At 36.7% G+C, this 72,089-nt stretch overlaps 1 protein-coding gene across 2 annotated transcripts; it reads left to right on the forward strand.

Annotated features, from left to right (window-relative positions):
- The first annotated feature begins 8,245 nt into the window (after positions 1 to 8,245).
- On the forward strand, positions 8,246 to 31,822 carry LRIF1 (ligand dependent nuclear receptor interacting factor 1). Of its 2 annotated transcripts, XM_082431456.1 has the most exons (4): positions 8,246 to 16,001; positions 26,793 to 28,302; positions 29,526 to 29,798; positions 30,613 to 31,822. In XM_082431456.1, the coding sequence occupies exons 1-4, from the start codon at positions 15,934 to 15,936 to the stop codon at positions 31,048 to 31,050; spliced, it is 2,289 nt and encodes a 762-aa protein (XP_082287582.1). In that variant the 5' UTR covers positions 8,246 to 15,933; the 3' UTR covers positions 31,051 to 31,822. The 2 variants fall into 2 exon arrangements, with proteins under 2 accessions (XP_082287582.1, XP_082287583.1); XM_082431457.1 differs by lacking the exon at positions 26,793 to 28,302 and having other exon boundaries at positions 10,381 to 16,001.
- The last annotated feature ends 40,267 nt before the right edge of the window (positions 31,823 to 72,089 follow it).

A 72,089-nucleotide genomic window follows, 5' to 3' on the forward strand; every position in this document is an offset into this window, starting at 1 on the left:
GGTTCGAGCCCTGGTCTGGGAAGATCCCACATGCCGCAGAACAGCTGGGCCCGTGAGCCACAATTACTGAGCCTGCGCGTCTGGAGCCTGTGCTCTGCAACAAGAGAAGCCGCAATAGTGAGAGACCCGTGCACCACGATGAAGAGTGGCCCCCGCTTGCCACAACTAGAGAAAGCCCTCGCACAGAAACGAAGACCCAACACAGCCATAAATAAATAAATTAATTTAAAAAAAAAGTTAAACATGCTCTTACCACATGTTTCAGCAATCATGCTTCTGGGTGTTTTACCAAATGAGTTGAAATTTTATGTCAACAAAAAAACCCTGCACGTAAATGTTTATAGCAAGTTTATTCATAATTGCTAGAACTTGTAAGCAAGCAGCATGTCCTTCAATAGGTGAATGGAAAAAAATTGTGGTATATCCGTGTAATGGAATAATGTTCATTGATAAAAAAGAAATGAGATATTAAGCCATGAAAAGACATGGAGGAACCTTAAGTACATATTACCAAGTAAAAGAAGCCAATCTGAAAGGGTTACATATTGTATGATTCCAACTATATGATATTCTGGGGAAGGCAAAACTATGGAGATAGTAAAAAGTTCAGTGGTTGCCAGGGGTTTTGGTGGATGAGGACGGGGAGGTAAAGAAGGAGGAATGAATGAGTAGAACACAGGAGATTTTGAGCAGGGTAAAATAATTATTCTGTGTGATTCTGTGATGATGGATACATGTCAATATACATTTGTCAAAATCCATGTAATATACAACACAAAGAGTAAAGCCTAATGTAAACTATGGAATTCCCTAGTGGTCCAGCAGTTAGGAATCTGTGCTCCCACTGCAGGGGGCACAGGTTCGATTCCTGGTAGGGGAACTTAGATCCTGCAAGCCATGTGGCACTGCCAAAAAAATATAAAATAAAACAAAATCTTGTGTAACGTAAACTATGGACTTTAGTTAATAATAATGTATCATTGGTACATATATTATAACAAATGTACCACAGTAATGTAAGATGTTACTAAAAGGGGAAATTGTGGGGAGAGTAAAGGGGTATATGGCAACCCTCTGTTCTTTTCAATCAGTTTTTCCTATAAACCTAAAATTGTTCAAAAAATAAAGTCTATTAATTTAAAACAATTTAATGGGATGCCTCTAAAGTTTTACTTAAAAGGAAATTTATAGCAGTAAATGTCTATATTAGAAAAGAAAAAAAAAGTCTGAAATCAATGACTTCAGTTTGCTCCTTGTATTGGTCAGTGTTCTCCAGAGAACTAAGAGAACTTGTATGTATATATACACACAAAAGTGAATTATTTTAAGTAATTGACTCACACAATATGGAGACTGGCAAGTCCAAAATCTGCAGGGTAGACCAACAAACAAGAGATCCAGGAGAGAGCCAATGTTGTAATTCAAGTCCAAAGGCCATTAGGCTGGAGCATTCCTTCTTGCTCTGAGGAGTCTTCAGTTGATTGGATGAGGCCCAGCCACATTGTGAAGGACAATCTGTTTTATTCAAAGTTCACCAATTTTTCATCTTCCAGTTTTATCGAGATATAATTGACATACAACACTGTATAAATTCAAGGTATACAGCATAATGATTTGACTTGCATACATCATGAAATGATTATCACAATTCATTTAGTGAACATCCATCATCTCATACAGATACAAAATTAAAGAAATAGAAAAAAATTTTTCTTTGTATAAGAACTCAGGATTTACTCTCTTAACAACTTTTGTATGTAACATACAGCAGTGTTCATTATATTTATCATGTGTAAGTTACATCCCTAATACTTATTTATCTTGTAACTGAAAGTTTGTACCTTTTGAACACCTTCATCCAATTCCCCCTCCCCCGAAACCCCACCTCTGGTAACCACAATTCTGATCTCTTTATCTATGAGTTTGTTTACTTTTGCGGTATAATTGACCTACAACACTATGTTAGATCCTGTTACACAACATAGTGATTTGCTATTTCTATGCATTTCAAATTTATCACCACAATAAACCTGGTAACAATATGTCACCATACAAAGATATTACAGTTATTGACTATATTCCCCATACTGTTCATTTCACACCCTGTGACTTATTTTGTAATGAAAGTTTGTACCTCTTAATCTCTTTCACCTATTTCTTTCTGCCCCCACTCTGCTCCCTCTGGAAACCACCTGTTTGTTCTCTGTATCTATATCTCTGTTTCTGTTTTGTTATGTTTGTTCATTTGCTTTGTTTTTTAGATTCCACATATAAGTGAAATCATAAAGTATTTGTATTTCTTAGTTTGATTTATTTCACTTAGCATAATACAATGTAGGGTCATTCATATTGTTGCAAATGGCAAGATTTCATTATTTTGTATGGTTGAGTAATATTCCACTGTGTGTCTGTGTGTGTGTACCACATTTTTATCCATTCATATGTTGATGGACACTTAGGTTGCTTCCATATCTTGGCTGTTGTAAATAATACTGCAAAGAACATATGGGTGCATGTATCTTTTCAAATTAGTGAGCTTTTTTCATCTTTTTTTTTACTGCACCACTCAGCTTGCAGGATCTTAGTTCCCCAACCAGGGACTGAAGCTGGGCCATGGGAGTGAAAGTGCCGAGTGCTAACCACTGGAACGCCAGGGAATTACCCAAGATAGTGTTTTCACATTCTTTGGATAAATACCCAGGAGTGGAATTGCTGTGTCATATGGTACTTCTATTTTTAGTTTTCTGAGGAATTTCCATACTGTTTTCCAAAGTGGCTGTACCATTTTATATTCCATCCAACAGTATATGAGGGTTACATTTTCTCCACAACCTCTCCAACCTTTGTTATTTGAAGTTTTTTTGAAAATAGCCATTCTAGTGACTGTGAGGTGAAATCTCATTGTGGTTTTGATTTGTGTTTCCCTGATGATTAGTGATGTTGAGCATCTTTTCATGTGCCTGTGGGCCATCTGTATGTCTTCTTTGGAAAAATGCCTATTCAGGTCCTCTGCCCATTTTATAATTGGTTTGTCTGTTTTTTGATATTAAGCTGCATGAGTTCTTCCTATATATTTCTTTAATATTAAGCCCTTATCAGATATATGGTTTGCAAATATCTTCTCTTGTTCAGTAGGTAACCTTTTCATTTTGTTGACTGTTTCCTTCGTTGTGCATAAGCTTTTTAGTTTGATGTAGTCCCATTTGTTTATTTTTGGTTTTGTTTTCCCTGTTTCCCTGAGGAGACATATCAAAAAAAGTTACTAAGACTGATGTCAAAGAGATTACTGCTTATGTTTTCTTCTATTAGTTTAATGGTTTCCAGTCTTACTTTTAGGTCTTTAATCCATTTTGAGTTTATCTTTGTATATTCTGTGAGAAAATTTCTTTATTTTTTTCAATCAGTCATCAATTTTATACACATCAGTGTATACATGTCAATCCTAATCGCCCAATTCAGCACACCACCATCCCCACCCCACCGCGGTTTTCCCCCCGTGGTGTCCATACGTTTGTTCTCTACATCTGTGTCTCAACTTCTGCACTGCAAACCGGTTCATCTGTACCATTTTTCTAGGTTCCACATATATGTGTTAATATACGATATTTGTTTTTCTCTTTCTGACTTACTTCACTCTGTATGACAGTCTCTAGATCCATCCACGTCTCAACAAATGACTCAATTTCGTTGCTTTTTATGGCTGAGTAATATTCCATTGTATATATGTACCACAACTTCTTTATCCATTCATCTGCCGATGGGCATTTAGGTTGCTTCCATGACCTGGCTATTGTAAATAGTGCTGCAATGAATATTGGGGTGCATGTGTCTTTTTGAATTACAGTTTTCTCTGGGTATATGCCCAGTAGTGGGATTGCTGGGTCATATGGTAATTCTAGTTTTAGTTTTTTAAGGAAACTCCACATTGTTCTCCATAGTGGCTGTATCAATTTACATTCCCACCAACAGTGCAAGAGGGTTCCCTTTTCTCCACACCCTCTCCAGCATTTATTCTTTGTAGATTTTCTGATGATGCCCATTCTAACTGGTGTGAGGTGATACCTCATTGTAGTTTTGATTTGCATTTCTCTAATAATTAGCGATGTTGAGCATCTTTTCATGTGCTTCTTGGCAATCTGTATGTCTTCTTTGGAGAAATGTTTATTTAGGTCTTCTGCCCGTTTTTGGATTGGGTTGTTTGTTTCTTTAATATTGAGCTGAATGAGCTGTTTATATATTTTGGAGATTAATCCTTTGTCCATTGGTTCGTTTGCAAATATTTTCTCCCATTCTGAGGGTTGTCTTTTCATCTTGTTTATGGTTTCCTTTGCTGTGCAAAAGCTTTGAAGTTTCATTAGGTCCCATTTGTTTATTTCTGTTTTTATTTCCATTACTCTAGGAGGTGGATCAAAAAAGATCTTACTGTGATTTATGTCAAAGAGTGTTCCTCCTATGTTTCCCTCTAAGAGTTTTATAGTGTCCAGGCTTACATTTAGGTCTCGAATCCATTTTGAGTTTATTTTTGTGTATGGTGTTAGGGAGTATTCTAATTTCATTCTTTTACATGTACCTGTCCAGTTTTCCCAGCACCACTTATTGAAGAGACTGTCTTTTTCCATTGTATATCTTTGCCTCTTTTGTCATAGACTAGTTGATCATAGGTGCGTGGGTTTATCTCTGGGCTTTTTATCTCGTTCCGTTGATCTATGTTTCTGTTTTTGTGCCAGTACCATACTGTCTTGATTACTGTAGCTTTGTAGTATAGTCTGTAGTCAGGGAGTCTGATTCCTCCAGCTCCGTTTTATTCCCTCAAGACTGCTTTGGCTATTCGGGGTCTTTTGTGTCTCCATACAAATTTTAAGATGATTTGTTCTAGTTCTGTAAAAAATGCCCTTGGTAATTTGATAGGGATTGCATTGAATCTGTAGATTGCTTTGGGTAGTATAGTCATTTTCACAATATTGATTCTTCCAGTCCAAGAACATGGTATATCTCTCCATCTGTTGGTATCAACTTTAATTTCTTTCATCAGTGTCTTATAGTTTTCTGCATACAGGTCTTTTGTCTCCCTAGGTAGGTTTATTCCTAGGTATTTTATTCTTTTTGCTGCAATGGTAAATGGGAGTGTTTCCATAATTTCTCTTTGAGATTTTTCATCATGAGTGTATAGGAATGCAAGAGATTTCTGGGCACTAATTTTGTATCCTGCAACTTACCAAATTCATGGATTAGCTCTAGTAGTTTTCTGGTGGCATTTTTAGGATTCTCTATGTATAGTATCATGTTATATGCAAACAGTGACAGTTTTACTTCTTCTTTTCCAATTTGTATTCCTTTTATTTCTTTTTCTACTCTGATTGCTGTGGCTAGGACTTCCAAAACTATGTTGAATAATAGTGGTGAGAGTGGACATCCTTGTCTCATTCCTGATCTTAGAGGAAATGCTTTCAGTTTTTCACCATTGAGAATAATGTTTGCTGTGGGTTTGTCATATATGGCTTTTATTATGTTGAGGTAGGTTCCCTCTATGCCCACTTTCTGGAGAGTTTTTATCATAAATGGGTGTTGAATTTTGTCAAAAGCTTTTTCTGCATCTATTGAGATGATCATATGGTTTTTATTCTTCAATTTGTTAATATGGTGTGTCACATTGATTGATTTGCGTATATTGAAGAATCCTTGCATCCCTTGGATAAATCCCACCTGATCATGGTGTATGATCCTTTTAATGTGTTGTTGGATTCTGTTTGCTAGTATTTTTTTGAGGATTTTTACATCTATATACATCAGTGATATTGGTCTGTAATTTTCTCTTTTTGTTGTATCTTTGTCTGGTTTTGGTATCAGGGTGATGGTGGCCTCATAGAATGAGTTTGGGAATGTTCCTTCCTCTGCAATTTTTTGGAAGAGTTTGAGAAGGATGGGTGTTAGCTCTTCTGTAAATGTTTGATAGAATTCACCTGTGAAGCCATCTGGTCCTGGACTTTGGTTTGTTGGAAGATTTTTAATCGCAGTTTAAATTTCATTACTTGTGATTGGTCTGTTGATATTTTCTGTTTCTTCCTGGTTCAGTCTTGGAAGGTTATACCTTTCTAAGAATTTGTCCATTTCTTCCAGATTGTCCATTTTATTGGCATAGAGTTGCTTGTAGTAGTCTCTTAGGATGCTTTGTATTTCTGCAGTGTCTGATGTAACTTCTCCTTTTTCATTTCTAATTTTATTGATTTGAGTCCTCTCCCTCTTTTTCTTGATGAGTCTGGCTAATGGCTTATCAATTTTGTTTATCTTTTCAAAGAACCAGCTTTTAGTTTTATTGATCTTTGTTATTGTTTTCTTTGTTTCTATTTCATTTATTTCTGCTCTGATCTTTATGATTTCTTTCCTTCTGCTAACTTTGGGTTTTGTTTGTTCTTCTTTCTCTAGTTCCTTTAGGTGTAAGGTTAGATTGTTTACTTGAGATTTTTCCTGTTTCTTTAGGTAGGCTTGTATAGCTATAAACTTCCGTCTTAGAACTGCATTTGCTGCATCCCATAGGTTTTGGATTGTCGTGTTTTCATTGTCATTTGTCTCTAGGTATTTTTTGATTTCCTCTTTGATTTCTTCAGTGATCTCTTAGTTATTTAGTAACGTATTGTTTAGCCTCCATGTGTTTGTGTTTTTTACGTTTTTTTCCCTGTAATTCATGTCTAATCTCATAGCGTTGTAGTCAGAAAAGATGCTTTAAATTATTTCAATTTTCTTAAATTTACTGAGGCTTGATTTGTGCCCAAGATGTGATCTATCCTGGAGAATGTTCCATGCACACTTGAGAAGAAAGTGTAATCTGTTGTTTTTGGATGGAATGTCCTTTAAATATCATTTAAATCTATCTGGTCTAGTGTGTCATTTAAAGCTTCTGTTTCTTTATTTATTTTCATTTTGGATGATCTTTCCATTGGTGTAAGTGAGGTGTTAAAGTCCCCCACTATTATTGTGTTACTGTCAATTTCCTCTTTTATACCTGTTAGCAGTTGCCTTATGTACTGAGGTGCTCCTATGTTCGATGCATATATATTTATAATTGTTACATCTTCTTCTTTGATTGATCCCTTAATCATTATGTAGTGTCCTTCCTTGTCTCTTGTAACGTTCTTTATTTTGAAGTCTATTTTATTTGATATGAGTATAGCTACTCCAGCTTTCTTTTGATTTCAATTTGCATGGAATATCTTTTTCCATCTCCTCACTTTCAGTCCATATGTGTCCCTAGGTCTGTAGTGGGTCTCTTGTAGACAACATATATATGGGTTTTGTTTTTGTATCCATTCAGCAAGCCTGTGTATTTTGGTTGGAGCATTTAATCCATTCACGTTTAAGGTAATTATCCATATGTATGTTCCTATGACCATTTTCTTAATTGTTATGGATTTGTTTTTGTAGGTCCTTTTCTTCTCTTGTGTTTCCCACTTGGAGAAGTTCCTTTAGCATTTGTTGTAGAGCTGGTTTGGTGGTGCTGAATTCTCTTAGCTTTTGCCTGTCTGTAAAGCTTTTGATTTCTCCGTCGAATCTGAATGAGATCCTTGCGAGGTAAAGTAATCTTGGTTGTAGGTTCTTCCCTTTCATCAGTTTAAGTATATCATGCCACTCCCTTCTGGCTTGTAGAGTTTCTGCTGAGAAATCAGCTGTTAACGTTATGGGAGTTCCCTTGTATGTTATTTGTCATTTTTCACTTGCTGCTTTCAATAATTTTTCTGTGTCTTTAATTTTTGCCCATTTGATTAATATGTGTCTTGGCATGTTTCTCCTTGGGTTTATCCTGTATGGGACTCTCTGTGTTTCCTGGACTTGGGTGGCTATTTCTTTTCCCATGTTAGGGAAGTTTTTGACTATAATCTCCAGAAATATTTTCTCAGGTCCTTTCTCTCTCTCTTCTCCTTCTGGGACCCCTATAATGCGAATGTTGTTGCATTTAATGTTGTCCCAGAGGGCTCTTAGGCTGTCTCCATTTCTTTTCATTCATTTTTCTTTAGTCTGTTCAGCAGCAGTGAATTCCACCATTCTGTCTTCCAGGTCACTTATCCATTCTTCTGCCTCAGTTATTCTGCTATTGATTCCTTCTAGTGTAGTTTTCATTTCAGTTATTGTATTGTTCATCTCTGTTTGTTTGTTCTTTAATTCTTCTAGGTCTTTGTTAAACATTTCTTGCATCTTCTCGATCTTTGCCTCCATTTTTTTTTTGAGTACCTGGATCATCTTCACTATCATTATTCTGAATTCTTTTTCTGGAAGGTTGCCTATCTCCATTTCATTTAGTTGTTTGTCTGTGGTTTTATCTTGTTCCTTCATCTGGTATATAGCCCTCTGCCTTTTCATCTTGTCTATCTTTCTGTGAATGTGGTTTTTAATCCACAGGCTGCAAGATTGTCATTTTTCTTGCTTCTGCTGTCTGCCCTCTGGTGGTTGAGGCTACCTAAGAGGCTTGATGGGAGGCCCTGGTGGTGGGTAGAGCTGACTGTTGCTGTGGTGGTCAGAGCTCAATACAACTTTAATCCACTTGACTGTTGATGGGTGGGGCTGGGTTCCCTCCCTGTTGGTTGTTTTGCCTGAGGCAACCCAACACTGGAGCCTACCTGGGCTCTTTGTTGGGGCTAATGACAGACTCTGGGAGGGCTCACGCCAAGGAGTACTTCCCAGAACTTCTGCTGCCAGTGTCCTTGTCCCCATGGTGAAACAGAACCACCTCCCGCCTCTTCAGGAGACCTTCCAACACTAGCAGGTAGGTCTGGTTCAGTCTCCCCCGGGGTCACTGCTCCTTCCCCTGGGTCCCAATGCGCATACTATTTTGTGTGCACCCTCCAAGAGTGGGGTCTCTGTTTCCCCCAGTCCTGTTGAAGTCCTGCAATCAATTCCCACTAGGCTTCAATGTCTGATTCTCTATGAATTCCTCCTCCCATTGCCGGACCCCCAGGTTGGGAAGCCTGACATGGGGCTCAGAACCTTCACTCCAGTGGGTGGACTTCTGTGGTATAAGTGTTCATCAGTCTGTGAGTCACCCACCCACCAGTTATGGGATTTGATTTTACTCTGATTGCGCCGCTCCTACCGTCTCATTGTGGCTTCTCCTTTGTCTTTGGATGTGGGGTATCTTTTTTGGTGAGTTCTGGTGTCTTCCTGTCGATGATTGTCTAGCAGCTAGTTGTGATTCTGGTGTTCTTGCAAGAGGGACTGAGAGCACGTCCTTCTACTCTGACATCTTGGTTCCTCCCCAAAATTTCTTTTTTTAAAAAAATTTATTTATTTATTTATTTATTTATTTATTTATTTATTTATTTATCTGGCTGCACTGGGTCTTAGTTGCAGCATGTGGGATCTTTTTAGTTGTGGCATGTGGGATATAGTTCCCCAACCACAGATCAAACCCGGTACCCCTGCATTGGGAGTGTGGGGTCTTAACCACTGGATGACCAGGCAAGTCCCAGAAAATTTTTGTTTCTAATTTCTTTTTTTTTTTTTTTACATGTAGCAGCCCAGTTTTCCTGGCACCATTTCTTGAAAAGATTGTCTTTTCCCCACTGTATATTCTTGCCTCCTTTTTCTATTAATTGACCATGTGTGTGTTATTTGTGGCTCCGTATTCTGTTCCATTGATATATGTGTCTGCTTTTGTGCCAATACATACTCTTTTGATTCCTGTAGCTTTGTAGTATAGTCTGAAGTCAGGAAGTTTGATACCTCCAGCTCTGTTCTTCTTTCTCAATATTGTTTTAGCTATTCAGGGTCTTTTGTGTTTCCATACAGATTTTAGAATTTTGGGTCTAGATCTGTGAAAAATGCCATTGGCATTTTAATTGGTATCACATTAAATTTATATATTGCCTTGGGTAGTATGGTCATTTTAACATTATGTATTCTCCTAAATCAGGAATATGGCATATCTTTCCATCTGTTTGTGTCATCTTTAGTTTCTTTTATCAGTGTCTTATAGTTTTCTGAGTACAGGTCTTCTACTGCCTTAGGTAGGTTTATTCCTAGCCAGCACTAGCCTCAGGACCTGGCTTCACCCAACAGTTGTTGGGCACCAGCCCCAGAGTCTCCTGGACCCTGACTCCACTCACCATTGAGTGAGGACTAGCCCAGGGGCCCGCCGGGATTCCACAGCCAACCACCTGTTGACCTGGCCCCACCAACCAGTGGTCAGCAGCCTCTACACAAGACAAGTAACCAAGCCTACCAGACCACTCATAGAAATCATCCTGCAGCAACAGAAGGAAACATGCAGCCCACATGAGGGGCACCCCTATAGTATAGAGCACTGGTGACAAGAGGGGAGTGTGCTGCTGGAACACATAGGACTCTCCTACAAAAGGCCACTTCTCTAAAATTGGGAAACTTAACCAACCTTCCAGATAAATAGAAATAAAAACAGCAAGTTAGGCAAAATGAGGCTACAAAGGAACATGTTCAAAATGAAGGAAAAAGATAAAACCCAAAAAAAGAACTAAATGAAGTTGAGGTAGGCAATATACCTGAGAAAGAGTTCAGGGTAATATCCAGAATCAAGCACACAGAATAAAAGATAGGAAATATTGAATAGAGCATAAGAGACATATGAGATACTGATAAATGGTCTAATATATGTGTAATTGGATACAGTAAGGTGTGTGGGAGAGAGAGGGGAGGGGGGATTGAGAAGCAATATTTTAAGAAATACTGGTGAGCAATTTTTGAAAATTAAATTATCAAAATACAGATTAAAGAAGGCCTATAAATCCTAAAGAAGATAAATACAAAGAAAACCATACCTAGGAACTAACATCTTACATCTAGTTTTGCTTGATCGATTATTTTCATTACGGATCATATTTTATTACATCTTTGTATGCCTGATAATCTTGAATTGGATTCTAACATTGTCACTATTACCTTATTGAGTGTTGGATATTTTTGTATTGCTAAACATTTTCTTGAGTATTGCTCTGGGATACATTTATTTTACTTGGAAACAGTTTGATACTTTCAGGTCTTGTTTGTATGGTGCATTAGGTGGATCTGGAGTGTAGAGATACTATATACAGCACCCATGAAATATGAATTTTTCCAGTCCAGATGTGAGAACGGGTACTGATTCCAGCCCTGTGTGTGTGTTAGATAGTTTCCCTCTATTCTTTTTGTATGGTTCTTTCCCCAGTTTTGGATTGTTTCCTTACCGTTATGTGCTTATTAGTACTCTGCTGAATACTCAAGAGGGACTGTACAGATGTCTGGGATTCTCCTTCTATGCAATTATTTCCTCTAATAGTCTATCTTATCAACTCTAGCTGCCTTGTATCCTGGACCATCAGCTTCATCTTCACAACTCAGCTAGGCTGACATGTTCTTCCTCAGTTTCCCCTCCCTGAGCTGTTGTATGGAAACTCTCTCAAAGCATTAATCTGAGGCATTTGTAAGATTTACCTCATTTGTTTCCCATCTTTCAGGGATTGCTGTCTGACGGGAATTTTTGCATCCCCCTAAATTTTTATGTTGAAACCCTACCCACCCCCCATGTGATGATATTTGGAGATGGGCTTTTGGGAAGTAATTAGGAGAAGGCATGAGAGTGGAGTCCTCTTGAATGACTAGTGCCCTTTTAAGAGTCAAGAGAGAGCTTGTTTCCTTTCTCTGTTCTCTTTCATGTGAGGATACAATGAGAAGCTGATAGTCTGCAACCCAGAAGAGGGCCCTCAGCAGAATCTGACCACACTGGCACCCTGATCTTAGACTTCCAGCCTCCAGAACTGTGAGAAATTTCTGTTGTTTATAAGCCACCCATTTTATGGTACTTTGTTATGGCAGCCCAAGCTGACTAAGACATTGTTCATTATTTGATTGTCTTGAAAAGTGTTGTTTCATGCATTCTTGTCTTGTTGTTGTTATTGTCATTGCTTCAGGTAGGAGGGTAAACCCAGTCCCTGTTACTCTGTCTTGTCCAGAAGTGGCTTTAAAAAGTTTTTGACTATTTTTGTAGTCAGTTCTGATATAACATGACATATACATTCCTAAAAATCACCACACTATGCAAAATTATGCAATAAAAACCCATTTTACTCAAGGGAAAATGAGATTATGAGCACAACACCAAAAATTTCTGACATATTAAACAAAAGACAAGAACTAAATAAAAATGGAAGTACAGTTTTTAACATGTTAAATGACTAATAAATACTATAGTAAACATGGCAGTTTACCTTGTGAAAAACCTGAAATTTACTTGTGGAAGGGCATGCCCTTCCTGCCAGCCTGCCCACCTCCCACTCCCACCATGCTGTATTTGTGAGGAAGAGAACAAAAGAGATTTTTAAAAAGTGAAAGAAATTGGAGATTAAAAAGAAAAATGACAAGTCTGGACTGTTCCTTAACTTTCTTCTGAGTGGACAGACATTGATAATCCCAGGGCAATGTGGGAGAGAGACAACAGAAATAACTTAAACCTGTCTTTTTCCGACCTATTCTTTCCCTGTTTTCTGTGCTTGGACTGCAGCTACTTTCTTCCCTACACATTCATTTTAAGACAGCCTTCAGCTCCCTCAGGAGTTTTCAAAATTTCCTTAGTTCTTAGAATATATGTTTCCCTTTTATAATTTAGAGAAAGGAACCAGCAGCTCATAGTATTTCATCATCGTAGCAGGATTCAGCAAATGTTGTATTATAATTGTTATGTATAATACTTGCAAAGAAAAATCTCTGCTGTATTTGTAGTTATTTCTCCTTTTCATTCTGTATTTTGCTTACTTGCATCTTTCCTCTTTTTTTGCTTGATTAATCTCACTAAAGGTCTATTTCTATTATTGATTTTATCAAAGAATCAGCTTATGGCTTTGTTAATTTACTGCATTATTTTTGTTGTTATATACTTCACTTACTTATTCTTGTTTCCTTTGGTATTCTCTCTTGCTTTTTAAAATACTTCTAAATTGGATGCTTAACTCATGTGTTTAAACATTCTTATTTTATGACAAATGTGTTTAAATCACTTAATTTCCATTATGATTTCATCTTTAACCCAAGGGTAATTTAGTAATAGGTTATTCAGTTTCTAAATGTCTTAAAGCTATTCTTAATTATCTGGATAGCTAACTTTAATCAATTTATGGTTGGAAAACATAGTATGTATAGAATTAATCCTTCAGCACTAGTAGATCTTCCTTTGTAGCCTATCACATTATTTTTATACATATTCTATATGTGCTCAAAAATAATGTGAACTATCCAATGAGTGGATTATTTACACATCTGATGTCTCAACCTGGTTTACTGTATTGTTTAAAATTTTGATATCTATGCCTATCTTTCCTCTGCTTCAACTATTAATTTCTCAGAGATGTACGTGTGTAAAATAATCCTCTACATTTGTTGACTTATTAATCTATTCATTTCTGTCAGTTGTTGCTTAAATTTGTCACTCTTTTAGCTAACAAGAACTCTATTTTAATATGCTCTAATTTCTTTTTGGTCTCTCGTCCCTTTATCTGTGCTGTTATGCTATTCTCTGTGCATCAATTTCTTCATCTGAATGTAATATTTTTTACTAGTTGTTAAGAGTAAACAAGTTAATATTTGTAAAGCACTTAGAATAGTACTTGGCATGTAGTATTACGTGTTTGGTTAGGATAAAAATGGCTAGAGGTGGTCATTGAAACCACAGGCATGGTTGAAATCACTTGAGGAGACAGGATAGTTTGAGAAAATAAGAGGATCAATCATCAAGATTTAAGGAACTCTTCTGTTTAATGGCCAAGTGAGGGATAAACCTTCAAAAGAAACTGAAAAGGAGTACATAAAAAAGTAGGAGGAAATCCAAGAAAGTATATTACCAATGGCATCAAGTGTGAAGAATTAATTAACAGCGCTGCTGAATAAAGATTTGAACAAATCTTTATACTATTTGTGATAAATAGTATCAATTGAAACAGCTAAATGAGTGGTTTAATGAGTACAGTGGACACTCTGATGTATCTCCCAGACTTCCCTTGAGAAATGAAGGTCTTATTCTGCCAGTTACTGGGAGTGCTGCCAGCAGACATGCCTCAGCTATCAGCCTCCTTGAGGAATTACTTTGGCTAAGGAGATCATCCTTGCCTAAGGTCATGCACCCTTCCTTGGCAAAGCCTGCATCCTACTGGGGAAATCTTCAAAAGTTCATCTTAAAAAAAAAAAAAGGGTCATCTTAATTTTAGAGCTCTATGTGGGATAGTCTAACGCCTTTGTTGAGACTGGGCATCACAACCCAACATCTCCCTCTGCCCAGTTTTGCTCCCTTTTCTTCCCTTCTACAGATACTGATCCCTAATAAACTTCCTGCACACCAAAGTCCATCTCAAGAGTCTGCTTCCCAGGGAACCCAATCTGTGACAATGAGTTTCATTTATTAGAAGTGCTGATGGATATGAGGAGAAGCCAAACTGCAAAGTTAAGAAATGAATGGTGAGAAAATGGAACAAGCCAAGAATAGGCAACTCTTTCAAGTAGTTTTGCTTTCACAGATAGGATGATGATCAGAACCAAGACAGTATTAAGGGTTCACCACTCTGCCCCCTCTTTAGTATGGGAATTATTTGACTGAAAGATAAATGTCAGTTACACACACAGGATTCGACATCGCTAAAATTTACCTTTAACAAAGAGTGAACAGTAGTTAAAAAGTATTACTTTCTGTATCAGAACATTAAGATCTTTCATCAGTACTAGCTGATTAAGGAGTTAGGAGAATGAGTACCCAGCATTTTTTAAAAAACAAAATAAACCGTTTAACTTGGCTACCATACATCAATCTCCTAAATTTGAGTCAGTTTACATTTTTACTGCCTCTAGCTGATAAAACTGGATCTCCTAAACCACTCCTCCCACAACTTCCTTCTAGTCCCAGCTGAAGCCAGAGACTTAACCTGTTCCTCCGATAAGAGATTTTAACAGCAGGAATCAAGAGACTTCTGCAAAGTTTTTCTCTGGAGATCCAGATAAAGATGCCAAAAAGTAAGTCTATATGGGGAATTAAACTTTCAGAGAATCAAGTAGTTAACTATATGACAATAAGTAATTTCGAGCGAGGATTAAGGGTGGGGTGGAGAGAGAGATTAGGTTAAATCTCGAAGCAAAGCTTCAAGAAAGGAAAAAAACCAAGAAACCTTCAGGAAGTAGCAATAATACAGGCGCTTGCTACAGGCAGGCGTCTAAAATTTTCTCACGCCAGGAGTGCATACGGCTTCAAAAGAGCCCTCCGATGTCTTTTAAAGCACTGGCGGGAGAGGAAACTTACACTAGCGGCGAATACAAAGGCAGAAACTTTCCGATTGACCCCGGAAACATTTTATTTTGCGTAGGTATCTGAAGAATTTTCTTTTGCGATTCGTTACTTGATCCGGAAGAAGAGACAGCAAACGTCACCTGCGATTGGATCGCAGCATAAGGGCGGGGCGTTAGCGAGCCATTCACCTTGGCGACCGGATGTGACGATGCCGGAAGCTGCTAGGCTGAGCTTTGCTCTCGCTGGCGGCTTTGGTGGGCGGGGTCGGCCGAGCCCGTCTGGCTTGGTCTTCACCACTGACCCGGCACCGATAGGGGCGGTGCTATTAAGGCCACGCCTCCCGCGCTGATTCCCGGTGACTCTGGAGCGATGTCCTAGGCGCTGAGGAGGCGGAGACTCAGGGCTGTTTTCTCAGAGGTTAGGGACGGACCCGCCCCGTCAGCCCCTTCGACTCTTCCGGTTTCTGGCGGCTGCGCCGCCTCCCTCCGAAGCCTGAGGATACGCCCTCTCGAGAGCCCGCCGTCGCTCTCCTTTCAGCTTCTAACCCCTCTGAGCTGCTACGGGGCAACTCCAGCCCTACATTCTCTCGCTCTGGTTCTCGCCACTTGGAGGACCTCGGCCCCGACACTGTCCCCTTTCCTGGATGTACTGGCCCCTCCCACTCCTCTAAAATGTCCAATAACCTACAGAGGGTCTTCCTGAAACCTACAGAGGAAAAGTCAGGCAACGCCTCGCACTGGTAAGTACCGGTTTCGAATCTCCCTCGACATGGCCGCTCCTCGCCCGTCTCTTAGCAGGATGTCGAGTCGGCCGTCGTTTCCTGACGTTCTGCAATTCAGATGCCTTTGATCCCGCTGGGTGAGCACTCCAGGGGAAGTGCGCGGCAGTTTGGCACTTAGAGCCCTTAGAGCACGTCCCTTTCGGAAATGTAAAACCTCTTCAGAGCCTGACGCAGTCAGCCTCTGCCCTGGCTCCGCAGGACTCCAGCGTCTGAAGTTTCATAGGCTGACAGAGTAGATCTCCACGGGAGAGGAAAATCAACATGGCCGGCGCGCCTGTGTGAGCAAAATCTTCTGGAAGATTCTCGCGCACTCGCAGAAAAACACGCAGCAATCCGCGCGGATTAGCAAGTGCAGCTCAGGTGGCGCTGGACCTTTAGGGAAAATAGCTGTAATTTAAGAGAGTTAGTGAGAAGGAAAGGACATACTTTTGTGTAATTGATAAGAGTATATGAATATAGAAACTGAAAAATTATTCTGGATAAGGGAATCGATTTTTTTTTAAATTTCGAATAATAGCTTTATTTGAAGATAAAGAAAAGTGAAAATAGAGAAATTATCATGTAAAATTAATCCCTTCGAACAGCATATTTGAAGCAGGTGTAATGAGAATGTCGTCTCGAATTGGATGTATATGTAGAGGAACTACATTTGTCAGGGGGAGATTCTAGTATTTCTTAGACAATTATTTGTAAATTTAGACAGTAGTTTATCACTAAGTCAGTGGTTTTTTTAAGCTCATATTAATCAAGAAGAAATAAAACTGGAACAAAATTATTAGCTAAGGTAGAATATTTTAAGGTGTACTCTCCATGGTTTGTGGGTATATAATAAGTGGCGAGAAGAAAGTTAACGAGTCCCTGCAGAAGGAAAATGTGAAGAAGAAAGCATGGAAATGGAGATGTAAAAATCATGGAAGAGCATTTATGATTGAAGAAAATCGGGCTCACTAGGTTTAATGCTAGCTTTGCTAGTTACTATTTGTGAGGCCAAGTGACCTGGTTTCCAGTCTGTAAATAAGAGCACCTAGAGGTATTTTAAGGATTAAAAGAATGAATATACTAAAATACTTAATGTAGGAAAAATAGAAAAGCATTATTTAAATGTTAGCTATTATTATTATCGTAAGGATACAACTTTACTTCTGTACAAATTTTAGCCCAGGAAGTAGGTAGTTACAAGTGGATATAAAACTTAATTGTAATAAACACTTTAAAAAAGTATGCATAATATTCTAAAGAGAAATGATCACCAAAAGTGTTGAGCTAAAACCATATGGAAGAACTGCCAAGAAAGAACCATTGTATTTCAGATCTTAACAAGAGCCAGCTTTTGTGCATGTATGTTTTTTGTTGGCTTCTTTTTGGTGGAAGTTGAGGGGGAAGGCAGAGGTAGTGCCCTGTATAGATATGCAAAAATAGAATTAGTCTTTAATGATTGTTCATTTCTTCTATCTTGTTTTAGTACCTGGATATTTGATAACATCTGATTTACCCTAATTTAACACAGTTTGTTTCAGGATTGCATTCTTTTTCAATATCAGAAATTAGATAGAGTAAGAACCTTACTTTTTGTGTATTGTGTAATTTAACTCTATTATCCAGTTTCTACTTCTTTTGGCTATCTATATTTTTAAAACATTACAAGTTGAATTCTGTTTTAGTTACATTCATCAGTTATCTGGAGTTCATTAACTTATTGGTTTATGCATTATTTTTATCATTTTTGAATGCATTTATTTCTTCAAATCCTCTAGATTTTAAATCACATACTTTGGACATTTACAAGATGCCTTTCTGAAACTATTTGACATTTACTTTGGTTATTGATTGCATATTTGATTCTATTCTTTTTTATAAGTAACAGTCTGCATGATGTCCAAATATACTTTTGCAAATAGTTGGATTAATGTCATCTATTTAGTTTATTGGAAGCTTCATTTTCTTATATTTCTTATATTTTCTTATATTTTGATGGTACAAAATCATTTTTTTCATAAGTTTAAAATGACTATATGATTTTATTATTTTCTGTAGATACTTGAATTTTTCTTGAGTTACTTCTTTCCTGCTGTAAAGTTTTTCAGTAATGTGATACAGAATGTTTATTGTTTAAAAAGTATCTCTTCATCAGTGCATAAAATGTAAAACCCAAATTTAATCTTATAGTACAAAGGAAAAATCTGGAAGATATTTGTGACAGTAAACATTAAGTTTATTTAGATTTGGACTTCATATGCAAAGAGCAAAGCAGAAGTCAGAATGGTACAGTAGAGTTACAAAGACCTTGGTAGAGTTACAGAGACCTAGGTTCATAGTCTAGGTCACCACTTATTATCTGTATCGTTCAAACATTTGGTTAAAAAACGTTCACTGAGTGCCTGCTATGTGACAGACTGTGCTAAATTGAGAGACTGACTAAAGAGTAGGATATGAGCCATGCCCATGAAAAACCTTAAGTCTAGAGGTGGATATGATGTAATACACTTTTTAATAGTGTTATGCACAGGATGATGCTGTGAGGGCATACAGAAAGGGAATTGTAGGAAAGGTTTCTGGAGTGGCTGAGTTGGGGAATGTAAGTCTCAGCTATCCAATTAAAGATGAATGCAGGCTATGCCCAGGAAGAGGGAATTGATTAAAAAAAAAAAGCAGCAGTATGACTTATTACTAGTAATAAGTAGGATAAATAGAGAGCTCTTAAGGCTTTGCTGAAAAGATTAGACTTCATCTGTTGGAGAGGCTTCAGAGGATTTTAAGAAAAGAACTGTCATGGTCAGGTGTCGTTTTAGGTAACTGATGGCAGTGTGGATTTGGGGGTGAGGGGTCTGGCATATAAGGATTCTATTTCAGTTGTCCTTTCAGATATTCTGAGAGCCTGCACTAACTAATGTAGAGCAAGGATTGGATTCAAAGAAATATAGAAAGGAAAATAGGCAGACCTTGTCAGTGAATTGGCATGAAGAAAAGTGGATCAATTATGATGCCAATTTTCTGGGTAGATATTGGTAAATTAATTGAGGTGAGGAATATACCAAGAAAGCAGTCAGCGAGATATTTGAATCTGAAACTCAGGCAGGGTCAGAGCTGAAAATAGAGTGATAGGCTGTTGTCTTCTATCTGCCTTTGACCCTTTGTTCTTAAATAGGGAGCTAAAATGGGTGTCTTCAGCAGGGGGCTTGGTTTGGTTAGACAGATAATGTTTCATTGTCAGTTTAGTGTGCATTTAGTTTTGTACAGTGTAAGTGTTATTATCTTTGCTTTTGTGATTTTTGTGTGTGTGTGTGTGTGCGTGTACGAGAGGGAGAGAGAGAGAGAGAAAGACACACATACCATATGGCTAACTGAAATCTATTTCTCATTAATCTCTCAGTTTATTCATGAATTTTTGGGACCCTGTTATATTGGGGTTATGCTAAAATAAATACAAGAAAATGGATGGGCTTGCCCAAGAAAGCATGTCTCTGAATAAGTTATTTAATATTACTAAATCTTCGTTTACTCAACTATAAAATAGGAATGGCAATACCTACCTTGTTGGACTGTTTATTAGGGTTAGAGTTAATGACAACTGTTTACAATAACATCTATTATGTATATAATATTATATGGTAAATATTATCATATATATTGTTACATTATGTACTTGTGTATGTTATGTATGTACATAATGTTGAATCAGAGAGAGTAAGATGGAAAAAAGTCTCTTAGTTGAAAATTTTGCAAAATTATCTACGAAATGTTTAGTAACCTGCAAAATTTTTATCATTCCATATCTAATCTGTAAATACTTCACTCAAAATTAGAATAGTCAAAAATGTCAGAAGTTATATAATATTATAAGTATGTTTAATATATCTTTTATTAAATTTCTCATATTTTCAAAAGATCACTTGATTCATTTACAAGTTCTTGGACACCAATTATATATTTTAGTGGAAGATGATATCTAACATATATTGGGAGCTTATTAAAATCCCAACCAGTTATAGCAAACCTTTACAAATGAAGAAAGATTCAAAGAGGTTAAGTAAATTTACCAAAGTCAATCAACTAATAATTGGAAGAGCCAGGATTAGAAGCCCATAATCTTTCTAATGTATTCCTGTGTTCTCTTTTAAAGCCTTAAACTGTATTAGTTTTCCAGTGTAGTTCCTCAGTTCAAATCCTAGTTGGTTTAAAGTAATTAACATGTTGATTACTCTTCTTTTTAAGTGACTTAACCAGAGCATGGGATGCAAAGTCTGGTTCTAGTTTTAGTTCTAACCTTAGCTAACAGAATATGATCTTTAAGAAAACAGAATCTTTATAGGGTTTTAGTATGTTAAGTGGAAGGTCTCTTCTATAGCTGAAAAAAAAATATATTGATTGAAGAAGTATGAATTTCACCCTGATTTTATCACTTCTTTCCTTAGCATTCTGCATTTCAGTTTAATTTTTACAACTCATTCCATTTGTTACTAGGAAATCACAGATTTTTTAAAAATTAGAGCTTATAGGATTCAATTCAGCTAATATTGTCTACAGTGTGCCAGTTGCTCTATTAGGTGTAGAGAATATAGATATGAATAGGATAACCTACCCTTAAGGAATTTATGGTCTCTGGTAGATTGTATGAATCTCTACTGATATACTGACATAGAAGAAACTGTATTTTCCTTCCCTTTTTTGGAGGGGAAATGGAGAAGAGAGGAAAAATCCGTGATTAGATTTGAAAAGAGTTTGTGCAATATAAATGTTTTTTATAAAGCGGAAATATAGGGGCCATATAATAAAGTATGTGAATGACGTATCAGAAGCCTGTGTGATTTGTTTAACTAATATGCCAATTAAAATGTGTTTGCCCCATGCAAATAATTAATTATAAAAGCGTGTGTTCTGCTCTGTTGAAGCTTCTAATCTGTTAGCCAGGTGTTACTGACAAATGAAGTACATAAACTAAATGAGACTAAACAATAAAGGTATTGAGACATTTCAATATGTTTGAAATATTTGAAAGAGCTGCCTTATTTTTTATATAATTTTTTGAGGGCCTACAGTGCTTGGTATTGGAAGAACAGTTACAGAATAAATGATATAGTCTCTGACCATAAGGGGTTTCAATCTCACTGAGAAAAAAAATACTTCACTCATTTTTTAAAATTAGCTAATAGATCAAAGGCCATATAGAAGGCATTATATAACTCCTAGCATTAGTGGCACCAATGAGAATGCTTTAGGGATTCCAAGTTGGAAGAAATTAATATGAGTTTGAGTGACTAGCAGATATTTCATGGAGAAGATAGATTGATCCTCAGTTTATAACTATGTTTTAAATTGTTAGAGAAGAAAAAAAAAAGCTTAAAGAATACTTAGAGTAAATAATGTACATGAGACAATCCAGAATAGTAGAGACCTTTCTGGTAAGACCAGAGATTTTATGCTGAGACGTTCTAGGCAGTACTGTTGTAGAGATTGGTTGGGGCTAGATTGTAGATGATATTCATGTCAGGCTGAATTGGCAATGATGAATTACTGAAACTTTGAGCAAGGAGGTAACAGGATGAAAACAATGATTTAGTCTGCCAGAGATACATAATAATAATGGCCACAGTCAGAAAAACTAGTTTAAAAGTCAGAGCCAAACATAGGGATGAGATAATGAGGACTAGATACAAGGTGATGCAGGTCTGATCTAGGAAGTAGAAGTGGCAAAGGTGAAGAAAGAGAATATGAGTAAGAGCTGTAGAAAAGAAAAAAAAAACTTTATAGACTTGGTGATTCATTCAGTATACATTTATTGAATGTTTATCCTTTGTAAGCATCTATACAAAGTACTGTGGGTGAATTAAAGGTGAATAAAGAGGGTGGTAAAGATAGAGATTACTAGGTGATTTAAGACCTAAGTGACCTGGAAAACAGTAGTGCTGACACATGACTGGATGGTAAGATAGAGTAGTAGTTTTCAGTACAGAGTAATTTTAACTTTAAAGTAATGGTATTAAAAGTGAAAATGTTTGGTCAGACATCACAAATATGGAATTGAGGTCAATATTAGGGGATAGAATAAAAGGATACAACATGAGAGTCATTATTGCAGAAGAGATAGTTGAAGGTAATAGTTGAAGGTTTGAACTGTTACCTTGGTGCAGTCTTTAAGGAAGAATGCCTTTTTTAAATTTTATTTTTTTATTGAAGTGTGGTTGATTTACAAAGGAAGAATGTGTTAAAGGAAAAACAGGGTCAAGAACTGTACTTTGGGGAGAAGTCATAGTTGGATACTTAAAATGCAGAAAATGAATAAGAAAGGGAACATTAAGAAAGACAAGAAATATTGTACACAATGGAAATCGTGGTAGGAAGAGGTTCAAGATGGAGGGATAATTAGCTACCAGTGTTAATTTCAGCAGAGAGCACCTAGGGAATGAGTATAAAGCCAGATTTAACTGTGAGGACATATTTTGTAATCTTTGAGAATAAGGTGTCGTAGAATAATGGGAAAGAAAATAGATTGCAGAAGACAGTGGGCTTCAAGACAACTTTTTGGCATATCAGTGACAGGAAGTTGGTAGGTGGTCCTAATTATGGTTCATTAACACCATCCACCAACTTTCTGTCACTGAACTTGGCACCCACATCCCAATCTTCTCTGTAATCCTACATGACTTTAGCATCTGTATGGATAACCTCTTTGTCACCTGGTCTTTCAGTACAAAGATCTTTTTCCTCAGTTTTTTCTCCATTCTATCACCAGCTATCCAATTCTGTAGTTCTTGTTATCAGATGAAATTGCTGCATCTACAAAATTCTTGATTTAGGCATCCTGCTTTCCAAACACCAGTTCCTATATTTTAGCTTAGTTGTTTAAGTATTCCCACTCTGACTGTTCTTTATCTGGCCCTCAGTCCATTCCCTTTATTTTCTCCCTATACATTAGCCTTTTATGTTCTCATTTCCTTCCCATCTAGTATAGATTCTGCATTTCATCATATGATAATTTTTTTCAGTACCCTAAACTCTTTTGCTCCTCTTTGATTTTTGTTATACCCTTCTGAAGCCACCCCAATCTTGGGTGAACTCAGTGATTTACTTTCTCTGCCTATACCTAGTGAAAGAAGGAGGCTCTCATGAGCACAGGTTGGTATTACTATGAATTCATGATCATTACCTATCTCCCTGGGCTATCAACACTGCCTGATGACTGATATTTTCTGAGGTCAGCTTATTTTTTTCACAAAGACTGTTTCAAATCTTTTTGATTATCCTCAAATCTCTCCCTGTTCTTGCTCTTCTTAGCAAATGATGTCATGTCCTTATTTCATAGTGCAAGTAAAAGCCACTAGATCAGAATTACCTCAACCTTCTAACGCCAAAGCTTTAAACTTACCTGCAAATGCATCTAACCTCTCTTCCAGTTCTGATGAAAAGAGATACTTCTCCAGCTCTCTTTAAGGTTCAGTCCCTTCAACTGTCTTATGGTCTCAATTTCCTACCTCCTTTTCAAACTTTACATTATTAATTACCCCTCTTTCTCCTTTATTACCAGTCTCTTCCTTTCATTGGCTCACATGAGTATTTATGCTCTAGTTCACCTAACATTAAAAAAAAAGAAAAAAGAAAAGATCTTTTCTTTGACCCCATTTAATTTCCAGCTGCTTGCCAGTTTTTCTCTTCCTCTTACAGTCAAAGTTCATAAAAGAGTTGTCTGTCCTTGCTGTCTTCATATTCTTTCTTCATATTCACTCCTACCAACTTCTTTCCCCACCAAACTGCTCTTTTAAAGCCATCAATGATCCTCATGCCATTAATTCCAGTATACATTTTTAACCTGCATCCTACTTGGCCTCTCAGAAACTTTCAATAGAATTGCCCAATTTTTTTTGAAATTCTCTCTTCCTTTGGCTTCCATTGCACCAGAATCTCTTGGTTTTCTTTCTACCACTCAAAGAAGGTGGGAAGCTGATGAAATGTTTTAAGTAAGGAAGGGCTAGCGTTAGAGTGCTGAGTAATTTGAAGAGGAGATGGTAGACTGAAGAAAAGACCAGTTATGAAGCTACCATAATAGACCAAGCCAGAGATGGACTAGAGTGAGAACAATTGATTTGGAAACGATTGAATAGATCAAGAGAAATTTAGGAGTTAATATCAACAGGATTTTGTGATAGGTTGAATACAGATGATAAGAAAGCTAGAATTACTTGTGCAGATATAGGCATCTAAGATAGTTCGGATGCCATTTACTGAAGGAAAAACACTGGAAAAGACCATGTTGAGTTTTAGGTGCATTTGAGGTTCTGAATGGAAATGTCAAGAGGGAAGTTGGACATATAAGCCTGAATCTCAAAAGAGCTAAGATATAACTATTTGAATTGTTGATAAATAAATGGTAATTTAATTGAAGTCATGCATATAAAATAAATCATCTGGGGGAAAGCTTACAGAGTAAGAAGAGAAGAATTTACTCTAAGCTTTGGTGAATTCCAACATTTTAAGGTTGATTCAAGCAGGATGAGTTGGCAAAGAAGACTGAGGAGTCACTACAGGGATAGAAGTATGTCATATCTAGGAAACCTTGGGAAGGAAATGTTTAAAGAAAAGGAGTGAGCATTTTTGTACTCTTCCAAATACATCATTTATCTCAATAAAAATTGCCTATTTACATGTCCATGTACCTAGCATTTTACGTTCTTTTAGGGATTGTGGGTTGAACTAGCTTACAGGCTAGCAAACATTTTCTGTAAAGGACCAGATAGTAAATATTTAGGCTTTATAGGCCATGTGATCTTTGCTGCAACTACTTAAGTCTGTTGTTGCAGCAGAAAGCAGCCATGTACAATACATCAAAAATGGGTGTGACTGTGTACTAATAAAACTTTATTTATGGATACAGAGTTTTGAAACAATTTTCATATATCACAAAATGTTATTTTTGTGATTTTTAAAAATTAAAATATAAAGACCATTCTTAGCTTGTGTACTATACAAAAACAGGGAGGGGGCCAGACTTGGCCCCAGGCTGTAGCTTACTGAGCTACATAACTGAGTCTGGTGCCTAAACCATAACAGACACTCAGTAAATTTTGGTTTAATAAATTAAGTTCTGATCCAGTTTTTATTTGCTTTTTGGGGGATAGGGAGAAGGTGAAGGTGGGTTTTCTTCTTCAAGCTGTCAAAGCAAGAATTCATACTTTTCTTTATGTTCATACTTCTTTAGAGATTAACTTTTAATTTATTGAAAGTAAATATAACATTTTGAAGTGCTATCAAAGGGCCAGAAAACTTTTAAATATTTATAAGGATATAATTATGTTATTTGGGGTTGCAGAAAGGTAAAACTGAATCCAGTGCTTCCTAGGATACATAGAATTTTTGGCTTTGATTTGTATTAATACCTGAGGCTTTAAAAACACCTATAGGCAGTAAAACACACCTTTACACTACTGAGAATTCTAATTATTATTATTTTTCATTCTTAAATTTTTTTCATTTAATCTTAGTCATGTAAGGCCATATTGGGTCTAAAGGACATGGACTCTGTACCCATATTGCTGGAATTTTGTATGAGAGAGAATATGTAGACCAGTGGGGAAAAAACATTAATATATGATGACAACTTGTGATATGTACCATGCAGGAAATTAACAGATGTAATATTATTACCTGTGAAGGAAGAGCAAGGGTAGTTAAGATGGCCAGAGAATGTGTCTTCTGGGAAGTATCATTTATGTTGAGAGTTGAGTATATGGGTAGGTGAAGAATAACTAAGTAGCATGTGTAGTCACCCTGAGTCCCATGAGGGTTTAGTATTTTCCAAGAACTGAAGGATGGTTTCGGGTATGTATAATTTGAGATGTCTGCATTTAAGTAATCTACAAATAATTGATTATACAAACAGATACAGATTATATTGGATTTTTAAAAAAAAATTCAGACAATCTGTACTAAGTAATAGCTGATAACTACTAATAGAATCAAAGTAGGCTAAGTTAAAAAAATTATTGACTTTCAGTGTATGCCACATTCACTGAAAACCATTCAGCTGAAATGATGTTGCTATTATAAATATGGGTTGACCGACAATTGGAACTAATATGAGTAATTGCCATACCAAGAGCTGTTTAACACCAAACATCAAACATGCTGGAACAATAAATCAAAGAAGAAACTGGTTCCTACATGAGTAACTCAGTTTAGTCTCCAGAAATGTGGCAAACTAAGGTATCATCTTAAGAGATGCCTTAAGCACAAGAATGGCTGACAGTAGAACTTGTCATTATCAGTGGGAAGAATACAGAACAGATTGGGTAGGGGGAGAAAAGAGTGAGGGAAATAGAATAAGCATACATGGAGGTAAAATAAGAATCCTGGTCAATAATAGTAAAGGAGAAGGACTAGACGAAAGAATTTAAGGAAAAGAAGGAAGGATGCTAATAGTTTAAGAGGAGCATATTCTAGTAGCTGAAATTTTATACAGGGTAAAACTTAGAAAAGTCTACTTTTAGGAATAAATGCTGATATCTTATACCCATTGCCTAATCATGTGAGGAGATCTAAATCAAAGCTGACCATATCTTTGATTATCTATTCTACTTCTTCAAAATCTTTCTTTTGCAGTATTTCACTTTGAAAAGTCAAAGTGACAAATTACATACTTACATTATTATATTTTATAAATTTTTATTTTTAAAACATAGTATTTGCAAATACTTGTTTTTAAATAAAATGTATATACCGTGTAGTATGTTGTATTTATTTACGCAATGTTCTTTTAAGTGTTTCAGGCTGCATGTACCAAGTAGTTCAGACGATTGGCTCGGATGGAAAAAATCTTCTGCAATTACTTCCAATTCCTAATTCCTCTGGAAATCTTATACCACTAGTTCAATCTACAGTCATGTCTGATGCTTTGAAAGGGAATACAGGAAATCCAGTTCAAGTTACTTTTCAGACTCAGATTTCCAGCTCTTCCACAAGTGCATCAGTTCAATTGCCCATTTTTCAGCCAGCCAGTTCTTCAAACTATTTTCTTACAAGAACAGTAGACACAACAGAAAAAGTTAGAGTTACTTCTGTGGGAACTGAAAATTTTACCTCATCAGTTTCTAAAGTTCAGAGTCATGGTGTGAAAATTGATGGACTCACCATGCAAACGTTTGCTGTTTCTCCCTCCTCAACACAAAATGATTCATCTTATATTTTAGTAAATACCCAGAGTCTTCCAATGACTGTGAAGTCTCCGGTTTTGCCTTCTGGGCATCATTTACAGATTCCAGCCCATGCTGAAGTGAAATCTGTACCAGCGTCTTCATTGCCTCCTTCAGTTCGGCAAAAGATACTTGCAACTGCAACCACAAGTACCTCAGGAACAGTTGAGGCCTCCCAAATACCAACTGTTATTTATGTATCTCCTGTAAATACAGTGAAAAATGTAGTTACCAAGAACTTTCAAAACATTTACCCAAAACGTGTTACAGAAATAGCAAAGCCAATGATACTAAATACCACACAGATTCCAATGAATGTTGCTAAAGAGACACAATTAAAAGGTGGTCAGCATTCTCAAGCTGCTCCAGTGAAATGGATTTTTCAAGAAAATCTACAGCCTTGCACTCCATCTCTTGTTCCTGTTAAATCTTCAAATAATGTGGCTTCAAAGATTTTAAAAACTTTTGTAGATAGGAAAAGTTTGGGAGATAATACTGTGAATATGCCACCATTGAGTACCATCAGTCCTGGTGGGACACAATCCAAAAGTATGCCTATTAAAGATAATGCTTTGGTTATGTTTAATGGGAAAGTCTATCTATTGGCTAAAAAGGGGACAGATGTTTTGCCATCACAAATTGACCAAGAGAATTCTGTTTCTCCTGATATTCCACCAAGAAAAGATACATCACAGATAGTAAGTTCAAGTCCAGTCACAGAAATATCCAGAGAGGTTGTAAATATTGTTTTGGCTAAAAGTAAATCTTCCCAGATGGAGACAAAATCACTTTCAAATACCCAGCTTGCTTCCATGGCCAATCTAAGTGCAGAGAAGAATAAGAAAGTGGAGAAACCATCTCTTTCTACCCCAAACCCACATAGTATGAACCAATCCATTAACTACTTAAAGCAGAGTAAGACACTATTCTCAAAGCCAGACTTTCCAGATGGATTTAGTACAGGACAAAATTCCCCCAGAAAAGGAAATATCATCCACAGCATAGAGAAAATAAGTTCCTCTGTTGATGCAACAACTGTTACTTCACAACAGTGTGTTTTCAGAGACCAAGAACCAAAGGTAATTTTCCCATGTTAGGGTGTTCTTTTTATCTATGTATATAGAAAATTTTTCTTTCTTAATTCTCAAAGTTAGTTATCTATGATACCTCTCTGTCCCTCCTCTCCCATCCTCCTCTTCATCACACACATACCGTATGCACATGAATGCTTAATTAAGTCAAAGCTTTCATCTGAAGGAAATGTTTGAGGAGTGTAATAGAGCTGAAGCAGTATTTTTCTTTAGAATCATTTGGCATGCCAAGTCTTCAAAGCAAAATTAAACAAACAAATCACAGAGCAACAAGATTTAGAAGAGTTGGAGAAGGATAATGTGAATTCAAAGCTCAGTAAAATTGTGTGTGTGTGTGTAGATATATATATATACATACATACATATATTTGTATACATAAATACATATACATGCATACATATATACTTAAGAGCTTACTTTTAGTATATGAAGAGATTAATATTATGCACAGAGCAGAGCTGGGATTTGTTTGTTTGTTTTGTGGTGGTAGGGAGATATCTGGCAACTTTTTTAGGTAGATGGTAGAAGGGGCAGGATATGGCTAATTAATACCTTTCAGTCATTTGTGGAAAAAGAATTTATCAACATCTTGATTGGGTTGTTTGGTTGTTTTTTGTTTTTTTAGTATACAAGTCTCCTGTTCCTCTTTTTAGCCCTTCTTTCTGACTCATTCAATTACTCAACATATCCACATAGTTATCCTTCTGTTCTACTTAAGATATGTGTATGTGTAATCACCAAATATTTGTACCCACCTTTTCCTTCTTAGAGGTCTACTTAATAATATTCAGTATTTCTCCCCTTCAGTACAGAATTCAGTGAACTCCAGAGATGTAAGGAGGTAAATTCTGATTAAGTAAAAGATTGATTAAAGCTATGAGTTTTCCAAAAGATGACAATTTCCAACATGTTATATTGATTATTTTTAACTTATCATTAGTCTGTATTCTCATTTCATTTGTTTGAGAATTAACTACCTGTTACTTTCCTAGTACAAGAAAGTAAAATTGTAGGAGAACATTTTGGTTTTGCTCAGTTAAGTTCAGCTTTTCAAGTGTGGGTGGTAAGGCAAGAGTAATACAATCCAATCATTTAGGACTTTAAAGCATAGCAATTTAAGTAAGATGAGGTAATCACTTAGTTGCTAGTCCGATAAAATAGCTTAAGTAATTGGCAGTATTGTTTGTGTGTTTTCTTTTCCTATTTCCAGATCCAGAATGAGATGGCATCAACATTAGAAAAAGTTACTCAAGAAAGAAATGACAAGAACAATTCCCAAGGAAGAAGCAATAAGGCCTCATATCTGAACAGTGATGCTGAACTTAGAAAGATATTTGGTCTCACTAAAGATTTGAGAGTGTGCCTTACTCGGATTCCTCACCATTTGGGCTCTGGAGGAGGTTTTGATTCCTTTAGCTGTTTGGTGAAAAGTGATACTTACAAAGAGACAGAGTTTATAGTGAAGGAGGAAGGCAGAAAACAGGTAATAGATTTTAAAGTGTCCTTTGTAGGTACTCCAAAGATATATGAATGTATTAATTTTCTTGATTTTTTTTTAGTCTTGTGCATTAATATGAATGATAGTTGTTACCAAATTTGCATATATATGTATTATACTAAAACAATGTTAAGAAGAACCGTATATGCACAGGTAAAAATGCATCCCCAGTTAATTAAAAATGTTGCTTTAGGGAATTCCCTACCAGTCCAGTGGTTAGGACTCCAAGCTCTCACTGCTGAGGGTCCCAGTTCAATTCCTGGTCAGGGAACTAAGATCCTGCAAGCCACATGGCACGGCCAAAAAAAATAAAAAAGAAAAAGAAAAGAAAAGAAATGACAGAAATGCAGGGAAAATATAAGCATGCAGATACTCACTGCAGTATTACTTTAATTTAAACATCTTAAGAAATCTACACAATAATGATGAAAATAAAATCTCTATAACTTTGCTTACTGTCATTCTACTTATGAATATTTCATTATTGTATAATATCCTGAACTTCAGATATGAAACCAGTCAACCTTTCTCAGTGATAATCTTCCCTATGTGCCTACTCTGCAGAGGAAAAATAAATAAATTCTATTTCTTATGCTCTTCACAAATGGTTGTTAGGTTTTCATAGTAGATCAATATAGCTTCTAATATTTGACTTAAGCAGGAATATGTGAATTATATTTTGTTGAGTTGAATTTAATGGCTAAATATTTGTATCTGCAAACTTTGTTAAATTCGAGAGCACACTATTCAGCAATAATATTTTGTTTTTCTTTTGGAATCTTACTCAACATTGCAACAGGGTTTTGATAAGAAAAGAAAAGCAAAAACCAATAAGAAGATGGATCACACAAAGAAGAGAAGAACTGAGAGTGTTTATAACACAACTGTAAATGGAGGAACTAATGTCACCAGTTCCCAACTCGTTAGCAGTATTTTACCAACTTCAAATGTATCACACCATAACATTCTCAGAGGCCGCAACAAAACCAGGGAAGAAAAGAGATCTGAGGTAGAGCACTGTACCCATGGGAACCAAGAGAAAGGCACAATGAGTTCAAATACAGCTTTTGAGCAAAGCCATTCCTTCAATAAAAATTATACTGAAGATATTTTCCCCATGACACCACCAGAGTTAGAAGAAACCATTAGAGATGAAAAAATAAGAAGACTTAAGCAGGTGCTGAGAGAAAAAGAAGCAGCTCTTGAAGAAATGCGTAAGAAGATGCACCAAAAATAATAAAATGTTGCTATACGTAAAGACTTCAGTGAAATAGCTGTGTTTTTTCATATACTTTAGCACTGAGTTAATTATAGATGCATTCTGAAAGTGTCTTTGAATATGAAACTTGTCTTTTCATCAGTTGATTATAAAATTTTATTTAAGGAATACAGAAAAGGTTGATTATATGACTTTTGTGAATAATCTCATGGGGTATCTGAATCTTTGTCTAGATACCTTTTTTTGGAAGGAAAAGTTTTCTATTTTTCTATTACTTTAACTTGAATTCCCCAAGTTTGAATATTTGTTATTGTTTGTACATTTAGCTAAATTGCTCAGATGTTATTCCAACAATAGGTAATTATTGTGTACTTTTTAAATTATACAATCGAACAGAGGAAATCAGCTCTAAACTTAGCTTTTCCAATGGGCTTGTATATGTATATGTCTCTTTACCCATAACATGATACATTCTACTCACCATTGTTGTAAGTTTTTTAAAAATTTCATGAAAGAAAATGTATTATAGCAGCATTATTTAAAAATTCAAACATTTCTCAAGAGTGAGGGACATTTGTTTTGTAACTTTTACAAAATAGTTTCATACAATACAAAATGGGTTTTAGAATTCAGGCTATATAGCGTATTGTTTGCTTAAAGTGATATGTTATTATTCCTAGGCAAATGCTTCCTTTTTTGGTGGGGTGGGGGAATATGTACATATGTGACTTGGATTGTGTGAAAAGTAAATCTGAACATGGCCACATTAAAAACTTTTTAAAATTGTAAAGTGTAGTTTTTCATAATAGAGGCAGACATTTTCGTATCTGGTTATCTTTGATTTGGCAAGTTGGAGAATGGTGTAAAGATGGGGATTAAGGGGGAGGAAAAGGTTATTTTTAAAAAATGATTAACAAATTCCTGGAAGTAGGGTCAAATAAAACCTGGACCTTGGCAACAAAATAGAAAACAGTAAGTCAAAAAATACTGAGAGGGAGTAGAACAAATGCAAACTGAGCATCAGCTAGATTCTCTTGCCTTTTTGGGTTTTTGTAACAGCTTTGTTAAGATAATTTGTATATCATAAAGTTCACCCTTTTTTTTTTTTTTAAAGCCTACCCTTTTTTTTTTTTTTAATTTTATAGCTACTTTTATTTTTATTTATTTATTTATTTTTGGCTGTGCTGGGTCTTTGGTTCGTGCGAGGGCTTTCTGTAGTTGTGGCAAGTGGGGTCCACTCTTCATCGCGGTGTGGGGACCGCTCTTCATCGCGATGCGCGGGCCTTTCACTATCGCGGCCCCTCCCGTTGCGGGGCACAGGCTCCAGACGCGTAGGCTCAGTAGTTGTGGCTCACGGGCCCAGCTGCTCCGTGGCATGTGGGATCTTCCCAGACCAGGGCTCAAACCCGTGTCCCCTGCATTAGCAGGCAGATTCTCAACCACTGCGCCACCAGGGAAGCCCAAGTTCTCCCTTTTGAAGTGTGCAACTCGGTGGTTATATTCACAGAGTTGTGCAGCCATCAACATGGTCTAATTTTAGAACATTTTCATTACCCCCAAAAAACCTCCTACCCATTAGCAGTCACTCCTCAGACCCTCCTTTCCCCAGCCCTTGGCAACCACCAACACTTTCTGTCTCTATAAATTTGCCTGTTTGGGATATTCATATGCATGGAATGAATCATTCAATATATGTCCCTTTGTGACTGGTTTCTTTCACTTAGCTTAATGTTTTCAAGTTTCATCTGTGTTGTGGCGTGTATTAGTACTTAATTCTTTTTTTAATTGCTGAGTAATATTCCACTGTATGGATATAACACACTTTGTTTATCATTCATTTGTTTATGGACATTTGGGTTGTGTACACCTTTGGCTACTAGGATGTTATGTTGCTGTGTTGCTCTGAATGTTTGGGTACGTGTTTTGGTGTGGACATAATGTTTTCAAGTCTCTTGGGTATATACCTAGGAGTGTAATTGCTGGTCATACCCTAACCCATTGAGGAACTGCCAAACTATTCCAGGCAGATTTTTCTCTCCCTACTCCACCAAAATGGATCTTCTTAAGGACACCAGTGACTTCCATGTTGCTAGATGCAGTGGTCAATTGTCAGTCTTAATTTATCTATCAGTGTGAATATAATTTCATGAATTATTACCTCCTTTGAAGAAATTTTAAACATTTTATAAAAGAAGCAGTACATGTTCCATTGTGGGAAAATTGAAAATACAAGCTAAAATATTAAAAATTAAAAACTCACTTTCCCATCAAGCTAAAACATTAAATTTGGGGGCTAGGCAATACATAGTTAAAGGCTATCAGTAAATAGATATTATTGAAGTCATAGGTCTGGAAAACTTCACTTAGGGAAACAGTATAAACAGAGAAGAAGATAAAATTGTGGGCTCATGTCAGAGTACATTTAAAGGTTGGAAAAAGGGCAATCTCAAATGAATTTTGAGGATTGGAAGATTATTGAATGAATTGTATTTATAAATCCTTGAATAGTGCTTGACACATAGCTATGTATCAGTGTTTGTTAAATAAAATAAATTCAACTAAAATCATCCTAATAGACATGTTGCATCCATTTTCATTTCATTTCATTTTCTTACCTTCTTCTTTTGATGTTTTCTGCTTCTTTTACTCTTAAGGCTTTGCTGCTCAGGGAATCATCAAGCACCACATTTCTTCTGATAATAAATTCCATGGTATGGAAATGTGGCTTGAATTCTTTATAGCAAAATTCTCAAAATTTGTTTATATGGATGGTCTCAAACTCCTACTTCTCATTCTGAAATTCTCTCAAATTACGGTTTTGTCTTTACCACTCCACTAAACCTGTTTTTCTCAAGGTCTTCAACAATCAACTTATTGCTAAATCTAATGGTCAGTTCTTAGTCTTTATCTTATTTGACCTGTCAGTAGCACTTGACACTTTGTATAAGTCTGTCATTGAAATTTGTTCTTCACTCTGCTACCAAGACACCATATTCTTGATTTCCTACTACCTTATTGGTTGCTCCTTAGTCTCTCTGGTTGATTCCTTCCCTTCTCCATGATCCATAATATTGGAGTTACATATAGCTCAGTCCTTGTATGTCTTTTATTTTATACCTATATTCAGTCATGATAGTCTCATCTAGTTCTCATGGATCAAATTACCATCCACAGTCAGAAAATCTCTGAACTTCAACATCGTGTATCCAACCACCTTCTTGACATTTCTATTTAGAAGCCCAATGGGCATCTCAAAATTAACACAGGCCAAACCTAGGTTCTAATTATCCACACCCACAATTTGCCTCAACCAAGATCTTCTCTATCTCAGTTAATGACAAATCCAGGCTTCCACTTGTTCAAGTGTACACACTTGGAGTAAACCTTAATTTTTCTTTTTCTCATACCCTAGTCTGTTAGGAAATTTTCTCCATTTACCTGGAATCTGATCATTATTTACCACCTCTACTGTGACAACCTTGCATTATGTCTCATTTGGATTATTGAAACCACCAACTAACTGTCTCCCTGCTTCCATCTGTGTCCTCCTACAACCTTTATTTATCACAATAGCCAAGTAATTTTGTTAAAAGTATAAGTAATGAGGGGGAAAGGACAAAAAACAGAATAGAAAGATGGGGAAAATATATGAACAATTTATGATAAAAGATATAATAATGACCTTCAAACATGAAAAATATTCAAATTCACTGGAAATTAGGTAAATGCAAATTAAGACCACTCAGATAGCATTTTTCATTGGTCAGAATGGAAAATATTTATGAATGTAGAAACATTATTTTGGCAAGGCTGTGAAGAAATAGACTTGTTTATACGTTGCTGATGGGAATACAAATTGGTACGATTTTTCTGGAGGGAAATTTGATGGTGTCTAACAAAATTACATATGTATTTACCTTTCAACCAATGGGGCCACCAATTCTTTTCCTAAGAATCTATCCTGAAGATATACCTCCAACAATATTAAAATATATATACAAAAATATATTAATTACAATATTGTTTTTAATTGCAAAGTATTGGAAACAACCTAAATACCCATTTATAGGAAAGTGGTTGAAAAAACCATGGTATGTCTACACAGTGGAATGAGGAAGAGTTTTATGAACTGATATGAAGTGATTTCTAAGACATACTATAAAATGAAAAAAAGCAAAGCACAAAAGAGTATTTATAGCATGCTACCCTTCATATAAGAAAGAAGAGCTATAAGAAAATACACAAACATCTGTTCATTTGTACAAAAAAATACAGGAAGGATAAACCAAAACCTAACAAGACTGATACCTAAAGGAAAGGGATAGAAAGAAGAGGGGAATGGCAATAGGTTAGCATGGATGAAGTAGAGTAACATTTCTCTGATGATATCTTTTTGTAGAGCTCTTAGAATCATAGTAATGTCTTGCATACTCTTCACATACCCCTAAATAAGCAAATGATTAAAACCAAGCAGGAAATGATGACAACACAAACTGGAATGCAAATACTAACAAATGAAAGTAAATGTATTGTGAAAGAATAATTTCACATAAATGTATTGTGAAAGAATAATGATCATACTTAAGGGGATGGAAAAGAAACAACTAACCTAAGTAACTTAGAAGCAGTATCTTCAGTGAGCACAAAGCTAAAGACTTAAGCACTGTAAGCTAGTTAGTAAATGTTTTTTTCACAGGGATATGAGTTAGCAATCCTGAAACTACATTTGTGTGTATACTGGAATTGCAAAGTAAGTACATATATTGTAGATAGTGCGAGCCAGTCTTCTTACAGTTGGAGAAAGACATAAGGAAAGGAAGAAGGCTAAAATAAACCCTGTGGTATTGGATTACAATAAGAGGCATCAGTATAAATTCATGGTTTTTAATATATATTCAGACAGATAAAGAAATATATATATATGGGGGGGCGGTTAGTATACATTCATATATTTCCTAACTCATTCAATGAGAAGGCCTAGAGGCAATGACACTCCAGAACAATGAGCACACCTAGCACCAGATCTTGGTTTCCAAACACGATTCTCTAACATAAGGAACCAGGGTTCCTTGGATAATTTGATTTCAGGGCAGGCTGGAGCAAAGAAAATACAAGGTGAACCTAAAACATTTTGTGATGTCAGAAGGTGAGGAAATTCTCCCCCAAAAGATGAAGGTTTATCAAAAACAGAGGAGTTAATCTGAAGGAGCATCTTATGGCCAAAACTGTAATAATGTGAATAACAACAATAGTGTTTGAGTTTAACCCCTAGGATAATATATACCCAGTGAGTCTATGCAAATATAAAAATCAAATGCATAAATGAAGGAGAAGGGACAGCTTTTCCTCGCAATTGAATTTCAATTAATAAATGTAGATGGAAAGGGGAAATAGAGAATCATCATTGTAAGTGCCCTAGTAATACCTGTTGCAGACAAGATTCACCAATGGATGCTAAAATTAGGGAGCAGGGCTTCCCTGGTGGCGTAGTGGTTGAGAATATGCCTGCCAGTGCAGGGGACACGGGTTCGAGCCCTGGTCTGGGAAGATCCCACATGCCGTGGAGCAACTAGGCCCGTGAGCCACGATTACTGAGCCTGCGCGTCTGGAGCCTGTCCTCCGCAACAAGAGGCCGCGATAGTGAGAGGCCCGCGCACCGCGATGAAGAGTGGCCCCCGCTTGCCGCAACTGGAGAAAGCCCTCGCACAGAAACGAAGACCCAACACAGCCAAAAATAAATAAATAAATAAAGGAGTTCCTTTAAAAAAACAAACAAAACAAAACAAAAAAAAAATAAAATAAAGTTAGGGAGCAAAAGTTTGAGGAGAAACAGGATTTGCAGTCTCAAACCATCTCCCCAAAGATACTTATCAACTATAAATGGAAATAAAGTAACTTTATAGGGGAGAAGCCTAGCAGACACCAACCTATCCAAATGATCAAGATAAATATCACCAGTAATAAGACATATCAATATCATGAATCCCTTGATATGATGCATAAAGATATTTTTGTAGGTGGTAGTCTTTCCAAAAATACAAAACCTGTTATAGACTGAATGTTTGTGTCCCTTCTAAAATTCATACATTGAGGCCCTAACCCCCAGTGTGGAGATGGGGCCTCTAAGGAAGTAATTATGGTTAAATGAAGTCATAAGGATGGGACTTTGATCCAATAGGATTAGTGTCCTTATGAGACTTCAGAATGATCCCCTACAACCACCCCTGCCAGCAAAATGCGCTGCGCCAGCATGCTCACACTGAAGAAGATCAAATGAGGACATAGTGAGAATGCTGCCATCTGCAAACCAGGAAGAGAGCTCACACTAGAAACTGAATTGGCTGGAACCTTGCTCTTGGACTTTGAACCTCCAAAACTGAGAGAAATAGATATCTGTAATTGAAGCCACCCAGTCTGTGGTATTTCGTTATGGCAGCCTGAGCTAATACTCTTTCCAACGATGAGAAAATAAGAGATAAACCCAATTTGAGGGGCATTCTACAAAATTACTGATTAGTATTCTTCCAAAGTGTCAGGGTCATGAAAGACAAGGGAAAGAGTGAAAAACAGTTGCCGACTGGAAGAGACTAAGAAGGAAAAACCAAAACAAAACTGCATGCAATATGGGACCCGGAGCAGGATTCTGGAACAGAAAAAGGACACAGTGAAGGAAAAAATATGAAATTTGAATAAGACCTGTAGCTTAGTTAATAATATTGCACTAGTATTAATTTCCCATTTTTGATGTAAAATGTTAACATAGGGGAAGTGGGATAAGGGATATAAGGGAACTCTTTGTACTATTTTTACAAGTTTTCTGTAAGTCTAAAATTAGATCAAAACAAAAAGTTTATAAACAAGACAAAATATTTTAAAAATGTAAATCAGAACATTCCCTCCTCTGTTCAAAATCCTCTAGTGGCTTTCTATCTCACTCAAATTAGATGCCAAATTCTGCACAATAGTGGAAAAGCCCTACACTAATTGTTCCCCTGCTTCCTCTCTAATTTCATCTCCTACTAGTCTCCCCATCCCCAGTGAACTTTAGCCAAACTAACTTTTTGTTGTCCCTTAGATATAGCAGGTACATTCCTGGCTCAGGTCTTTGCATTGGTTTATTCCCAGATACCACTGGTTGTTCTTCCTCTAGCTAACTTCATGGCCTGCTCTTTCACATTTTTTGTCTTTACTCAAATGTCATCTTAACAGTGAAACTTTCCTCACCACCCTATTTTATTTTGAACCCATCAGCCTCCTGGAGTTCTATATTCTGATATTATTTTTCCCATAGCCCTTATTATCATCATCAATATTCTGCATATTTTACTTATTTAATTTTATTATTATACATTGATATACAGCAGAGTTTAAGCTGCACCTAAGTTAAAGTTAGGGAGAGGTCTGACTATTTTATTCACTGATGTATTGCCAGTGAACATGAAGAGAGAATGAATAGTCATGTGGAGGCTGCTTCATTTCCAATGTCTTATTCCAGTTTCAAGAGCAGAAAAAAAGAGGCAAAGAAGAAGAGATGTATTAGGAAAGCAAAACCTCTCTTCATATGTTATTGGATCACTGGCCAAACTACGTTACATGACCACCTCTAACTGCAATGAAGGCTAGGAATTTTTTTTTTTTGGCTGGGAACATTACTGCGTATCTACCACATTTTGACAAAAGGTTTAGGTTAGAAGGACAATGAATGAATACTATAAACTATTCAGACAAAAAATGAATATTGCTTAAAAGATAGCCAAAAACTTTCTTAAATTTCTCATTTTGTTTCAGGAATATTAAGGGAAAAATAAAAACAGCACAAATTTTACAGTTCTGAGGGAAAAAATTGTAAATGAAGAATTTTCTACATACCTAAGTTCTGAATGAAATATGATATCAAGAAAAAGATATTCTCAAATATTCAGCAGCCCAGAAAATATATTTCTCATCTTTCCTTCTTGAATAAAACTACTTTTAACATGTGCTATTACAGCTTATTTTGTCTTTTTTTTTTTGGCCCCACAGCTTGCAGGATCTTAGTTTCCTGACCAGGGGGTCGAACCCAGGCCCCCTGCATTGGAAGCACAGGGTCCTAACCACTGGACTGCCAGGGAATTCCCTGCTCATTGTGTCTTAAGAAAAATATTTCCACCTCTGGTGGCTTTATACTATGTCAGCTGGGGTAGGCTAAACGACATTTCCCAGAATTCCCTTTTGTATATAGTATTTCTAGTTAGGGTAGACTACAAGAGAGACAGACTCCTGTAGGAGACTTGGAGGGCAAAAGCAAAGCAGCAGCCACTTTGTAGCTCACACACATTGTCTCTGATCTACTGGTGCATCTCACTGACATGAGGTGTGGCCCGATCTGGAACTACTTCATCTTCCCCTGGATTTCTCTTCAGCTTCTCTTATTTGTTGGCCAAGTAACTGTGTTTAGCTCTGTGACAAAGAGGACATGTGTAGCATCAGGGGCTTCCCTGGTGGTGCAGTGATTGAGAATCCGCCTGCCAATACAGGGGACACGGGTTCGAGCCCTCGTCTGGGAAGATCCCACATGCAGCAGAGCAACTGGGCCCGTGAGCCACAGTTACTGAGCCTGCGCGTCTGGAGCCTGTGCTCCGCAACAAGAGAGGCCGCGATAGTGAGAGGCCCGCACACCGCGATGAAGAGTGGCCCCGCTCGCCGCAACTAGAGAAAGCCCTCGCACAGAAACGAAGACCCAACACAGCCAAAAATAAATAAATTAATTAATTAAAAAAAAAAAAAAAAGAGGACATGTGTAGCATCAAGGTCAGAAACAACAAGAACTGACACAGGTTTCAATCTGTCCTGTGTCCCTCAGCTTGTCCCTGGGTGTTCCAGCTTGTTCTTCCTCTCCCTCATGCCACATTCATCTTTTCTTCCTGATTTCCTGCCCTGTGGACTTGAGGATTCAGGATCAGATAGGGAGACAGTAGCTCCTCACAAGGAGGCAAGAAGGTCAGATTCCTGGAACAAATTATTTTACACATACACAAACACACACATATTCCACATTCTAGTGGTTCTGCTTCTCTGACTGAACTCTGACCTATGCACTACCCTGAATTTATTTTTAAAATTCTCTAATAATTTCTGCTAAGAGTTTTAGAATTTTTCCTTTCAAAGACTCGTCTTTAATTCACTTCATATTGATTTTCGTGTATGTATAGTGTGAATAAGGAGTTCAATTCCATTTCTTTCCAAATGATTAACAAATTGTTTCAAGATTCTTAATTGAAAAGCTCATCTTTTCTTGACTAACATGTAATACCAACTTCATCATATAGCAAGTGTCCATATATGTATGGGTTTATTTTCTGGTCTTTCTTTTAGTATACTTATGTATATATCTTAGTATATCTATAAGCTGTACCTAAGTTTAAGTTAGGGGATATCTATGTCTTAGTGAGTACTTGTGTCTTAATTATAATAGCTTTAATATAAATCTTGGCAAGTACCCTATCTTAATCTTCTTCATCGAGAGTATTTTGGCATTTTTGATCCTTTGCATTTTTATATAAATTTTAGAAATATCTTGTCAAATTCCATAATGTAATCTGTTGGACATGTGTTCAGGTTGAATGAAATCAATAAAATGGAGATAATTAACATGTATACAATGTTAATAGATACAATCTCTAAGCATGGTACCTTTCTCCATTTATTTAAGTCTTCTGTAATGCCTTTCAATTGAGTTTTAATATATTTTCCAAGAGGTTCTTGCATAAATTTTTAGAAATTTATTTCTAGATACTTATATTTTTGATATATTAAAAATGATAATTAACAAATTTCAGTGTAAAATATGACATATAACTCTATAGGTGCTTAATAGAAATATACTATATTTATTTATCAGAGTGCTGTTTTTTTCATCCAATATTACATTTTAAAGACTCATCCTTTAGTTCATTTATTTTCATTGTCATATAGTATTTCATTGCATGAATAATCACAATTTATCCATTCTATTGTTGATAGACATTAGGAATTTTCCCAGTGTTTAACTGTTATAGACAATGCTTCTATAAAACCAATTTATACTATGTCCCTGTGCATGTAACTATGCATTTCTGTAGGATGCTTATCTAACAGTGGAATTACTGCATCACAGAAAGTGTCACACTGTTGTACAAGGGGTTGTATTAATTTATGTACTCATCAGCAGTGTATGAGTTCCCAATATTCCATATCCTATCTAACACAGGAATTAGTCAGCTCTATTATTTATTTACTTAGCCAAAATGATATGTATGCAGTGGTATCTTATTTCCCTGATTCCTAATGAGTCTGAGTAATTTATCATGTTTACCAGTCATTTGAATTTCCTCTTTTGTGAAGTGCCATGTCAAGTCTTTTGTCCATTTTCTCTATATTGTACCTTCCTTGTCCATTTGTAGGAATTCTTTATCCATTCTGAATAGAAGATTTTTGTTGATTATCTGTGATGCAGATATTTTCTCCCCCTCTGTGGTTTGTCTGTTCATTATTTGGGGATGTTTTTTGATATGTGGAAAGTAATCAAATTCATCAGTCTTTTCTTTCTGTGATTATTATCATGTTTTTGGAAAATTCCTTATCTACCCCAAGATAAAGAAGAAACTTTCCTATATTATCTTCTAAAATCTTTATGTTTTTCTAAATTTCATAGTTAGGTATTTATTTCACCTGGAATTGATTTTTTTTAAATAATTTTTAAAAGTTAGTATAATATTTATTTATGTATTATGTGTGTGCTCATTTATTTTTTTATTTTTAAACCATTTTTTATTGACGTGTAATTTGCAATGTTGTATTTGTTTCAAGAGTACAGACAAGTGATTCAGTTATATATATATATATATATTTTTTCTTCTTCAGATTCTTTTCCCTTATAGGTTATTAAAAGATATTGAATATAGTTCCCTGTACTATACAGTAGGTCCTTGTTGTTTATCTATTTTATATATAGTAGTGTGTATATGTTAATCCAAATTCCTAATTTATCTCCCCCCCACCCCCGCTATCCTCTTTGGTAACCATAAGTTTGTTTTCCATGTCGAAGTGTCTATTTCTCTTTTGTAAATATGTTCATTTGTATCATTTTTTAGATCCTACATATAAGTGATATCATATGTTGTTTATCTTTATCTGACTTATTTCACTTAATATTATAATTTCTAGGTCCATGCATGTTGCTGCAAAAGACATTATTTCATTCTTTTTTATGACTGAGTAATAGTCCATTGTATATATACACCACATATTCTTTATCCGTTAATCTGTCAATGGACATTTAGGTTGCTTCCATGTCTTGACTATTGTCAGTAGTGCTGCTATGAACACCGGGGTGCATGTAGCTTTTTGAATTAGAGTTTTCTCTGGATACGTACCCAGTAGTGGAGTTGCAGGATCATATGGGAACTCCATTTTCAATGTTTTAAGGAACCTCCATACTGTTCTCCATAGTGGCTGCACCAATTTACATTCCTGCCAACATTGTAGGAGGGTTCCTTTTTCTCCACACCTTCTGCAGCACTTATTATTTGTAGACATTTCATGATGGCCATTCTGACTGGTGTGAGGTGATACCTCATTGTAGTTTTGATTTGCGTTTCTCTAATAATTTGCAATATCAAGCATCTTTTCATGTGCCTGTTGGCCATCTCTATATCTTCTTTGCAGAAATTTCTATTTAGGGCTTCTGCCCATTTTTTTGATTGGGTTTTTGTTTTTTTTGGATTTTAAGCTGTATGAGCTGTTTGTATATTTTGAAAATTAATCTCTTGTTGGTAGCATTCTTTGCTAATATTTTCTCCCAGTTTGTAGGTTGTATTTTCGTTTTTTGTTTATGGTTTCCCTTGCGTGCAAAAGCTTTTACATTTTTTTTGTTTTTTTTAAAAAATAAATTTATTTATTTATTTTTGGCTGCACTGGGTCTTTGTTGCTGAGCACGGGCTTTCTCTAGTTGCCGCGAGCAAGGGGTACTCTTCGTTGCGGTGCTTGAGCTTCTCACTGCAGTGGCTTCTCTTGTTGTGGAGCATGGGCTCTAGGCACACAGGCTTCAGTAGTTGCAGCACGCGGGCTCAGTAGTTATGGCTCGCGGGCTCTAGAGTGCAGGCTCAGTAGTTGTGGCACACGGGCTCAGTTGCTCCGCGGCATGTGGGATCCTCCCAGACCAGGACTCGAACCCGTGTACCCTGAATTGGCAGGCAGACTCCCAACCACTGCGCCACCAGGGAAGCCCAGCTTTTAAGTTTAATTAAGTCCCATTTGTTTATTTTTGTCTTTATTTGCATTACTCTAGGAGACAGATCCAAAAAAATATTGCTGCAATTTATGTCAAAGAGGGTTCGGCCTATCTTTTTCTCTAGGAGTTTTAGAATATCCAGTCTTACATTTAGGTCTTTAATACATTTTGAGTTTATTTTTGTATATGGTGTTAGAGAATGTTCTAATTTCATTCTTTTACATGTACCTGTCCAGTTTTCCCAGCACTGCTTATTGAAGAGGCTGTCTTTTCTCCATTGTGTATTCTTGCTTCCTTTGTCACAGATTAATTGATCATAAGTGTGTGGGTTTATTTCTGGGCTTTCTATCCTGTTCCATTGATGTATGTGTATGTTTTTGTGCCAGAACCATACTGTTTTGATTACTGTAGCTTTGTTGTATAGTCTGAAGTCAGGGAGCATAATTCCTCCACCTCCATTCCTCTTTCTCAAGATTATTTTGGCTATATGGGGTCTTTTGTGGTTTCATACAGATTTAAACAATTTTTTGTTATAGTTCTGTGAAAAATGCCATTGGTGATTTGATATTGCTTGGAATCTGTAGATTGCCTTGAGTAGTATGGTCATTTAAACAACACTGATTCTGGAACTGATTTTTGTAGGAGTACAATTATTTATTTCCATATTGGTACACAAATGTCACAGCACCATATATTAAGAAATCCATCACTTCTCCAGTGCTCTCTAGTGCCACATCTGTCATATATCAAGTTTTTATATATGCATGAGTGTGTTTCCATATTTTGTCTTCTATTCCATTGGTTGAACTATTTATCCTATGCCAATATTATCTTCATTACCTTAGCTTAATAATGTGTGTATTTCATAGATCAAGTCTCCTACTTTATATCAATAGTTCTTCAAGAGTATCTTGACTATTTCTAGTTCTGTCAACTTCCATTTAAATTTTAGAATCATTGTCAGCTTTTGTCTTACACATACTCATACATTATTGTGCTTTTGATTGCATTTTTGATAATATTTGATAATATTTAAATTATAAATCAATTTTTGGGGAAATCACATTTTTATCAGTCTTTTCAATCCATGAAATGGGGTATCCATTTATTTAAATCTACCTTAATTTCTCTCAGTAAAGTTTTTTGGTTTTCTCCATATAATTCTTCACATCTATTATTAGATTTGTCCTTTGATTTACTTAATTAAAAAAATTTTTATGATATCTGATTACAATTTCCTCTTCTACCAGACACTATTGGTATATCAAGATACATTTTTTTATATTGATGGTATATCTTATTAGTTCTAATAGTTTATAAGTAGATGCTTTAGATTTCCTACATACACAGTCACATATCATATGTAAATAATGGTGGTTTTATTTCTTCCTTTTTCATCCATTTATTTTCTTTGCCTTATTCTCTTGCTCCAGAATCTCTGGTTTAACATGAAATAATTATTTTTTCTCAATATAAAAGAGAAGAAATTCAAAATTTCCCCATGCAGGATAATGTTCGTTGTTGGTTTTTGTTTGTTTGTTTTTTGGTTTTTTTGGTAAATACTCTTTTGTAGGTATATCAGTCAGGGGTCTTAAGAGAAATCAATAGGATGTGTATATGTGTACATATACATATATGTCTATATATACAGCTGACCCTTGAAGACATGGGTTTGAACTGTGAGGGCCCACTTATGAGTGGATTTTATCCAATAAATATATATTCATCCTCTGTATTTACCAGTCTCACATCCATAGATTCAACCAACCACAGATTGAAATTTCCATCTCTAGTTCTTGAATCTGCAGATGCATAACCTTCAGATACTGAGGGCTATGAGACTTGAACTATGAGACTTGAATGTCTGGGTATTTTTGTGTACATAGTGGCTCCTGGAACCAATCCCCTGCAGATACAAAGGGAGGATTGGAGAAACAAAGAGGAAGAAGAGGGACAGAGAGAAAGAGATTTCTTTTAAGAAATTGGCTCATGCAACTGAGGAGGTTGGAAAATCCATAGAGTAAGTTGGCAAGTGCGAGACCTAGGGGAGGTTTTCCATTTAAGTCTGAAGGCAGTCTGCTGGCAGAATTCCCTCTTCTTTGAAGGAGGTCAGTTTTCTTAAGACCTTCAACTAATTGAGTGAGGCCAACCCACATTACATAGGGCATTCTGCTTTACTCAAAACATGCTAATTTAAATCTTAATTCCATGCAAAAATGCCTTCACAGAAATATCTAGAATAGTGTTCTACCAAATATCTGGGTCCTGTGACCTAACGAAGGTCACATAACATTATCCGTCAAAATAGGTTATGAAAATTCCCTTCTAATACTAGTTTATTACAAGGTATTTCGTTTTTGTTTTAATACTTAGTGATATAGTTAAATTTTATGAAATGCTTTTTCTACATCTATTGAGGGGATAATGTTTTTCTCCTTTACTTGGTCAGTATGGTGAGTTACATTGATTTTATCATTCCTAAGATAAACCTAACATGATCATGATGTTTTATCCAGAAATTTATTCCAAAATTAATTCTGTTAATATTTTAAGATTTTTGCATGTAAATTTATGACTAAGAATGTTTATTAATTTCCTTTCTCATATTGTTCTTTTAGGTTTTGTTGTCAAGTTTACCTTGAGGAGTATTCCATCTTTTTCTATATCCTGGGTTTTTAAATTTTTTTTTTGGTTTTTTTTTTTTGGAAATTAAAATAATTTCTTACTTAAATATTTGGTAAAACTCACCAGTGAAGCCATCTTGGCCTAGATTTTCTTTATGAGAATATTTTTGACTATTGATTCAATTTTATAAACAGTTATTGACTATTCATGTTTTCTACTTGAAATTGTTTTGATAAATTATTTTCTTAAGACTTTTCCCAGGGAATTCCCTGGTGGTCCAGTGGTTAGAACTTGGCACTTTCACTGCCGTGGGCCTGGGTTCAATCTCTAGTGGGGGAACTAAGATCCCATGAGCCGAGTGGTGTGGCAAAAAAAAAAAAAAAAACGTGTCTAAGACTTTTCCCAGTTCAACTAGTTTTTTAAAATGTATCATCATAAGTTATTCACAGTACTTTTACTTCCTCTTAATCTCTCTGGAATTTCTAGGGATAGCTCTTCTCATTCTTCATATTTTTCATTTATGCCTTTTTCTTTTTTTTCCCAGCACAATCTTACCGGAAGTTTTTCGTTTATACTAGATTTTTTCTTTGGGGGGGCAGGGGCCCTGCACCATGCAGCATGCGAGATCTTAGTTTCCTGGCCAGGAATGAGCCCATACCTCCTGCAGTGGAAGCACTGAGTCTTAAATGCTGAACTGCCAGGGAAGTTCCGATTTATACCAGATTTTTAAAAAGAGTATTTCTAGTACTATTGATCCTATCTACTACATATTATTGCATAACTAATTCTTGCTTATTTTTTATTATTTATTTTGCTTTACTTTCAGGTTATTTTTCCATTCTGTTTTGACTTCCCAAGGTGAATACTCAGATCCTAAATGTTCAATCTTTTTTATCTTCTAATATATGAATTTGGAAATTAAATCTCAGTGTAGCACTGTTTTAGCTCCATCTTGTACATTTCATCTATTTTGAAAAATTCTCAACCACTATCCCTTAAGAGTATGTATTTTTTATTTTCAGTTTAAAAGTTTTCTAATTGTCATTGTTTATTTCTCTAATGCATGGCAGTTTAGGAGTCTACTTCTTAATTCCCAAATATATGGAGATCTTCTGGTTATCTTTTGTTATTGATTTCTAGCAAAATTGCATTATGGTAAAAGAATACCCTGTATGATTTTAATCTCTTGATATTTTTGCGACTTGATTTATGATCATTTATATAGTCAAATTTGGTAAATGTTTATTTATGTGGTAGACTGAATAATGCCCCCCTAAATGTTGATGTCTAAATGCCCAGTAACTCTAAGTTACCTTAACAATAAAAGGGACTTGGCAGATGTGATAAGAATCTTGAGATGGAGAATTAATCCTGGATTATCCCTGTAGGTCCAATGTAATCACAAGAAGGAGGGAACTGTAAGAGAATGAATTTATGTTGTTTTAAGCCACTAAATTTGTGAAATAGAAATAATAAACTAATATTATGTGTGTTTGAAAACAATCTGTATTGTTCAGATTGTTCTATCCTGTATTGTTCAGGAAAATGCTGTTTTCCTTAAAATACTTTTTGCCTGATATAAAGACAGTTTTTGTTGTTATTATTGTTAGGTTAACTTTGTTTTTATCCAATTTAATGATTTTTTTTAAAAATTGGACCTTTAATAATTTTACATTTAGATTTTCTATTGAAATAGTTGGGCTTATATTTGCCATTTTATTTGGTGCTTTCTGTTAGTTCCACTAGTAGAAAGGTCCTTTCTTGATATTTTTGGATTGAATAAGTATTCTTTTTTAAATATTTTATTTTTTACCTCTACTAGTTTGGCAGCTATTTGTGTTATTTCTGTACTTTCAGTGGTAACCTAACCAATGACAACATGCAAACTTAACTTACCAAAGTCTTTTTTTTTTTTTTTTTTTCCCTTTCATCTTAGAAGTTTATTACAAATCCATTGAACACTCTGGAATGTATGGAATCAGAGAGCAAGATCAAGAAAAATGGCTGAACAGCAAAAATTAGGAATTTGACCATCGATCAAAGTTTGCCCTATTTCGTAGTATCAGGCAAGATTAAAATCCCAAAGTTGACATGGATGGATTTTAGACTAAGTGTAAACTCTAATTAAGTCAGAGGTTTTGTTCTTTGGACTGTGAAGAAATTGATGGAAGGTTTGTTTATTATGTGATAAATGTTGTTTTGCTTACTACTCAAAATAAACCTGTTCTTTAAGAAAAACTCCCCAGTAATTCTAAACATATAAACCTTTCAAAATAGATAAGATAGTAAAGTATCTATTTTTAATATTTATTACATTTTTTCTTTTCCATTATAGTTTATTACAAGATATTGAATATAGTACCCTGCGCTATACAGTAGGGACCTTGTTTATCCAATTTATCCCCCTTTCCTTTGCCCTTTGGTACCACAAGTTTTTCTTCTATGCCTGTGAGTCTGTTTCTGTTTTGTAAATAAGTTCATTAATGTTTATTACATTTTAACTCAAACTATCTAAAACTATATTAACTAAAAATATTGCTTTTATCCATTTTCACTTTACCTGAAACAATACTTAAAACTCTACATCAATGTCTCTACTAGAGCCACTTTGGAATAAAATTCGTCATAAAATAAAAAAAAATAATAATAATTTTATATCTGATTACTAATGTTTGCATCTTCCATTTTTCATAATTCAAATTTGCCAAAAGCATGTCTAATTCATTATTGTTTTTAACTGACTCTGTTCTTTTATGTGGGGTTTATTAATTCCTTCTACTTTTTTTTTTGGTAACTATTTTATTTTATTAAATTATTAAATTATCTTCAGATATTTTTTGCTAAGCATTTTCTCTGAATAGGCTTTGGCTCGAATCCCCCAGGTTTTGTATAGCACTCTCACTGTAATTAATTTTGAAGTTAGCCCAAATAGTTTATTCCAGATTAGATTAGGTCTTTTACCTAGGAGTTATTAAGAATGAACAGTATTTTAAAGATTCCTAAGATATATTTCTAGTAATAGATATATTTCTAAGATATACTTTCAGCCTCCTTTTTAAATTCTATTCAGTGAATCCTACTGCATTCCATTCAATGAATGTGCCCTGTATGATTTCAGAACTGAGTTTCAAAGAAGTAAGGGCAGGGAGGGCTCCCAAACATCCCTCCTCTCCTCTGGGTGATGCACATGCTTTCCTCCTAACCTTTGGTGTAAGATGGGCCCACCAGATGTTGAGACTCCCTGACTTTTCAAGGCTCCTTCTCATGAAAGGCCTGGGTGAGACTGAGGCGAGAGATGGGAGTTGGCAGTTGTAATGGGAATTCTTTAGCTCTGTAACTCGCAGAGCTAACTTCACCCTCCCTCCAGTTTCTCCCTACTTCTGATGCTTTGCCCATCATGTAGGTGGGTCCTTTCCAGCACTGCACTTGTCACTCCCTGCTCAAGAACTTATGACGATTTCTTATTGTTAACCACAGCATTGCTTCAAGGACCTCATTCTTTGAGGTGCTCATCAAATACAACTCTAAGAAAACATAGTAGCTGATGCCACAGCCTCAACCCCAACCTCCCAGGTCCTCCTACTCATCCTAGTGTAAGTCTATTCACCTCTCCTTCCCTTTCCCAGCCCAAGGCACTGCATCCAGTGCTGTGCTTTTCACCAGTATTTATCTTTTTTTTTTTTTTTTTTCACACACACACACTGTATTTTATTTTTACAAGAGATAAATAGACTGACACCAAGCATTGTACATGGATGACCACAACAAAAGCCACAATGATTGCCATTACCAAACATGAAACACACTCATATTATGTCATAATATTGACATTCAGTCCAGTAATCCTCCACTGTAACAGCTCCTTTACTTTGCAGTGAAAATTGATTTGTATATTCTTTGCCTCTGAGTCCTTGTGGGATTTTTTTTTTTTTTTAATTCAGACAGAAAGTCACAAAAATTATACTCATCCTCATCAGTTCACTCAGTCCCATGTAATTAATTGTTTTTTTTCATCTTGATCTTTTGTTAGCACTTTTATGAGTTCATCAGTTTTTCATCAGAGTTCTGAAAATGCTTATTCATTCAGTTCAGCAGTACAATCAGTTACCAGAAACCTGTACATGTCAGAGTCTTTTCCATGAATTTCTTGAAGATGAAACCCTTTTATAGGAACATATTTGCAAAATCATCAGAGTACACCCAGAACTGTCTGTAAATGACAAAAGACTTAAAAATGACCACGGTAAAAGATTTGATGAAAGTTCATAATAATGCGGTTGACAAGAAAATTAGTTATTTCTGAGATATACATTTTAAAGTAATAACTAGGATTATTACTTATAACATTATACCAGAACATATAAGATTTTTAGAAATTTCATGTAATGTCTGAAACATTAATATTAACATATTTCCATACAAATACAAATATAAGATTTTTAGAAATTTCATGTAATGTCTGAAACATTTATATTAATATATTTCCATACAAATAACCCAATGAAAGTTTAGTATTAGTTGTTTTGTTTGCTTTTTTATACTGCAGGTTCTTATTAGGCATCAATTTTATACACATCAGTGTATACATGTCAATCCTAATCGCCCAATTCAGCACACCACCATCCCCACCTCACCACAGTTTTCCCCCCTTGGTGTCCATATGTCCATTCTCTACATCTGTGTCTCAACTTCTGCCCTGCAAACTGGCTCATCTGTACCATTTTTCTAGGTTCCACATACATGCATTAATATATGATATTTGTTTTTCTCTTTCTGACTTACTTCACTCTGTATGACAGTCTCTAGATCCATCCACGTCTCAAAAAATGACTCAATTTCGTTCCTTTTTATGGCTGAGTAATATTCCATTGTATATATGTACCACATCTTCTTTATCCATTCGTCTGTTGAGGGGCATTTAGGTTGCTTCCATGACCTGGCTATTGTAAATAGTGCTGCAATGAACATTAGGGTGCATGTGTCTTTTTGAATTACGGTTTTCTCTGGGTATATGCCCAGTAGTGGGATTGCTGGGTCAAATGGTAATTCTATTTTTAGTTTTTTAAGGAACCTCCATATTGTTCTCCATAGTGGCTGTATCAATTTACATTCCCACCAACAGTGCAAGAGGGTTCCCTTTTCTCCACACCCTCTCCAGCATTTGTTGTTTGTAGATTTTCTGATGATGCCCATTCTAACAGGAGTGAGGTGATACCTCATTGTAGTTTTGATTTGCATTTCTCTAATAATTAGTGATGTTGAGCATCTTTTCATGTGCTTTGTGGCCGTCTCTATGTCATCTTTGGAGAAATGTCTATTTAGGTCTTCTGCCCATTTTTGGATTGGGGTGTTAGTTTCTTTGAAATTGAGCTGAATGAGCTGTTTATATATTTTGGAGATTAATCCTTTGTCTGTTGATTCATTTGCAAATATTTTCTCCCATTCTGAGGGTTGTCTTTTCGTCTTGTTTATGGTTTCCTTTGCTGTGCAAAAGCTTTGAAGTTTCATTAGGTCCCACTTGTTTATTTTTGTTTTTATTTCCATTACTCTAGGAGGTGGATCAAAAAAGATCTTGCTGTGATTTATGTCAAAGAGTGTTCTTCCTATGTTTTCCTCTAAGAGTTTTATAGTGTCCAGTCTTATATTTAGGTCTCTAATCCATTTTGAGTTTATTTTTGTGTATGGTGTTAGGGAGTATTCTAATTTCATTCTTTTACATGTAGCTGTCCAGTTTTCCCAGCACCACTTATTGAAGAGACTGTCTTTTCTCCATTGTATATCTTTGCCTCCTTTGTCATAGATTAGTTGACCATAGGTGCGTGGGTTAATCTCTGGGCTTTCTATCTTGTTCCATTGATCTATGTTTCTGTTTTTGTGCCAGTACCATATTGTCTTGATTACTGTAGCTTTGTAGTATAGTCTGAAGTCAGGGAGTCTGATTCCTCCAGCTCCATTTTTTTGCCTCAAGACTGCTTTGGCTATTCGGGGTCTTTTGTGTCTCCATACAAATTTTAAGATGATTTGTTCTAGCTCCGTAAAAAATGCCATTGGTAATTTGATAGGGATTGCATTGAATCTGTAGATTGCTTTGGGTAGTATACTCATTTTCACAATGTTGATTCTTCCAATCCAAGAACATGGTATATCTCTCCATCTGTTGGTATCATCTTTAATTTCTTTCATCACTGTCTTATAGTTTTCTGCATACAGGTCTTTTGTCTCCCTAGGTAGGTTTATTCCTAGGTATTTTATTCTTTTTGTTGCAATGGTAAATGGGAGTGCTTCCATAATTTCTCTTTCAGATTTTTCATCATTAGTGTATAGGAATGCAAGAGATTTCTGGGCACTAATTTTGTATCCTGCAACTTTACCATATTCATTAATTAGCTCTAGCAGTTTTCTGGTGGCAGTTTTAGGATTCTCTATGTATAGTATCATGTCATCCGCAAACAGTGACAGTTTTACTTCCTCTTTTCCAATTTGTATTCCTTTTATTTCTTTTTCTTCTCTGATTGCCGTGGCTAGGACTTCCAGAACTATGTTGAATAGTAGTGGTGAGAGTGGACATCCTTGTCTCGTTCCTGATCTTAGAGGAAATGCTTTCAGTTTTTCACCATTGAGAATGATGTTTGCTGTGGGTTTGTCATATATGGCCTTTATTATGTTGAGGTAGGTTCCCTCTATGCCCACTTTCTGGAGAGTTTTTATCAGGAATGGGTGTTGAATTTTGTCAAAAGCTTTTTCTGCATCTATTGAGATGATCATATGGTTTTTATTCTTCAATTTGTTAATATGGTGTATCACATTGATTGATTTGCGTATATTGAAGAATCCTTGCATCCCTGGGATAAATCCCACTTGATCGTGGTGTATGATCCTTTTAATGTGTTGTTGGATTCTGTTTGCTAGTATTTTGTTGAGGATTTTTGCATCTATATTCATCAGTGATATTGGTCTGTAATTTTCTTTTTTTGTAGTGTCTTTGTCTGGTTTTGGTATCAGGGTGATGGTGGCCTCATAGAATGAGTTTGGGAGTGTTCCTTCCTCTGCAATTTTTTGGAAGAGTTTGAGAAGGATGGGTGTTAGCTCTTCTCTAAATGTTTGATAGAATTCACCTGTGAAGCCATCTGGTCCTGGACTTTTGTTTGTTGGAAGATTTTTAATCACAGTTTCAATTTCATTACTTGTGATTGGTCTGTTCATATTTTCTGTTTCTTCCTGATTCAGTCTTGGAAGGTTATACCTTTCTAAGAATTTGTCCATTTCTTCCAGGTTGTCCATTTTATTGGCATAAAGTTGCTTATAGTAGTCTCTTAGGATGTTTTGTATTTCTGCGGTGTTTGTTGTAACTTCTCCTTTTTCATTTCTGATTTTATTGATTTGAGTCCTCTCCCTCTTTTTCTTGATGAGTCTGGCTAATGGCTTATCAATTTTGTTTATCTTCTCAAAGAACCAACTTTTAGTTTTATTGATCTTTGCTATTGTTTTCTTTGTTTCTATTTCATTTATTTCTGCTCTGATCTTTATGATTTCTTTCCTTCTGCTAACTTTGGGTTTTGTTTGTTCTTCTTTCTCTAGTTTCTTTAGGTGTAAGGTTAGATTGTTTACTTGAGATTTTTCTTGTTTCTTTAGGTAGGCTTGTATAGCTATAAACTTCCCTCTTAGAACCGCTTTTGCTGCATCCCATAGGTTTTGGGTCGTCGTGTTTTCATTGTCATTTGTCTCTAGGTATTTTTTGATTTCCTCTTTGATTTCTTCAGTGATCTCTTGGTTATTTAGTAACGTATTGTTTAGCCTCCATGTGTTTGTCTTTTTTACGTTTTTTTCCCTGTAATTCATTTCTAATCTCATAGCGTTGTGGTCAGAAAAGATGCTTGGTATGATTTCAATTTTCTTAAATTTACTGAGGCTTGATTTGTGACCCAAGATGTGATCTATCCTGGAGAATGTTCCGTGCGCACTTGAGAAGAATGTGTAATCTGCTGTTTTTGGATGGAATGTCCTATATATATCAATTAAATCTATCTGGTCTATTGTGTCATTTAAAGCTTCTGTTTCCTTATTTATTTTCATTTTGGATGATCTGTCCATTGGTGTAAGTGAAGTGTTAAAGTCCCCCACTATTACTGTGTTACTGTCGATTTCCTCTTTTATAGCTGTTAGCAGTTGCCTTATGTATTGAGGTGCTCCTATGTTGGGTGCATATATATTTATAATTGTTATATCTTCTTCTTGGATTGATCCCTGGATCATTATGTAGTGTCCTTCCTTGTCTCTTGTAACATTCTTTATTTTAAAGTCTATTTTATCTGATATGAGTATAGCTACTCCAGCTTTCTTTTGATTTCCATTTGCATGGAATATCTTTTTCCATCCCCTCACTTTCAGTCTGTATGTGTACCTAGGTCTAAAGTGGGTCTCTTGTAGACAGCATATATATGGGTCTTGTTTTTGTATCCATTCAGCCAGTCTATGTCTTTTGGTTGGGGCGTTTAATCCATTCACGTTTAAGGTAATTATCGATATGTATGTTCCTATGACCATTTCCTTAATTGTTTTGGGTTTGTTTTTGTAGGTCCTTTTCTTCTCTTGTGTTTCCCACTTAGAGAAGTTCCTTTAGCATTTGTTGTAGAGCTGGTTTGGTGGTGCTGAATTCTCTTAGCTTTTGCTTGTCTGTAAAGCTTTTGATTTCTCCATCAAATCTAAATGTGATCCTTGCCGGGTAGAGTAATCTTGGTTGTAGGTTCTTCCCTTTCATCACATTAAGTATATCATGCCACTCCCTTCTGGCTTGCAGAGTTTCTGCTGAGAAATCAGCTGTTAACCTTATGGGAGTTCCCTTGTATGTTATTTGTCGTTTTTCCCTTGCTGCTTTCAATAATTTTTCTTTGTCTTTAATTTTTGCCACTTTGATTACTATGTGTCTCGGCGTGTTTCTCCTTGGGTTTATTCTGTATGGGACTCTCTGCGCTTCCTGGACTTGGGTGGCTATTTCCTTTCTCATGTTAGGGAAGTTTTCGACTATAATCTCTTCAAATATTTTCTCTGGTCCTTTCTCTCTCTCTTCTCCTTCTGGGACCCCTATAATGCGAATGTTGTTGCGTTTAATGTTGTCCCAGAGGTCTCTTAGGCTGTCTTCATTTCTTTTCATTCTTTTTTCTTACGTCTGTTCCGCAGCAGTGAATTCCACCATTCTGTCTTCCAGGTCACTTATCCGTTCTTCTGCCTCAGTTATTCTGCTATTGATTCCTTCTAGTGTAGTTTTCATTTCAGTAATTGTATTGGTCATCTCTGTTTGTTTGTTCTTTAATTCTTCTAGGTCTTTGTTAATCATTTCTTGCATCTTCTCAATCTTTGCCTCCATTCTTATTCCGAGGTCCTGGATCATCTTCACTATCATTATTCTGAATTCTTTTTCTGGAAGGTTGCCTATCTCCACTTCATTTAGTTGTTTTTCTGGTGTTTTTTCTTGTTCCTTCATCTGGTATATAGCCCTCTGCCTTTTCATCTTCTCTGTCTTTCTGTAACTGTGGTTTTTGGTCCACAGGCTGCAGGATTGTAGTTTTTCTTGCTTCTGTTGTCTGCCCTCTGGTGGTTGAGGCTATCTAAGAGGCTTGATGGGAGGCTCTGGTGGTGGGTAGAGCTGACTGTTGCTGTGGCGGTCAGAGCTCAGTAAAACCTTAATCCACTTGACTGTTGATGGGTGGGGCTGGGTTCCCTCCCTGTTGCTGTGGCATCAGAGCTCAGTAAAACCTTAATCCACTTGACTGTTGATGGGTGGGGCTGGGTTCCCTCCCTGTTGGTTGTTTTGCCTGAGGCAACCCAACACTGGAGCCTACCCGTGCTCTTTGGTGGGGTTAATGGCAGACTCTGGGAGGGCTCACGCCAAGGAGAACTTCCCAGAACCTCGGCTGCCAGTGTCCTTATCCCCACGGTGAAACAGAGCCACCACTCGCCTCTGCAGGAGACCCCCCAACACCAGCAGGTAGGTCTGGTTCAGTCTCCCCCAGGGTCACTGCTCCTTCCCCTGGGTCCCGATGCACACATTACTTTGTGTGTGCCCTCCAAGAGTGGGGTCTCTGTTTCCCCCAGTCCTGTCAAAGTCCTGCAATCAATTCCCACTAGGCTTCAAAGTCTGATTCTCTAGGACTTCCTCCTCCCGTAGCCGGACCCCCAGGTTGGGAAGCCTGACGTGGGGCTCAGAACCTTCACTCCAGTGGGTGGACTTCTGTGGTATAAGTGTTCGCCAGTCTGTGAGTCACCCACCCAGCAGTTATGGGATTTGATTTTACTCTGATTGCGCCCCTCCTACCGTCTCACTGTGGCTTCTCCTCTGTCCTTGGTCGTGGGGTAGCCTCCTTGGTGAAGTCCAGGGTCTTCCTGTCAATGATTGTCCAGCAGCCAGTTTTGATTCTGGTGCTCTCGCAAGAGGGAGTGAGAGCACGTCCTTCTACTCCGCCATCTTGGTTAATCTCACCAAAGTCTTAATTTAATTGAAATCTTTACTCATCTCCCAGATTACACAAAGACTTCAGAACACTTTAACTTCATATATATACCTCTCATAATATAAATTTTATTGAGTAAACAATTGACAATTGTATTGACAATTTGAGTATATCTTTTAAGTAAAATTTTAAAATTCCAATAAACACTAATATTATTGTTTCATACATGTTCACTTACATTTGCCCACTTTCTTTTCTCATTATTAATTTGTACATCTCAGATCTTCTGTCTAGCACCACTTTGTACTTGCTTTAAGCAAATACATCTTTAGAATTTCTTTTTTTTCAGCTTTATTGAGCTATAAATGACAAATAAAATTGTAAAATATTTAAAGTGTACAATGATGATATGATATTAATATACATTCTGAAAGAATTACCCCCATCAAGTTAAGTAACACATCCAGTAACTCACATATTTACTTTTTCCCCTTTTAGTGAGAATATTTAAGTTTTACTTTCTTAGCAGTTTTCAATTATACAATACAGTGTAATCAACTATAGATACCATGTTACACATTAGATCCTCAGAACTTATTGATCTTATAACTGAAAGTTGGTATTCTTTTACCAACCTCTCCCTAATTCCCCAGCCTCCCAGCCCCTGGCAACCGCTTTTATACTCTGTGTTTCAATGAGTTTGACATTTAAAAAAAAAAGATTTCACATATAAGTGATATCATACAGTATTTATCTTTTTCTTTCTGTCTTATTACGCTTAACATAATGCCTTCCAGGTTCATCCATCTTGTTGTAAATGACAGGATTCCCTTCTTTTGAGACTTCAGTAATATTCCAATCTGTGTGTGTGTATCACATTTTCTTCATCTATTCATTCATAATGAACACTTAGGACCTAGGTTATTTATATGCTTTTGCTATTGTAAATAATGCTGCAATGAACATGAGAGTACAGATACTTTTCCAAGAGAGTGGTTTTGTTCCATTTGCACATAGACTCAGAAGAGGTATTGCTGAGTCATATGATAACTCTATTTTTAATTTATTGAGGAACCTCCATACTGTTTTCCACCATAGCTCTACCAGTCTACATTCTCACCAACAGTGCACAAAGGTTCCCTTTTCTCTACATCTTCATCAATATTTTTGTCTCTTGTCTTTTGATAATAGACGTCCTAACAGACTTGAGGTGATAGATCATTGTGGGTTTTTTCTGTTCTGTTTTGTTTTGTTTTTTAAACAGCTTTACTGAGTATAATTGCTTTACAAAGGTGAGTTAGTTTCTGCTTTATAACAAAGTGAATCAGCTTTACATATACATATATCCCCATATCTCCTCTCTCTGTGTCTCCCTACCACCTTCCATATCCCACCCCTCTAGGTGGTCACCAAACACCGAGCTGATCTCCCTGTGCTAAATGGCTGCTTCCCATTAGCTATCTATTTTACATTTGCTAGTGTATGTATGTCCATGCCATTCTCTCACTTCCTCCCAGTGAATCAGCCATATGCATACATATGTCACCATATCTGCTCCCTCTTGAGCCTCCCTCCCATCCTCCTTATCTCACCCCTCTAGGTCATGGCAAAGCACCAAGTTGATCTCCCTGTGATATGCTGCTGCTTCCCACTAGCTAACTATTTTACATTCGGTAGTGTGTATATGCCGATGCTACTCTCACTTCGCCCCAGCTTCTGACTCCCACCCCGTGTCCTCAAGTCCATTCTCTATGTCTACATCTTTATTCCTGCCCTGCAACTAGGTTCATCAGTACCATTTTTTTTGATTCCATATATATATGTTAACATATAATATTTGTTTTTCTGACTTACTTCACTCTGTATGACAGACTCTAACTCCATCCACCTCACTACAAATAACTCCATTTTGTTTCTTTTTATGCCTGAGAAATATTCCATGTATATATGTGCCACATCTTCTTTATCCATTCATCTGTCAATGGACACTTAGGTTGCTTCCATGTCCTGGCTATTGTAAATAGAGCTGCAATGAACATTTTGGTACATGACTCTTTTTGAATTATGGTTTTCTCAGGGTATATGCCCAGTAGTGGGATTGCTGGGTCGTATGGTAGTTCTATTTTTAGTTTTTTTTTTTTCTATTCACTAAAGATTTTTTTTAACATCTTTATTGAAGTATAATTGCTTTACAATGGTGTGTTAGTTTCTGCTTTATAACAAAGTGAATCAGTTATACATATACATATGTTCCCATATCTCTTCCCTCTTGCATCTCCCTCCTTCCCACCCTCCCTATCCCACCCCTCTAGATGCTCACAAAGCACCGAGCTGATTTCCCTGTGCTATGTGGCTGCTTCCCACTAGCTATCTATTTTACATTTGGTAGTGTATATATGTCCATGACACTCTCTCACCCTGTCACATCTCACCCCTCCCCCTCCCCATATCCTCAAGTCCATTCTTTAGTAGGTCTGTGTCTTTATTCCCATCTTGCCACTAGGTTCTTCATGAACTTTTTTTTTTTTCCTTAGATTCCATATATATGTGTTAGCATACTGTATTTGTTTTTCTCTTTCTGACTTACTTCACTCTGTATGACAGACTCTAACTCCATCCACCTCATTACAAATACCTCCATTTCATTTCTTTTTATGGCTGAGTAATATTCCATTGTACATATGTGCCACATCTTCTTTATCCATTCATCCAATGATGGACATTTAGGTTGCTTCCATGTCCTGGCTATTGTAAATAGAGCTGCAATGAACATTTTTGTACATGACTCGTTTTGAATTATGGTTTTCTCAGGGTATATGCCCAGTAGTGGCATTGCTGGGTCGTATGGTAGTTCTATTTGTAGTTTTTTAAGGAACCTCCATACTGTTCTCCATAGTGGCTGTATCAATTTACATTCCCACCAACAGTGCAAGTGTGTTCCCTTTTCTCCACACCCTCTCCAGCATTTATTGTTTCTAGATTTTTTGATGATAGCCATTCTGACCGGTGTGAGATGATACCTCATTGTAGTTTTGATTTGCATTTCTCTAATGATTAAGGATATTGAGCATTCTTTCATGTGTCTGTTGGCCATCTGTATATCTTCTTTGGAGAAATGTCTATTTAGGTCTTCTGCCCATTTTTGGATTGGGTTGTTTGTTTTTTTGTTATTGAGCTGCATGAGCTGCTTGTAAATCTTGGAGATTAATCCTTTGTCAGTTGCTTCATTTGCAAATATTTTCTCCCATTCTGAGGGTTGTCTTTTGGTCTTGTTTACGGTTTCCTTTGCTGTGCAAAAGCTTTTAAGTTTCATTAGGTCCCATTTGTTTATTTCTGTTTTTATTTCCATTTCTCTAGGAGGTGGGTCAAAAAGGATATTGCTGCGATTTATGTCATAGAGTGTTCTGCCTATATTTTCCTCTAAGAGTTTGATAGTGTCTGGCTTTACACTTAGGTCTTTAATCAATTTTGAATTTATTTTTGTGTATGGTGTCAGGGAGTCTTCTAATTTCATACTTTTACATGTACCTGTCCAATTTTCCCAGCACCAATTATTGAAGAGGCTGTCTTTTCTCCACTGTATATGCTTGCCTCCTTTATCAAAGATAAGGTGACCATATGTGCGGGGGTTTATGTCTGGGCTTTGTATCCTGTTCCATTGATCTATATTTCTGTTTTTATGCCAGTACCAAACTGTCTTGATTACTGTAGCTTTGTAATATAGTCTGAAGTCAGGGAGCCTGATTCCTCCAGCTCCATTTTTCGTTCTCAAGATTGCTTTGGATATTCAGGGTCTTTTGTGTCTCCATACAAATTGTGAAATTTTTTATTCTAGTTCTGTGAAAAATGCCTGTGGTAGTTTGATAGGGATTGCATTGAATCTGTAGATTGCTTTGGGTAGTAGAGTCATTTTCACAATGTTGATTCTTCCAATCCAAGAACATGGTATATCTCTCCATTTATTTGTATCATCTTTAATTTCTTTCATCAGTGTCCTATAATTTTCTGCATACAGGTCTTTTGTCTCCTTAGGTAGGTTTATTCCTAGATATTTTATTCTTTTTGTTGCAATGGTAAACAGGAGTGTTTTCTTAATTTCACTTTCAGATTTTTCATCATTAGTATATAGGAATGCAAGAGATTTCTGTGCATTAATTTTGTATCCTGCTACTTTACCAAATTCATTGATTAGCTCTAGTAGTTTTCTGGTGGCAGTTTTAGGATTCTCTATGTATAGTATCATGTTATCTGCAAACAGTGACAGCTTTACTTCTTCTTTTCCGATTTGGATTCCTTTTATTTCTTTTTCTTCTCTGATTGCTGTGGCTAACACTTCCAAAACTATGCTGAATAATAGTGGTGAGAGTGGGCAACCTTGTCTTGTTCCTGATCTTAGTGGAAATGGTTTCAGTTTTTCACCATTGAGGACAATTTTGGCTGTAGGTTTGTCATATATGGCCTTTATTATGTTGAGGAAACTTCCCTCTATGCCTAATTTCTGCAGGGCTTTTTTCATAAATGGGTGTTGAATTTTGTCGAAAGCTTTCTCTGCATCTATTGAGATGATCATATGGTTTTTATCCTTCAGTTTGTTAATATGATGTATCACGTTGATTGATTTCCGTATATTGAAGAATCCTTGCATTCCTGGAATAAACCCCACTTGATCATGGTGTATAATCCTTTTAATGTGCTGTTGGATTCTGTTTGCTAGTATTTTGTTGAGGATTTTTGCATCTATGTTCATCAGTGATATTGGCCTGTAGTTTTCTTTCTTTGTGACATCTTTGTCTGGTTTTGGTATCAGGGTGATGGTGGCCTCGTAGAATGAGTTGGGGAGTGTTCCTCCCTCTGCAATATTTTGGAAGAGTTTGAGAAGCATAGGTGTTAGCTCTTCTCTAAATGTTTGATAGAATTCGCCAGTGAAGCCATCTGGTCCTGGGCTTTTGTTTGTTGGAAGATTTTTAATCACAGTTTCCATTTCAGTGCTTGTGAATGGTCTGTTCATATTTTCTGTTTCTTCCTGGTTCAGTCTCGGTAGGTTGTGCATTTCTAAGAATCTGTCCATTTCTTCCAAGTTGTCCATTTTATTGGCATAGAGTTGCTTGTAGTAATCTCTCATGATTGTTTGTATTTCTGCAGTGTCAGTTGTTACTTCTCCTTTTTCATTTTTAATTCTATTGATTTGAGTCTTCTCCCTTTTTCTCTTGATGAGTCTGGCTAATGGCTTATCAATTTTGTTTATCTTCTTGAAGAACCAGCTTTTAGTTTCATTGATTTTTGCTATTGTTTCCTTCATTTCTTTTTCATTTATTTCTGATCTGATCTTTATGATTTCTTTCCTTCTGCTAGCTTTGGGGTTTTTTTGCTCTTCTTTCTCTAATTGCTTTAGGTGCAAGGTTAGGTTGTTTATTCGAGATGTTTCCTGTTTCTTGATGTAGGCTTGTATTGCTATAAACTTCCCTCTTAGAACTGCTTTTGCTGCATCCCATAGGTTTTGGGTCGTTGTGTCTACATTGTCAGTTGTTTCTAGGTATTTTTTGATTTCCCCTTTGATTACTTCAGTGATCAGTTCGTTATTAAGTAGTGTATTGTGTAGCCTCCATGTGTTTGTATTTTTTACAGATCTTTTCCTGTAATTGATATCTAGTCTCATAGCGTGCTCGGAAAAGATACTTGATACGATTTCAATGTTCTTAAATTTACCAAGGCTTGATTTGTGACCCAAGATATGATCTATCCTGGAGAATGTTCCATGAGGACTTGAGAAAAATGTGTATTCTGTTGTTTTTGGGTGGAATGTCCTATAAATATCAATTAAGTCCATCTTGTTTAATGTATCATTTAAAGCTTGTGTTTCCTTATTTATTTTCATTTTGGATGATCTGTCCATTGGTGAAAGTGGGGTGTTAAAGTCCCCTACTATGATTGTGTTACTGTCAATTTCCCCTTTTATGGCTGTTAGTTTTTCCTCATGTATTGAGGTGCTCCTATGTTGGGTGCATAAATATTTACAATTGTTATACCTTCCTCTTGGATCGATCCCTTGATCATTATATAGTGTCCTTCTTTGTCTCTTGTAATAGTCTTTATTTTAAAGTCTATTTTGTCTGATATGAGAATTGTTACTCCAGCTTTCTTTTGATTTCCATTTGCATGGAATATCTTTTTCCATCCCCTCACTTTCAGTCTGTATGTGTCTCTAGGTCTGAAGTGGGTCTCTTGTAGACAGCATATATATGGGTCTTGTTTTTGTATCCATTCAGCCAGTCTGTGTCTTTTGGTGGGAGCATTTAATCCATTTACATTTAAGGTAATTATTGATATATATGTTCCTATTCCCATTTTCTTAAATATTTTGTGTTTGTTATTGTAGGTGTTTTCCTTCTCTTGTGTTTCTTGCCTAGAGAAGTTCCTTTAGAATTTGTTGTAAAGCTGGTTTGGTGGTGCTGAACTCTCTCACCTTTTGCTTGTCTGTAAAGGTTTTAATTTCTCCATCAAATCTGAATGAGATTCTTGCTGGGTAGAGTAACCTTGGTTGTAGGTTTTTCTCCTTCATGACTTTAAGTATATCCTGCCACTCCCTTCTGGCTTGCAGAGTTTCTGCTGAAAGATCAGCTGTTAACCTTATGGGGATTCCCTTGTGTGTTATTTGTTGTTTTTCCCTTGCTGCTTTTAATATGTTTTCTTTATATTTAATTTTTGATAGTTTGATTAATATGTGTCTTGGCGTGTTTTTCCTTGGATTTATCCTGTATGGGACTCTCTGTGCTTCCAGGACTTGATTAACTATTTCCTTTCCCATATTAGGGAAGTTTTCAACTATAATCTCTTCAAATATTTTCTCAGTCCCTTTCTTTTTCTCTTCTTCTTCTGGGACCCCTATAATTCGAATGTTGGTGTGTTTAATGTTGTCCCAGAGGTCTCTGAGACTGTCCTCAGTTCTTTTCATTCTTTTTTCTTTATTCTGCTCTGCAGTAGTTATTTCCACTATTTTATCTTCCAGGTTACTTATCCGTTCTTCTGCCTCAGTTATTCTGCTATTGATCACGTCTAGAGTATTTTTAATTTCATTTATTGTGTTTTTCATCCTTGCTTGGTTCCTCTTTAGTTCTTCTACATCCTTGTTAAATGTTTCTTGCATTTTGTCTATTCTATTTCCAAGATTTTGTATCATCTTTACTATCATTACTCTGAATTCTTTTTCAGGTAGACTGCTTATTTCCTCTTCATTTGTTAGGTCTGGTGTGTTTTGACCCTGCTCCTTCACCTGCTGTGTGTTTTTTTGTCTTCTCATTTTGCTTATCTTACTGTGTTTGGGGTCTCCTTTTCACAGGCTGCAGGTTCGTAGTTCTCGTTGTTTTTGGTATCTGTCCCCAGTGGCTAAGGTTGGTTCAGTGGGTTGTGTAAGCTTCCTGGTGGAGGGGACTAGTGCCTGTGTTCTGGTGGATGAGGTTGGATCTTGTCTTTCTGGTGGGCACGTCCATGTCTGGTGTGTGTTTTGGGGTGTCTGTGGCATTATTATGATTTTAGGCAGCCTCTCTGCTAATGGATGGGGCTGTGTTCCTGTCTTGCTAGTTGTTTGGCATAGGGTGTCCAGCACTGTAGCTTGCTGGTCGTTGAGTGAAGCTGGGTCTTGATGTTGAGATGGAGATCTCTGAGAGATTTTCGCCATTTGGTATTACGTGGAGCTGGGAGGTCTCTTGTGGACCAGTGTCCTGAAGTTGGCTCTCCCACCTCAGAGTCACAGCCCTGATGCCTGGCTGGAGCACCAATAGCCTTTCATCCACACGGCTCAGAATAAAAGGGAGAAAAAAATAGAAAGAAAGAAAGAAAGAGGATAAAATAAAATAAAATAAAGCTATTATAATAAAAATAAGAAAAAAATTATTAAGAATAAATGTATTCAGAAAAATTTTTTTTAATTTTTAAAAATAGATTTATTAATTTTTTATAATAAAAAATAAGAAGAAAAATTATTAAGAAAAAAGTTTATTAAGAAAAAAATTTTTTTAATTTTTTAAAATAAAAAATATGAAAAAACTTATTAAAAATTTTTTTAATTTCTAAAAATAGAAAATAAGGAAAAAATTATTAAGAAAACATTTATTAGGAAAAAAAAATTTTTTTAAGTAAAAAAAAAACGGACAGACTTAACCCTAGGACTAATGGCGAAAGCAAAGCTATACAGACAAAATCTCACCCAGAAGCATACACATATACACTCACAAAAAAAAAGGGGGAAAAATTAATATATCCTTCTCCCAAAGTCCACCTCTTGAATTTGGGATGATTCGTTGTCTATTCAGGCATTCAACAGATACAGGCACATCAAGTTGTTTGTGGAGCTTTAATCCGCTGCTTCTGAGGCTGCTGGGAGAGATTTCCCTTTCTCTTCTTTGTTCGTACAGCTCCCGGGGTTCAGCTTTGGATTTGGACCCGCCTCTGAATATAGGTCGCCTGAGGGCGTCTGTTTCCCGCCCAGACAGAATGGGGTTAAAGGAGCAGCTGCTTCCGGGGCTCTGGCTCACTCAGGACGGGTGGAGGGAGGGCTACAGATGCAGGACGAGCCTGCGGCGTCAGAGGCGTCGTGACGTTGCACCAGCCTGAGGTGCACCGTGCGTTCTCCCGGGGAAGTTGTCCCCGGATCACGGGAGCCTGGCAGTGGCGGGCTGCACAGGCTCCCAGTAGGGGCAGTGTGGAGAGTGACCTGTGTTCACACACAGGCTTCTTGGTGGCGGCAGCAGCAGCCTTAGCGTCTCCTCCCGCCTCTGGGGTCCGCGCTGATAGTCGCGGCTCGCGCCCGTCTCTGGAGTTCATTTAGGCGGCGCTCTGAATCCCCTCTCCTTGCGCGCTGTGAAACAAATAGGCAAGAAAAAGTCTCTTGCCTCTTCGGCAGCTGCAGACTTTTTCCCGGACTCCCCCCTGGCTAGCACCGAAGCCCGAGCCTCAGCTCCAGCCCCCCCACCGCCCCGGCGGCTGAGCAGACAAGCCTCTCGGGCTGCTGAGTGCTACTCAGCACCGATCCTCTGTGCAGGAATCTCTCTGCTTTGCTCTCCGCACCCCTGTGGCTGCGCTCTCCTCCGTGGCTCCGAAGCATCCCCCCTCTGCCACCCACAGTCTCTGCCCACGAAGGGGCTTCCTAGTGTGTGGAAACCTTGCCTCCTTCACAGCTCCCTCCCACTGGTGCAGGGCCCGTCCCTATTCTTTTGTCTCTGTTATTTCTTTTTTCTTTTGCCCTATCCAAGTACATGGGGATTTTCTTGCCTTTTGGGAAGTCTGACGTCTTCTGCCAGCATTCAGTGGGTGTTCTGTAGGAGCAGTTCCACGTGTAGATGTATTTCTACTGTATCTGTGGGAAGGAAGGTGATCTCCACGTCTTACTCTTCCACCATCTTGCCCCCTCTATTTTTAGTTTTTTAAGGAACCTCCATACTGTTCTCCATAGTGCCTGTATCAATTTACATTCCCACCTAAGTGCAAGAGGGTTCCCTTTTCTCCACACCCTCTCCAGCATTGCTTGTAGATTTTTTGATGATGACCATTCTGACTGGTCTGAGGTGATAGCTCATTGTAGTTTTGATTTGCATTTCTCTAATGATTAGTTGTGTTGAGCATTCTTTCATGTGTTTGTTGACAATCTTTATACCTTCTTTGGAGAAATGTCTATTTAGGTCTGTCTACCATTTTTGGATTCAGTTGTTTGTGTTTATGATATTGAGCTGCATTAGCCGCTTGTAAATTTTGGAGATTAATCCTTTGTCAGTTGCTTCATTTGCAAATATTTTCTCCCATTCTGAGAGATGTCTTTTCATCTTGTTTATGGTTTCCTTTGCTGTTCAAAAGCTTTTAAGTTTCATTAGGTCCCATTTGTTTATTTTTGGTTTTATTTCCATTTCTCTAGGAGGTGGATCAAAAAGAATCTTGCTGTGATTTATGTCATAGATTGTTCTGCCTATATTTTCCTCTAAGAGTTTGAAAGTGTCTGGCCTTACGTTTAGGTCTTTAATCCATTTTGAGTTTATTTTTGTGTATGGTGTTAGGGAGTGTTCTAATTTCATTCTTTTACATGTAGCTGTCCAGTTTTCCCAGCACCACTTATTGAAGAGGCAGTCTTTTCTCCACTGTATATTCTTGCCTCTTCTATCAAAGATAAGGTAACCATATGTGTGCAGGTTTATCTCTGGGCTTTCTATCCTGTTTCATTGATCTATATTTCTGTTTTTGTGCCAGTACCATACTGTTTTGATTACTGTAGCTTTGTAGTATAGTCTGAAGTCTGGGAGCCTGATTCCTCCAGCTCCGTTTTTCTTTCTCAAGATTGTGTTTGCTATTTGGGGTCTTTTGTGTTTCCATACAAATTGTGAAATTTTTTGTTCTAGTTCTGTGAAAAATGCCAGTGGTAGTTTGATAGAGATTGCATTGAACCTGTACATTGCTTTGGGTAGTATAGTCATTTTCACAATGTTGATTCTTCCAATCTAAGAACATGGTATATCTCTCCATCTATTTGTATCATCTTTATTTTCTTTCATCAGTGTCTTATATTTTCTGAATACAGGTCTTTTGTCTCCTTAGGTAGGTTTATTCCTAGATATTTTATTCTTTTTGTTGCAATGGTAAATGTGAAGGTTTCCTTAATTTCTCTTTCAGATTTTTCATCATTAGTGTATAGGATTACAAGAGATTTCTGTGCATTAATTTTGTATCCTGCTACTTTACCAAATTCATTGATTAGCTCTAATAGTTTTCTGGTAGCATCTTTAGAATTCTCTATGTATAGTATCATGTCATCTGCCAACAGTGACAGCTTTACTTCATCTTTCCGATTTTGATTCCTTTTATTTCTTTTTCTTCTCTGATTGCTGTGGCTAAAACTTCCAAAACAATGTTGAATAATAGTGGTGGGAGTGGACAACCTTGTTTTCGTCTTGATCTTAGTGGAAATGGTTTCAGTTTTTCACCATTGAGAATGATGTTGGCTGTGGGTTTGTCATATATGGCCCTTATTATGTTGAGGTAAGTTCCCTCTATGCCTAATTTCTGGAGTATTTTTGTCATAAATCGGTGTTAAATTTTGTCAAAAGCTTTTTCTGCATCTATTGAGATTATCATATGGTTTTTATCCTTCAGTTTGTTAATATGGTGTATCACATTAATTGATTGCATATATTGAAGAATCCTTGCATTCCTGGGATAAACCACACTTGATCATGGAGTATGATCCTTTTAATGTGTTGTTGGATTCTGTTTGCTCGTATTTTATTGATGATTTTTGCATCTATGTTCATCAGTGTTATTGGCCTGTAGTTTTCTTTCTTTGTGACATCTTTGTCTGGTTATGGTATCAGGGTGATAGTGGCCTTATAGAATGAGTTTGGGAGTGTTCCTCCCTCTGCTATATTTTGGAAGAGTTTGAGAAGAATAGGTTTTAGCTCTTCTTTAAATGTTTGATAGAATTTGGCTGAGAAGCCATCTGGTCCTGGACTTTTGTTTGTTGGAAGATTTTTAATCACAGTTTCAATTTCAGTGCTTGTGATTGGTCTGTTTATATTTTCTATTTCTTCCTGCTTCAGTCTCGGAAGGTTGTGAGTTTGTCCATTTGTAAGAATTTCTCCATTTCTCTCAGGTTGTCCATTTTATTGGCATATATTTGCTTGTAGTAATCGCTCATGATCCTTTGTATTTCTGAAGTTTCAGTTGTTACTTCTCCCTTTTCATTTCTAATTCTATTGATTTGAGTCTTCTCCCTTTTTTTTTTTGATGAGTCTGTCTAATGGTTTATCAATTTTGTTTATCTTCTAAAAGAACCAGCTTTTAGTTTTATTTATCTTTGCTATCGTTTCCTTCATTTCTTTTTCATTTATTTCTGGTCTGATCTTTATGATTTCTTTCCTTCTGCTAACTTTGGGTTTTTTTTGTTGTTCTTTTCTTTTTCTATTTCCTTTAGGTGTAAGGTTAGGTTGTTTACTTGAGATGTTTCTTGTTTCTTGAAGTAGGGTTGTATTGCTATAAAGTTCCCTTTAGAACTGCTTTTGCTGCCTCCCATAAGTTTTGGGTCGTCTTGTTTTCACTGTCATTTGTTTCTAGGTATTTTTTGATTTCCTCTTTGATTTCTTCAGTGATCTCTTGGTTATTAAGTATTGTATTGTTTAGCCTCCATGTATTTGTATTTTTTACACATTTTTCCCTGTAATTGATATCTAGTCTCATAGTGCTATGGTCAGAAGAGGTACTTGATACGATTTCAATTTTCTTAAATTTACCAAGGCTTGATTTGTGACCTAAGATATGATCTATTCTGGGGAGTGTTCCATGAGAACTTGAGAAGAAAGTGTATTCTGTTGTTTTGGGATGGAATGTCCTATAAATATCAATTAAGTCCATCTTGTTTAATGTATCATTTAAAGCTAGTGTTTCCTTATTTATTTTCATTTTGGATGATATGTCCATTGATGAAATTGTGGTGTTAAAGTCCCCTACTATGATTGTGTTACCTTCGATTTCCCCTTTTATGGCTGTTAGTATTTGCCTTATGTATTGAGGTGCTCCTATGTTGAGTGCATAAATATTTACAGTTGTTATATCTTCTTCTTGGATTGATCCCTTGATCATTATGTAGTGTCCTTCTTTGTGTCTTATAATAGTCTTTATTTTAAAGTCTATTTTGTCTGATATGAGAATTGTTACTCCAGCTTTCTTTTGATTTTCTTTTGCATGGAATATCTTTTTCCAACCCCTCACTTTCACTTCTGTATGTGTCCCTAGGCCTGAAGTGAGTCTCTGGTAGACAGCATATATCTGGGTCTTATTTTTGTATCCATTCAGCCAGTCTGTATCTTTTGGTTGGAGCATTTAATCCATTTACATTTAAGGTAGTTATTGATATGTATGTTCCTATTACCATTTTCTTAATTGTTTTGGGTTTGTTATTGTAGGTCTTTTCCTTCTTTTGTTTTTCCTGCCAGAGAAGTTCCTTTAGCATTTGTTGTAGAGCTGGTTTTGTGGTGCTGAATTCTCTTAGCTTTTGCTTCTCTATAAAGATTTTAATTTCTCCATCAAATCTGAATGAGGTCCTTGCTGGGTAGAGTAATCTTAGTTGTAGGATTTTCCCTTTCATCACTTTAAATATGTCCTGCCACTCCCTCCTGGCTTGCAGAGCTTCTGCTGAAAGATCAGCTGTTAGCCTTATGGGAATTCCCTTGTATGTTATTTGTTGTTTTTCCCTTACTGCTTTTAATATTTTTTCTTTGTATTTAATTTTTGATAGTTTGATTAATACGTGTCTTTGGTGTTTCTCCTTGGATTTATCCTGTATGGGACTCTCTGCACTTCCTGGACTTGATTTTCTATTTCCTTTCCCATATTAGGGAAGTTTTCAACTATAATCTCTTCAAATATTTTCTCAGTCCCTTTCTTTTTCTCTTCTTCTTCTGGGACCCCTATAATTCGAATGTTGGTGCATTTAATCTTGTCCCAGAAGTCTCTGAGACTGTCCTCAGTTCTTTTCATTCTTTTTTCTTTATTCTGCTCTACGGTAGTTATTTCCACTATTTTATCTTCCAGGTTACTTATCCGTTCTTCTGCCTCAGTTATTCTGCTTTTGATTCCTTCCAGAGAAGTTTTAATTAATTTCATTTATTGTGTTGGTCATCATTGTTTGTTTGCTCTTTAGTTCTTATAAGTCCTTGTTAAACGTTTCTTGTATTTTTTCCATTGTATTTCCAATATTTTGGATCATCTTTACTATCATTACTGTGAATTGTTTTTCAGGTAGACTGCCTATTGCCTCTTCATTTGTTTCATCTGGTGGGTTTTTACCTTGCTCCTTCATCTGCTGTATGTTTCCCTGTCTTCTCATTTTGCTTCACTTACTGTGTTTGGGGTCTCCTTTTTGCAGTCTGCAGGTTCATAGTTCCTGTTGTTTTTGGTGTCTGCCCCCAGTGGCTAAGGTTGGTTCAGTGGCTTTTGTAGGCTTCCTGGTGGAGACTAGTGCCTGTGTTCTGGAAGATGAGGCTGTATCTTGTCTTTCTGGTGGGCAGGACCACGTCTGGTGGTGTGTTTGGGGATGTCTCTGACCTTATTATGATTTTAGGCAGCCTCTCTGCTAATGGGTGGGGCTGTGTTCCTCTCTTGCTAGTTGTTTGGCATGGGGTGTCCAGCACTGTAGCTTGCTGGTCATTGAGTGGAGCTGGGCCTTAGTGTTGAGATGGAAATCTCTGGGAGAGCTTTTGCTGTTTGATATTACATGGAGCCGGGAGGTCTCTAGTGGACCAATGTCCTGAACTCAGCTCTCCCACCTCAGAGGCACAGGCCTGACAGCCGGCTGTAGTACCAAGTCCCTGTCAGTCACATGGCTCAGAAGAAAAGGGAGAAAAAAAGAAAGCAAGAACTAAATAAAATAAAATAAAATAAAGTTATGGAAATAAAATTTTAAAATAATTTTAAAAATAAAAAAATTAAAAAGTAATAAAAAAAAGAAAAAAAGAAAGAAAAAAAGAAAGAAGAGAGCAACCAAACCAAAAAACAAATCCACCAATGACAACAAGCACTAAAAACTATACTAAAAAACAAACAAACAAACAAAAAAAAAACCAGACAGACAGAACCCAAGGACAAATGGTAAAAGCAAAGTTATACAGACAAAAATCACACAAAGAAGTATACACATACGTACTCACAAAATGAGAAAAAGGAAAAATATATATATTGTTGCTCCCAAAGTCCACCGCCTCAATTTTGGGATGATTCATTGTTTATTCAGGTATTCCAGTGATGCAGGGTACATCAAGTTGATGGTGGAGATTTAATCTGCTGCTCCTGAGGCTGCTGGGAGAGATCTCCCTTTCTCTTCTTTGTTCGCACAGCTCCTGGGTTTCAGCTGTAGATTTGGCCCTGCCTCTGCATGTAGGTCACCTGAGGGTGTCTCTTCTTCACTCAGAGAGGACAGGATTAAAGTAGCAGCTGATTAGGGGGCTCTGGCTCACTCAGGCAGGGGAGGGGAAGGGATACGGAATGTGGGGCGAGCCTGCAGAGGCAGAGGCTGGTGTGATGTTGCAACAGCCTGAGGTGCCGTGTGTTCTCCCAGGGAATTTGTCCCTACATCACGGGACCCTGGCAGTGGCGGGCTGCACAGGCTTCTGTGAGGGGAGGTGTGGATAGTGACCTGTGCTTGCACACAGGCTTCTTGGTGGTTGCAGCAGCAGCCTTAGCGTTTCATACCCATCTCTGGTGTCCACACTGATAGCCACGGCTCGTGCCTGTCTCTGGAGCTCATTTAGGCAGTGCTCTGAATCCCCTCTCCTCTCGCACCCTGAAACAATGGTCTCTTGCCTCTTAGGCAGGTCCAGACTTTTTCCTGGACACCCTGCCGGCTAGCTGTGGTACACTAGCCCCCTTCAGGCTGTGTTCAAGCAGCCAACCCCAGTCCTCTCCCTGGGATCCAACCTCAGAAGCCCGAGCCTCAGCTCCCATCCCCCACCTGCCACAGCGGGTGAGCAAACAAGCCTCTCAGGCTAGTGAGTGCTGGTCGCCCTGATCCTCTGTGCGGGAATCTCTCCACTTTGCCCTCTACACCACTGTTGCTGCGCTCTCCTCCGTGGCTCCGAAGTTTCCCTCTCACCACCACTGCCCCACATCCCCACCCCAGTCTCCACCAGTGAAGGGGCTTCCTCGTGTGTGGAAACTTTTCCTCCTTCACAGCTCCCTCCCTGTGGTGCAGGTCTTGTCTCTAT

The sequence above is a fragment of the Balaenoptera physalus genome, assembly GCF_965194825.1.
Source record: "Balaenoptera physalus genome assembly, chromosome: 1".
NCBI classification, from domain to species: domain Eukaryota; kingdom Metazoa; phylum Chordata; class Mammalia; order Artiodactyla; family Balaenopteridae; genus Balaenoptera; species Balaenoptera physalus.

Coding starts and splice junctions, on each gene's coding strand:
- LRIF1 (XM_082431456.1), top strand. CDS start 15,934: ATGTCCAATAACCTACAGAGGGTCTTCCTGAAACCTACAGAGGAAAAG. Junction 16,002..26,792: donor TCAGGCAACGCCTCGCACTG/GTAAGTACCGGT, acceptor TGTTCTTTTAAG/TGTTTCAGGCTGCATGTACC. Junction 28,303..29,525: donor TCAGAGACCAAGAACCAAAG/GTAATTTTCCCA, acceptor TCCTATTTCCAG/ATCCAGAATGAGATGGCATC.